Source organism: Sparus aurata, chromosome 3 (genome assembly GCF_900880675.1).
Source record: "Sparus aurata chromosome 3, fSpaAur1.1, whole genome shotgun sequence".
NCBI classification, from domain to species: domain Eukaryota; kingdom Metazoa; phylum Chordata; class Actinopteri; order Spariformes; family Sparidae; genus Sparus; species Sparus aurata.
This window is the reverse complement of record NC_044189.1, coordinates 25,502,150-25,574,238: the sequence shown is the minus strand read 5'-3', so window position 1 is coordinate 25,574,238 and position 72,089 is coordinate 25,502,150. Positions and strand designations below refer to the sequence as shown.

The following is a 72,089-nucleotide window of genomic DNA, read 5'->3' as shown; positions in this document are numbered from 1 at the left end:
TACTGGTGGTGATTATGTAATTATGTAATTTAGAGTGAAAAACATAACTTAGTCACTTTCCAGGATGTTTGATGGGTTAGTATCTCAACCACAACAAATTATAACATCAACCATATGATTATAAACAGTCAGCTGGACACCGGGAAACACCTTGAAAAAAAGGACACATACATCATCATCATGATGTGTACCGTCACGCCTCTTTAGGATCCGCGGTGTCAGCTTTCTGTGTGAATTACACACTGGTTCGTCTTCATGCCGGAGCTGCTTGGCTCTGTGTGAACAAACAACGGCGGAGAATTGGCAAACCGGCGCCGCGGCGATAATGCGGTGACTCTTTGTGAAAAGGGCTAGGAGCTCTTTCAGGATATCTGTTGATAACGGTTGTAGAGTGAACCATTGTTACTGTGTGTCTTTGTGTTTCGGCTGCTTTCTAGGGTTCCTGCAGCTCTTTGAAATATTCGCAAGTTTGTGAAATTGGGGGAAAGATGAATGATAAATGAAGAGCTTTAAATGACTCATGGTTATTTATGTCTGTAAATGCACGAGGGTCATGTCAGAGATACCATGATTATAAAAGAAGACATACAGTAGCAATTCTTTGTTTTGCTATATGTGTTATTTTTCTATATGTATGTCTAACTGCTTCACTTGCCATCAATAAGGTTTTACTTTACTTTACTTTACTTTACTTTAATGACATGTGCTTGTAATGGTTCTAAATTGTCTGTCACCTTTAGAGTTTGCTGACATAGTAGTGTGAATGACCCCTGAGCCGAAGGTCGCACGCTTCATTTCACCACCTGATAGTGCATGAAAATAAGAGATCAAGCTCTGTTCTCATTACCAATGAGACGAAGACGTTGGTTTTACATAATTGCGTCAGGATTTCCTAAACCAATGACAGACACAAAATATGGGTCACGTCTGAGAAAAACAGCAGATGTTTCTGGATGGATCGTCTTTAGCTGAGATATTTGTTTGCTGTTAAAGCACCTTCAGAACACCTGACCCACAGTGACATACAGTTTAAAGGAATTAAAACACTTGCTGTGATGCGGTTGCATTTGTCAGAGAGGATCATGACTTTACTAATGTAACATTGCACTGCAAACACGACAGTGGTGGAATGTATAGCTTAGTGTATTTACTCAAGTGTACTTGAAAAAAATCAACTCAAGAAATAGTATAACAAAATAAATAAATACCTAGGTAAAAAACACATACTTTCATACGGTTCCTATCCAGTGAAAAACATGTTTCTCCACATTAAAGGATTTTTTAATGTTTCTGTAAACTGAAGAACTAAAATTCTCCAGCTCCTAAAGCTTGATAAAGTGGAGCGACGCTACAAACGTATGCAATCCTATGATGTATTTCTGTCGATGAAGCTACCAAAGAATATATCAAGAACTTAAAATACCTGCAACCAAAAAGGTGTACAGCAGTAAAATGCAACACACACATCATGAATACAGCAGTAATATTTATCCCAAAAAATTATGTTTAATAGTGAAAAACTGACAGAATGAGATAAATTTGTATTGTTACATTCTATTACTTAAATACACCTTTGAATGAGGAGCTTTTACTTATCATTTTTATATTATAGTACCGCCACGTGTGCTGCTTCACTAATATCGATGATCATAATGAAGATTTCTACCAAACATCAGTGTTACTTCTGATTGTAATAAACCAGTATCGGCCTGATTCCTGATTTGTTGAGTGAAGTTTGCTGCTTTAGAACACTGATGTTATTTTCAGAGTTTGACAGAAGTAGCGTATTTTGGCTGATAAAACAATATCATTATTTTTAACTCAAAAATAAAGTCGGGCTCTACTCTTTCATAGCATAGCTGCTCTACAGCGTATTGCCGGTTCATGTCTTTCATTTTGGTTGTAATGTTTTTTATGGGGAGACAGGAGGTGTATACATATGTTTTTCATGCAGGTCAATTTAGGGATTTTCATGGTGATATCTATTAGTTAAATTGTCAAATTTTGAACCTAAAATCTCCACCCTCTCTCCTAAAAACAATAGCGGAAATCTTTATTTGTATGTTTTTTTTTCTAATTTACGGAGTGATAGAAAGAGATTTTTGTTAAAACTTTGTATATGTCAACAAAATTTAACTTGGACCAGGCTTTGACCCATGTTTCAATTCCAGTTCTGTGCCTAATGCCTGATTTGCATAATTAAACATTACATTTCTGACAACTTGTAACACAAAAGTACCAGGTACTTCACCTTAACGTAAGTAATCAACTGGGGAAGTTTCATAGTGAGTGGTTACATTTTTTACCCAATTCACCTGCAGTTCATCCCCTTAATGACCGAATTAAAAGGTCACACCCTCAATTTCACCATCTTGATTCGTATGTTTCCACATCCTGTTTTCTGGAGTCAGAAGCAAATGAATGACATTGAGTTTGCCTAATGACTTTGGAGAGGGAGGGAAGAAACCGATAAAAGTAAGTGTATAGATTCAAAATGTTTGAGAGACGTCAGAACAAACCACGGAACAAGACCTGGAGCTTTCCACAAAGGTAGGCCTCTCTGATCTCTGCCTCAGAACTGAAAGAGTTTGTTTCCTACTTCTAAAACAAGAATTATCCTATCACATGTATGAAAAATGTAGAAGATGTAAATGTAGAAGTAAAGATCGATGACAGAGAATTACATTTTTTACGACCCTCAAGCTATCATACTGAGATTCAAAACAAATCTTTGCTCAACACTATTCCAATGGACGTATTTAATGATCCAATCAGTGAAATTCTTATAATTTTTTATATGCATAAAATATGATATATATATCATATTATTATTATTATGTTATGCATATTTCTATTTCTAGGATGAAGAAGACACTACTGTTGGTGCTCACGCTCTCAGGTCAGAGACATGTTTGTTGAAAACATCACCTTAAACTGCTGAATCACATTATCTTTGACTTTCTCCATAGGAAGGGATCATTACATGCATTAACAGTACTTGTGTTTGTTGCAGGGTTGTCGTATTGCATTAGAATACATGAGTGAAAACCTTTTTTTTTTCCTTCAGGGCTGTCTGCTCTGTCTCCAAACATCGTCAGAGAGTACCACTATGTACAGATGTCAAAGACCTGGGCCGAAGCTCAGAGCTACTGCAGAGAGATGTTCGCTGATCTTGCCACTGTAGAAAATGAGGAAGAAAGCAACAGGCTGATGAGTATATTGCAGGGAAGTAGCACTAGTGCGTGGATTGGGCTTCGCGATGACCTGACCAGATGGAAGTGGTCAATGGGAAACGCAGATTTCCACACTGGTAGAGATTTCAACAACTGGGGATCAGGACAGCCTAACAATAACGACTCAAAGCAGAACTGCACTGCAATTAACAAATATGGGACGTGGTATGACCAGGGATGTTCGAATCCATTTTCTGCAGTCTGCTATGACGGTGAGAAGAATTCTTGGATTACTTCTGAATGTCTTTCTTAGAATTTCAACATGAGGATAGAAAATATTCTGCAGGCGCAGTCAGGCAGTGTCTGATATTCACTCACATGGTAAAATGACCAACAACCACAATGAAAAGAGGCATCACATGATGCCAAAACATTTAACAATGTAGAAATTAAAATGAAATATTTTTTACTATTTTTTTTTAAATTCTATAACACAGTATGATGCAGTCATATCAGTAGGTACAATTAGGCAGGTTGTTTATGAAAATAAAAATATAATTGATGTTAAAATAAAACCAGTTGCCAAGCTATTACAATACCTTGTGTTGATGCAAGAAGAAAAGTCAGGTATTTACCGGAGTCAGTGGGATTTATCATGTACAAAATGTCACAATGACCATGATTCTAAACTTTTGAAATGTAAAAAATGAGGTTCTCTTTAGATTGATTTGGAGTGAATAATCTAGGCTACGCAAAGTGTAGTTTTGTTTAGAATTGTCTGTCCAGGCTGCGTTACCTATGGCTGCACTAAAAGGAGTAGAAGGAGAGGCTTTAGAACATAAAAGCTTCTCTGCTTTGTTTTCTCTCATGCCACTCCTTTTCTCTGTGTCTACCAACAGCAAACAATGAAAACCTGCAAGTGATGCCTTTATTATAATTGTCATTCTAGGTCAAACTGCCAACCACAGCCCACCCATTTCCCTTTTTTCCCTTTCTGTTCACTCTCAGAACAAGGTCCTTCCAGCTTCATTGCAGTGGCCTCTATGATGACTTGGCACCAGGCTCAGAGTCACTGTAGGTCCAAGTATACAGACCTTGCCACTGTGAGGACCAAGTCTGAGAATGATCAAGTCAACAACATGCTGTCGACAACACACTGGCTAGGTCTTCACAGAGAGAGGTGGGCTTACTGGTCAGACAACAGTCCCACCAGCTTCACTAACTGGAACACCGGCCAGCCTGACAAAAGTGGGGCACCATGTGCCATCGTGGACACGACCACAGGGAAGTGGTTGGATACTGACTGTGAGGAAAGCCACTTTTTTATCTGTCAAAGTCCAATTCTGCACAAGACCATGTTCAAATTGAAGTTTGAGTCTGACGCTGACCTGAATGATCCTGCGATCCAGCAGCAGATTTTGAAGCAGGTACTGGAAGTTTACTTTTATACTGAGTTACGTAATGAGTTCTGGTAATACGTTTGAAAAGTGTTGTTAGGCTGTTAAGTTCCCCAGAGAGCCTTACGTCCCCCCTCCCCCACAGTGGATGATCTTGTCATGAATGGGGCTTTTTCTTATATGACATAACCCCTCAGAATCACATAGGAAGCTAGTGATGTTCTCCTTGTAACTCCTAGTAACATTTGCAGCATCCATTGCAGCAAGTAAACATGTTTGAAATAGAAAAAGCTCCCAGACCATGTCTCTGCTGTTTTTGAATTGATTTAAAATTTTTACAAAAGAAAACAAGCGCACAGGTACCCATGTGTCAATGGTTGGTCGTGATCAAAGTTTTTTTTCCTACTCTGTCTCTCAATCTCTCTCTCTGAAGCTGCATGCTAGACTTGAAAAACATGGATTACCAGACATGAAACTGCGCTGGATTGAGACAGAAGGGCAAACTTTTCACAGGGAACAAAAGGGCAAGGAAGAGGAAGGTATTCCACTTTGCCTCCTATATTCTCTTTCTTAAAGGAGAGCTTTGGTCGATTTTAACATGGAGCTTTATCGCTCAAGTGACCCTTGACTCGCCAGTACCGAAAACGCAAACACTTTTGGTCCACCTCTTACAGAGCTCCTTGAACGGAGAGTTAGCATTGAACGCTAACAGCATGGGGTCAGAACTTTACACTGTGTTTTAAGCGTCTTAACATGCTCCAAGTCTCACCCCAAAAGTTATGCAACATCAGCAGACACCTTACAACACAGCACTGTAGCGTTTATGACTCACAATGAATAAAAAAGTGGTTAAACAGTGTGTTTGTGCAAGCAGCCACATACGGTTTGTTCATCCCTGTCGTCCGGCAGACCAAACTAGTGCTCAAGTGTTCAAGGAGCCCTGTAAGACGTGGACCAAAAGTGTTCACGTTTTCGGTACTGGCAAGACAAGGGTCGCTTGAGTGATAAAGCTCCATGGTTGAAATCGACCGAAGTTCTCCTTTAATGCAATCTAGCCCAGAACATTGAAAACATTCTAAGATCTGTCCAGGTAGTAAACAGCCCGTTAACTTTCCTTAGCTTAGAAACAGCGAGCATGTACCTGGTTAATTAAACAAGCAAGATATGACGTGTTAATTACTGAGCTTGAGGTGCTTCGAGGACAATTCTGTAACCATTGGACTTAGCCAGGCTAGCTGTTTCCAGCGTTTGTGTTAAGCTAAGCTAACTGTCAGCTGGCTGTAGCTGTATATTTCCCAGACACATAAGAGTGGTATCGATATTTTTATCCAGCTCTCAATTAAAACTAGTGTCCCCAAACTTCTCTGTTAAACCACACGACATCCAATTTCTGCTTTTTTTTTTTTTTAGGGTCGAGTGGCTGAGTGGTGATTCAGCAGAGGACATCATGTTTTTTTCACACATTAACACTCAGTAAAGAAAGAAGCTACTACTTTAAGACGCGTAATGCTTCAATTCTATTTTAAGTTTGAGTTTGGATACATATTGTCTGTGCCTTCACTGCTAATAAAAGGCTTTTGGTTATGTGTTTGACACAGCTACAGTTTCTATTGCTTAAAATGTTGAATTGTATGTTTTCAGATTTCAAAAATTCAAACACAGATGTGTGTTTGGGACTTTCATTCAGTGAAAATTGTAGTGAGGTTTGAGATCAGTTTAAGAAATATTAATATGTTTTTGTTAATTACATATTTTAATGACCAATAAGTGTAGCTGAGTTCAGTGAAATTTCAAACCCTTCAGAGATGCTTGATGTTAAGCAGTCGTTTTCTGGCTTTGTGATCCTGTTAATGATCAGCGTCACAGTTAATAGTCAGTTGTGATTCTTAACAATTAATTTCTTACAATGTTATTTATGTTTTATTTTTACTAAAGGCCTATGTTTTGCTTGTGTGTGGTACTTTATTAAATATGGAACATCAAACCTATTTGTTGTGTTTGCTTGATAAATACCTGGAAAATGGACTTGACTTTTATATACAGCTGCCACATTCACCCATTCAGCATGGCAACAATAAACATGTAACATATATGGACCATTCACCGAGTGGCTGCTTCAACACTAAGCTTCCACTGTTGTCAGTTAAATTGGCCACTCAAGGCATGACAGCAGTGCACAAGTGCCACATATGTGTAATGGAAATCCACTCTACATGAGTGAAAATATGTGTATTTCTTTTACATACACTTTTTACGTTATTATACAGAAATGTGTCATAAAGTCTCAGTTTAAATATATATTTATATGTATATATATATATATATATGTATATATATATATATATATATATATATATAGTTCGAGAATGCTAGTTCACATGCTGGACATTGCCGAGGTGCCCTTGAGCAAGGCACCGACCCCTAACACTGCTCGTTGGGCGCCCTAGCATGTGTGGAAGCCCCTTCACTCATCTCCTCTATACATTGCAGGTGTGTGTTTGTGTGTGTGTGAGTGTGCGTGCGCCTGTGTGTGTAATGTGAGTGGAAAAAAAAATTTCCCTTGCGGGATTATAATAGTATAAGAAAATATATATATATATATTCAAAGATAATTTAAAGATAATAATTTAAAGATTTAAAGATAATAATAAAACATTTAATCTTACTGCCAGAGCCCCTCACAGCCTCTTTACTCTTAGTCCCTTTTTGTTTGCTTCACTTGTTCCTTCTTCAATTTATCCTTTTTTTTCTCTCCCTCTGTTTAAGTCTGATTTACCATTTTTCTTTCCTCTCTCCTGTCATGTTTCCCTTCTTCCCAGCTATTTTGCATTTTCAACATGGTAAAAATGGGGGTCAGTGTTCACCAAAGCACTAAACTATGCTCTTAACCTCTAAGATCAATCGTTGTCATGAAAAATAGTCTGTGTTTTCACTTCAGAGATATAATTTGCAAGGTAATGTTGTAGATGTAGATGGTGCATCTAGGAGGGACGTCCAGCATCATGAAGTCTTTCAGGATATCAACTGTTGTTGAGTGAAGCATTGTTACTGTGTCTCTTTGTGTTTTGGCATTTTTTTTTGTTATACTAATGTATATGTAAGGGATAATGCCCGACGAGGTGTCCATAAACAGGAGTTAAAGGACGACGCGGAGGCCTTTAACTCCTGTTTATGGACACCTCGAAGGGCATTATCCCGCTTATACCATGGTCACTTGCCAAAGAAAAGAAATTCGGCTTGTGTGTTACAGTTGCCACCCTATGGTGTTCAGAGGATAAGACACTGAAGGACTGAAGGACTGCACTCAGTGCTGGAAATAAAATATTCAGATTTCATACGCCAGCTAGCGCATTGATTTACAGCGGTGAACAGTCAATTTGACTGGAACTACTTAGTAGGTGTCCATATACCAGGGGTTAACGGACACCTGCAGCCAATCAGAATCGAGTATTACCCCAGACCATGGTATAAATGTTATTTTTCTATATGTGTAATTGTCCTGCTGGATATGAATACAGTTTTACCTCATTTATCTATTTACTTTAATGACAGAGTGCTTGGAATGGTTCTAAACTATCTGTCACCTTGAGTTTGCTGACGGAGTAGTGTGAATGACCCCTGAGCGGAAGGTTGCACGCTTCATTTCACCACCTGATAGTGCATGGAAATTAGAGTTCAAGTCCTGTTCTCATTATCAATGAGATGAAGAAGGTGGGTTTACATGATTACTTTAGGATTTCCTAAACCACTAATGGAAACCAAATATGGCTCCCAGTCTAAGAAAAAAAAAGGCGCAAGTCGAGTTGAATCGGATCCTTTTTTGTGACGATGTTTGTTTTGTGTAAATGCCACTACAAATGCTTGACCCACACTGATCATACTGTACAGCATTAAAATTAGTTGCTTTGACTAATTAACATCCGTCTGAAAAGAACACAACTTTATTCATGTAACATTACACTGCAAATACAACAGAGTTGGATCGTAGCTAAGTGCATTTACCCATGTTAATGTCTAAGATCTAATTTGACTCAAAGCTTTGGTTACAAGTTACATTCAGATGGCAATATTCCATACAATTTCTTCATATTTAGTGATTTTGATGTTTCCCATAAAATTGTCCTACCTCTTAAGCTAAATAAACTATTAATGAACTCCCAACACCGTACCTGGATTAGCTTTCACACTGAAAACACTGCTAATTTTCTTGAAAAGTTGACCGTTTACTTGTACATGGTTCTCACAAGACAGCATAGCTACAAACATAAGATGATCTTATAGAAAATGATGCATTGCTGTAGATTAAATAACCCAACAGCATTTACTAGCACAAGCTAATAAAATCATAAGGCTACATACTTTTATTACTAGTAGTCTATTTTTAAGGTCCCTTATTTACTCAAGTATTCCAATACTATGCTACTTCACACTTTGAGGTGTAGTGTCATGTGTTTGAAACCAGGAGTGCACCGATGACGCATGCAGATGCTCATTTCGAAGGTTTTGTAGCCATTATATGGTCTTAATTTCACATATATCAATCAACTATAACTGGTTGCACAATCAAATGGTAGACTGACTTTATAGAAAGACATTTTACATGGCTGGCTAAGCATGCAATACCGTGGAACATCGTTTGGTGCACTCCAGCAGCACTATATATTGTTACACTTGTACTTTAATACCTTTCAGAGATTCTTCCGGGTTTTTCTTTTGCAATTATCTAATTGTGATAGCAGATAACAAATAATTTGATCAGTTTATAGACTCTGATGCAGTGTTTTAGATCGACATATTTACTTAGGATACTTGAGGTAAGTTTTTGCTCTTTATAGTTGTGTATTTTTACTTGAATACAGTTTTGACTGCAGGGCATTTACTTGTACATTTTATATAGTGGTTTTGTTTTCATGGCTATAAAACATTTGGATACTGATGAGAATTTGTGCCAAACATCGAAAATGATCAAATAGCTCTGCAATTAACTGGATTTGGGAATCTGTCTGTCTGCCTCTAGACCAGTGCATGCTGGGATAGACTCCAGCCTTCTATAGACCTGAACAGGATATGTTGGACAGATGCACATTTTCCAGTCACTTATAACAAGCTTATTTCATATGGACTAACTAGTCTGTAAACTAATGCAGGTTGCTTTCACGTCTTGGGTTGCAATGTTTTTAACGATCGACTTAAAGGTCACACTCACGCTCAATTTCCCCATCTTCATTTGTATATTGCTACATCCTGAGCACAAAAATGAAAATGGCTTTGCGTAATTACCCAAGAGAGGGAGGGCAGAAATGGAATAAAAGTAAGCATATACTTACTAAAGCCTTGAGAGAAGTTGGAACAAATCACGGAAACAAAAGCTGGACCTCTCTGTAAAAGGTAGGGTTCACTGACTTCTGCCTCAGACCTAAATAGTTTGATAAGTCTCCCAGACTATGTATAAAACAAGAATTAGACATTTTATTTGTATGAAAAATGTGTCAAATTTAATGCTGAAGTAAAGTTGGGTGTCATAAAATAACATTTAAGTGATGATGCTGAGTTCCAAAACTTTTCCCCAGATTGGCTGAACACTAATCCAATTTAAAGATATCCTGTCCTTGATATTCTTCTCCTACTGGTCCTGCAAAATACAAGTGTTTCTTTTTGCATGTTTAGTTCTGCATCTTTCTATTTCCAGGATGAAGAGGACACTCCTGTTTGTACTCACTCTCTCAGGTCAGAGACATGTTTGTGTGTTAACATTGTGTGTAAGAGTGTGAGGTTGACACACATAAGTACAGATGGCTGATGCACCATATGATGAAATCCAAAGCAAATGCATGGTGTTAGTTTGTTACTGTGTTAAATTATGTTTTTTTTCCCATCAGGGCTGTCAGCTCTGTCTGTGAACATCATCAGAGAGTACCACTTTGTACACATATTAAAGACCTAGGCTGAAGCTCAGCATTACTGCAGAGAGATGTTCACCGACCTTGCAACTGTAGAAAATCATGAAGAATACACCAGGCTGAGTGCGTTGCAGGGCGGTAGAAAGAATGCATGGATTGGGCTTTATGATGACCTGACCAGATGGACGTGGTCGCTGGGAGATGAAGACTTCAGCAACAATACAGATTTCAGCAACTGGCATGTAGGTGAGCCTGTCACGAAGGACTACAAGCAATACAAGAGGAGCTGTACTGTTATGGATCCAAATGGGCTCTGGCATTCCTCTTTATGCATAAGACTACGTCCTGTAGTCTGCTTTTATGGTAAGAAGAATTTGAATTACAGTTAGTTCTCAACTGCTTCAATAGAATTTACACAGAAAGAAACAAATATTTTTCAGGTGTTGTCAGACATCCCAGGAAAAAAGTTAAGGCATTACATTTACATTTATCAGAATCAGAATCAGAAACATACATTCTTTAATTGTACTCGATGGGAAATTGCTTGCATTGCAGCTGCTCCCATTCAAAGTGCCAGAGTATGCAGAAAAAAAACTCTACATATTGGCAAGAACAACCAAAAACAGATCAAAAATACAAGAAATGTAAATTCTACTAGAATGTTATTAATCATGTAAACAGTGTACAAGTAGGAGGACATATTTGTTTTAAGAAGCTAATCAGTTTCAACCTCGTGAGATCTCCGCCAGGGTAGTAATGGTCAAATATTTATTGAAATATTTCGATTTAACGCCCATTCATCAATAGGTAAAATTAGGTGGTTGTTTTTAACAATAAAAGGTTAAAAATCTATTTTAATTTCACATCTTAAAGAGTAACACCACAAATTTCACACACAAAAAAGTAGTAAGAAGCTTTTTGTGGCTCCATAAGAAGCTGCATGTAATCTGATAAATTGCCTCGAGTGATGTCACTCTGTGGCTAAATTGCATTGCGGGTAAGGTAGGCAAGGAAATCATAATGTGTGAAATAGAATTTTTTGTTTTATTAGTTATTTGTTTTTAAACTGTCCGTAATCAATAATCCACTGAATAGTTGTTGAGCTGTTTCAGTATAGATCAACATGGCCCCCTTAGTGCAATGCCACTAACAACAGATGTCACAGTAACAATCTGTCACTAACAGCTGGACATATTTAGCCTGTCATATGTGCGTATTTAATGTCAGTACTTTAGCTATTGACTGTATTGAAGATGCACCTTGAATTGCCTTAGTAACCCTTATCAGTCTAATGTCAGTCCACATCTCGACCCATTTTCCTTATTTTCTTGCCTTTCAGAGCGAGGTCCCTCTAGGTACATACTGGTGAATACTAAAATGACTTGGCACAAGGCTAGGACATACTGTCAGTCCAGTTACACAGACCTTGTTAGCGTGAGGAACATGTCTGAGAATGACCACATCTCCTCACTGCTTTCAATAAAAAGCTGGATCGGTCCCAAAAGAAACAACTGGGGTCACTGGTCTGACCAGAGCCTCACAGCCTTCACCAAGTGGAACACTGGCCAGCCTGACATCATAGGAAAACCTGTGGGATACTGTGCTGTGGTCAACACCACCACAGGAACGTGGTGGGATGTTGACTGTAAGGAAAAGCACTATTTTATCTGTCAAAAGGTTCTACTTCAGCACAAAATGACCTACAAATTAAAATTCCAGTCCGAGGCCGACCTGAATGATCCCGCAGTCCAGCAGCAGATTTTAGAGCAGGTAATGTACATTTCCGTACAGTATATAACAAGATATGTGATGAGCTCTGGTAAAGAGTTAAACCTGCATTCTTTCTAATGGCCACCAGGGGGGCAACGTCACTGGCTTCAAAAAGAAGAAAGATTGTATGTAAGCTTATGAGGAACTGACCCTTATTCTCAATAAAAAATAAATTAATAAAAAATTGGCCAGCAGAAATCGGCACCAATTGGACAACATATACGGTCACACTGACACATCTGTGACTGGTCAACATTGGCTGATAATATGAGCAAACACATATATATCAGTTTGTCAAAGGCCTAGAGCCAAACCCGAGGCTTCAAACGAACCAATGGGTGACTTGGGTTTGCACTTGGCCTGGATGCAGCTGTCTATTCCTTACAAGTTTTCTGTTTTGTTTCTAGTTTTGGAAAGGTTTTTTTTTTTTTTTTTAAATACACCAGTGTCTATGCTGTTTTTTTTTAAATACATTTAAAACTGGAGGGAAGTCTCATGTTTAATGCTGGTGATATTCACATTTCTTTTAAATATATTTGTCTCTCTGCAGCTGCATGCTAAACTGGAAAAACATGGATTACCAGACCATAAACTGCGCTGGATTGAGACAGACGGACAAGCCTTTCACAAGGCACAACAGAGCAAGAAAGAGGAAGGTATTATTTTTTTGCCTTTTTCCTAAATAAGACAGATATGTTTGTATTGGTTCATTACACAGGGTCACACCTATTCACCTTCTCGCTGAGAGTTAGATGAGAACACTGATAACACTCAAATTTGCTCAGTTACTACAAACAGCGGGTGAGCTTAGTTTAGCACAAAGACTGGAAACAAGGGGAAACAGCTGGCATATGCCTGGTTAGTTCAACACACAAGAAAAGAGATAAGATATGTTGCTAGTTGGAACATTAAACCACATATGACCTCTATTTTCTGCTGTTTTAGGGTGCTGGGTCTAACCGCTCATTCTGCTGAGGACATCATGGTCGTCTTACAGATTGCCGATCTTCAATACAAAAAACAAGCTGCTACTGTCACACACGGCTTCAATTCTATTTTATATTTGTATGATTATATTCTATTTTATATATAAGCTTCGCCACACCACCACTGGTAATAAATGGCTATTGTGTCTTCATATGTTTGGTTACATACTGTGTAACTAGTTTTTTTTTTATTATTATAAATTCTTAAAAAAATACATTTTAAAGGATCTTTTTGCATGTCTGCAACATGGGCGTCAGAGCCATTATACTAGGCTGGAACATCCAACCTACTATTACTATTAGTTTCTTCACCCACACTTTTGCCACGTGTCTGTATGTTCACTCGCCTTCATATTGGCAATATTTCCTAATTAATTAAACTTCATACCACATTTCACATTAATTAGTCATTGATGCCCGAATGCCAGGCAGATTAGTTAGGGCTGGTCACCACAAAAAGCCGTGAGCACAGTACATGAGGTTGGATGAGGGAAAACATGACAGGAAGATGGCAAACATGACAGGAAGATCATAAACATGACAGGAAAGAGGAAAGTAAGACAGCACATGATACTAAAAGGGAGAGAAAGAAAGGGATCAAATGAAGAGGTAAAGAAGAAAAAAGTATGACTTATAGGAGGCAGAGGGGAGCTTTAGTTGTAAGCTTTTACTTTCTATTATATGCAGTGCAACCGTTACGTTAGCTGATACAACTGGGTACCTGATAATTGTTTCACAATATGAAATGTTTTCATTAAAACACCAAGCCCCTTAAGTCATAGTTGGTGTGTAACTGTGTCACATTAATTTAGATATTTATCTTTATTTTTTCTTCTCTATTTAAAATTATTTAGATATTTCATCTATGTCCTGGATTTTAAGTTATTTGCTGTTTGAAATGTTAGCAATTATATTTCAGGCAAAAAAAAAAAAGTCTGGTCTGTGCCACAAAGCTATTATGAATTAGTCATCAAATAACAATGTGTATAATATGCTTTTTAGTATCTTCAAATATGTTTCTGTAAGTAAAGAACCCATAATTTGTCTCAGGCTAGTTTATCCAGATAAAAGCATCACGTGTTAAAAGGATCCAAACCGCAGGAAACCTCTACTACAACCCACATTTCCATAAGAGACGTAGTTGTCTACACTGTAAAAGATTTTATAGCGGAGGAACCCTACCGTTCCTGCTACCGTTTTCTGCTTGTGACTTCAGAATGTGTGGCAAGGTTTGAAATGAGTTTGGAAAATAAACATGTGATTCAGAGTAAAGAAGTTCTGACAACCTGTTTCACCGAAGGCCTGTTTCTTGTGTGTGGTACTTCATTAAATATGGAACATTAAGAAAGACTTTGAAAATACACACACACACACACACACACACACACACACTGGGGGAAGAGAGACAGAAAAGTGATTGAAATTGTGCCTTTTATTAACTTCACCTTGTAGACGAGAAAGTGAAGTTCCAGTGTGTTTCAACATAAACAAGATAGCAGGTAGTACAACCTGTGCTGTTTTTATGATGACCTTGACTGAAAAGTGCAGTATGTGTTCTCATGCTTTGTCTTCTGTCTGCTGTTAACAAGCTGTGATGCCGGTGGGGGGGCATGGTGTGTCGCCACAGAAAACACACTGTAAAAAAACATCAAGGTTTAATTTAGTGTCTTGTTAGGATCAACATTCGAGGAAAAACTGAACCTGGTTCAACCTCTGTCACAATGCAATGCTACATCATCCAACAAGGGTAAATAAACCTGGAAGGTTGCCTATGTTTACACTGTGATCGATGAGATGGATGTTTTGGCAACCCACTCAACAAAGTCCCACCAAACTTTTTTGGTCCCAAAACCCAATCCCCATCCTTTAACGGACAAGGTCTGATCTGGTACTTTTAGTTGGTTAAATATGTATCAGACACATTGAAATAACAGGTGTTGCCTTCTAAGTTTGACCCACCTAAATTTTTACAGACTGATAAAGGGCATGGTTCATCGATCTGAAACTGACATGACACAATCAGGTAGTGAGAAGACGTATCACTCTGTTGGAGTTGTCGATTGCAGAAACACTCATGGAGGCTGTACTGGTCAAGAGTGATGCACCTTCACCTTCTCCCTCATAAGTAGAGACACCTCCAGGGTGGACACAAATCCAACTCACAGAATTAACGTTTACTTTTAACAGTTTTAAATCAATTCAATTGGCTTTATTGGCATGAGGTAACACTGTACATATTGCCATAATCCTTATTAATACTATCTCCAGCTGGTGAAGTTTGTCATTTTAACCAATGAAATCAACCATCGGCGCTGCTTAACCCTTACCCTAAAATCAGAAGGTTCTAGCTGAAGGTTTTTGTACACTGACCTTTGTAAAGAAAGACATGAAAAACAGTTGTGTGACCATCTATAGTAAATCCAACACTAAAGAACAGAGTCAGATTGTAATGGCCTTTATTTAGCTGAGACTTTATTCAAATACTCCTCCATAGGCCCTTATACATAACCACTTGGGACATTTCTATTCTCCGCTCATTGGTCTCTTATTCATATCTCTTATGTCACAAAAATGTAGCCTCTTACATTTTTTTTCAGTGCCAAGTAAGGCCAAATCCAGAAACAGCCTGAGTGAAAAAAATGCAGAGGGCTTTTGGCAAAAGGGTTCAGGATCGTCTGCCAAAAAAGTTCAACCTAACTAGACTTTGCTGTAAAATTATCCAATATCCTCCGGCAAGGCAGTGTGCTGGCTAATCAAATATTGGCGCACATTCCTGGAGGAAAAATTATGTAAATATGAGTTGTTATTTGATTTAAATATTTTCTATTTTTATGGGGGTTTTTTCTACCAAGCACTGCGTGAAAAATGGCAACCTTCTCATTAATTTCTATGAGACCATCTGCACCTCAGCTTTGGGAACAGAGAGCTTAACTTGGCTAAACAAAATGGACCATCATTTGACTGGCTGTTGACACAGCTCCAGGGTTGGAGAAAATCCACTCCCAGACTATTACAGTTTTTCTCAATTGTTTACACACAAAAACTGGTACTTGAGACACAATGACCACAACATGTAACTCATGCACCAACCCCCTGAACCAATTCTGCTAAACTAGAAGCACAATTCCTGCTTTACACTCAAATTGCAGTTCTAAAACACACTTTTTTCAAAACACTACACACAATTCTCTGCATTTGGCACAATTTTCATGAAGAAAATCTCTTGCTTTCACAAAGAACACTCTGTCATTCATGTCAATTCTAAAGTGAATTGCCCTACTATGCACACTGACTCATCAAATGGGCAAACACCTAGACACCCTACACAACACACTCATTCCACCAGAGCAGCTCAGGTATGTTGTCATTTGGGACAACGTAAGTTTCCACTGGGCTGCTCTGGTTCGTAACTGGTTCACTGCCCAACCACACTTTATCTCCCTCCATATTCTCCATTCCTCAATCCTATTGAGAATTTTTTGTAAAGTGTATGACCGAAATCCACAAATCCACAAATGTGTATACCCCTTCTCCAAGCTATGGAAGATGCATGTGGATATATAGCAGTTAGTGCTTTTCATGGCTGGATTCACCATGCTAGGTGATGTTTCTCTTGCTGCTTGGCCAGGGAAAACATTGCTTGTGATGTGGATGAGGTGCTGTGGCCAGACCGAAACAGAGGAGATCATGCTGCACAGTTTTTTATTTTTTTATTTTATTTTTTACTGTAACTGTGTACAGTAAATTCTTCTGTTGTTTTGTAGGTAACCTTATATTGTTGTATATGCACTTTGTGTTGGTTGAGATATACACTGTGTACATTGTTTTTGTGGGAAAAATAAAATATATCTGTTACCGTGTATTTGTGTGTTCTGAGTATAAAAACAATATTCTCAAATATTTTACATCACACTTATGTATGTACTGACTGTAGTAAGTGTAACTGAACAAAAAAGGCCTAAGTCATTATGATGAATGAAGAAGAAGTGTTTTCCATTCATCATAGTGTTTTACACTGAGCTCATCAGTGTTCAACTTGTTCTTATAAATGTCTATTAATTTGATGGTTTGTGTGTGTCATTTGAAAACAAAATACCATTTTGAGAAGAAATAACATTGTTTTGAATGTAAAGTTTAATTTTGCAGGAGAATTGAGGGGTTTTGCCCATTGTGTGTGTGATTTTTGATTTGTGTGTAGAGTTCTGAGAGCATGAGGCATACTTTCAGAAAATGTGTGTAAACAATCGAGAAAAACTGTAAAGGAGACATATTATGCTCATTATCAGGTTCATAATTTTATTTCAGGATACTACTTTAATAGGTTTACATGCTTTAATGTTCACAACATATCAGTTTACTCATACTGTCCAGTGCTGCAGCTCTGTATTCCCCCTGTATTCGACATAAACAATCTGTTTTAGCTCCTGTGTCTTTAAGGCCCCCCTCCTACTGACTACCCAGTCTGCTCTGATTTGTCAGCTCACACATGGCTGAAACCAGTGCTGCTAACAACAACGGAGCAGCTGTTCTAAATCACTTCTTATGTGCCAAACTAGCCACCAGGCATAATTTATGCAAATGAGTGACATAGCGGCGTAGTGTGATGTCACAAAGTCACAGAATTAAAGTTGGGACTATTGACGAGGCGTATCCGGAGCAGGGTGTTCTGTGGGAGAGAGGAGGGTCCCTAGGTGTTAAGATCTTTTACAAGCACAAGAACATAAGTCAAACAGAGATGGAACACAAACAATGAAAGAGCATAATTAGGTCTTAAAAATCGTTGTTTTGGCATCTGATAAGCTTTTGAACTTATAATCAAACCTGCATCCTACGATCGTATTTCATTGTTTTATCAGCAAACAACATCACAGAGTCATCCTTTCTTCCTGCAGTGATGTTTTTGATCTGAGTGAAGTAGTAGTCACTCTAAGATAAAACTAAAATGACCACACTTAAAATCTGGAATCACCTGATAAATATGTGGGACTACTTTACTTTTAGATACTAACTAACACCTACAGCAACTGGTTTAAAGTTGCCAGATGTGAATGTTTTGCAGTACAGAGTGTCTGATCAGGCCTATAAATGAATGTCCTCGCTGACATTGTAGAGAGTTTTCTGCCAGCACAACAACTCCTGCTGTTCGTAATTAGTGGAGGCCTCCTGAAACGAGAGGGGTTGCATGCGGGCACTTGTGAGAGATTACCTGACAATCAAACAGTGTGAGCTACTGTGACGTGTCTCCCACTGGGCTCTCTGTGCGTCAAGTAGCTCTTATGTATCTAAGTTGGTGCCAGCCCACTTCTTCTGCTCTGTTAAACAAACAAACTTAAAATGTGTCGCTAAACGTGCGTGAGAATCTGTTCATACATTGCGTTATTGTGTGGTTAATGAGGTGACTGAAGAATCTGTCCGCTGCCATTTTGGAAAACCGAAACGCGAACAAGATCCCCCGAGCTCCTCCTCCGCCCTTCCTCGGCGCCCCAGGAAGCCAAAAAACACCCACCACTTCTGGATTATATGTCACCAGTCTCCATGGTGACCCCAGAGCCATCTGGAGCACAATGTGAGGCATCGCACCAGCACACAGACAGACACACTTGCATGCTGAAACATATGCACACACAACAATAGTCTCTTTGTGTCAAAATTGGATTTCCTTCTAATTATCATTTCATGTGTTAACTCTGGCAAAACTCTTGGGGGACAGGCTCCGGCTTATGTTTCTCATTATCAGCACTGTCTCCAAGTGTGTGTGTGTGTGTGCGTGTGTTTGTGTAGTTTATTATAATTTGGACAACCGCATGTGATTGCATAGCTGCAATACACAATGGAAGTCGCTCACGCAGCTTTCATCTCCACCTGCTGCCGCACCCCCAGGCCCCGACACATACGCACAGGCAGACTAACGGGGAGAAATAAAAGGGTAGCAGTGTGATCGTAATTCAACCGTGCTATCAGCCGGTGCGAGACCATCTCTGGCAACACCCTAAATGAGTTCTCGTGTCCCCCGCGGAAAGATGGAGCACCGCTGATAAAGCAGAGCCGCGGGCCGAAGCCTCTCTGGTTTACACTGCTACTAAATCACAGTTTGTCTCCCGCACTCCTGTCGGCTATACGTTCAATGGGAGGATGAACTGAAAAACAGAGAAGGCAATAATATGGGTGAAGCGTGTGTGTGTGTGTGTGTGTGTGTGTGTGTGTGTGTGTGTGTGTGGCTATGTAGGTGATTGGTGAGGTCCACAAAATGACCTAAACTGGAAACAAAGAGAAAGAAACAACAAAGTTCAAGAGTTTATGTGTTTGTGTGTGTGTGTGTGCACCCATGTGTAACTGGGATATTTCATAAGAAGTGAGGACATTTAGTTCGATACCCGCAGCATTTCAAAAATGTACATATCATCGTACATACACAACTGTGAGGGTAAGTATCTGATAGCTGCTAGCAGGCTAGCTGCACCGAGTACCAGCTAGTGTTTTTGTTTACAACACATAACTAACTTGTGATCAATACAAATGTTTTCATATTGAACTCTTACATATTGCATATTGATCTGTCCCCGCTTCCACATATTTACTAGCTTTGGGAGAGTGATTTGAAGCAGAGTAAAACATCAAAGGTGAACAGTAATGACTTGATGGTGATGGTGGCCAAACAATTCCCACAGTATGCAGTCTTACTTGCCTGAGACCAGCAGACTGTTCCTGATGTCTTCCCTCTGTCTAACATTTTGAAATTAGGTAAAAATATAATATTCTGAGCTATGTGTTTGGATTAATGTGCTGAATATTATGCCATATGGCTTTCTCTTGTATTTCAGTAGTACCTTTCACAGACTGCAGCTTAATTGAAGGAGCAAATTAAACAATGAGTAAGAAAAACTTCACCCAGTGGGGACCAGCTAGGTAAACTTACCTTTCTAACCTGCTTACTCCAATATTAGTCACTATTTTCAAGTCACCATTCACTAAACTTTAACCTGGCTGAGCCCCCAGGAGTGTCAGGAACACTGGGCTCATAACGTAGCTCGTAACTCATAGCAGGCAACATAATACATAATGCAAGCAAAAACCCAGGTGGGACAAGCAAGGTATAGTAAACATGTTTTACTGTAATTTACCTTTGCTAATCCCCACGAACATCAAGAATGCTGGGTTATTTGGCTGATAAGCTGTCTTATTTTATTCATTCGTTAGCATCATTATACACTTAAGCTGTGAGGTTTCTCTTTTTTCGTCAGCGACCTGTAGCACAATGCCCTGACGACTACCTCTCCTGATTCCTGATCTTTCATGGAAACTGACAGAAGCAGATCAATATGTAATATGTAATAGTTCAATTTGAAAACATTTGTATTGATAACAAGTAAGTTATGTGTTGTAAACAAAAACACTAGCTGGTACTCGGTGCAGCTAGCCTGCTAGCAGCTATCAGATACTTACCCTCGTAGTTGTGAATGTACGATGATGTGTGTGTGTGTGTGTGTGTGTGTGTGTGTGTGCGTGCACCCATGTGTAACTGGGATAATTCATAAGAAGTGAGGACATTTAGTTTGATACCCGCAGCATTTCAAAGGGCTTTCTTAGAATTAAAGGTGAAATATGTAAGTATGTGTTCAAAACAAACAGGGAGCAGCATGCCACCAGACAAACCACTAACTGCTGCTCACTGGGGCTGCTGTTAGCTAGATAGCTCAGTAAGCAGTGCAGCTACAGGGCTAACTTCAGCCATCATAACGTCAAAAGTGTTATTCCTTCATATTCTGTTGATAAGAAATGTTCAAATGTTTTCAGTTAGAATTCTTACATAATTGACCTCAAAGATGTGGTTTTAGGGTTAAAAGTTGACACCATTCTAGCCATTTTTAGCTAATTGTTTTGGTTTTTGGGCCTGCTCACATCAACATGGTATCCAGCCACAGCAGGAAGCTTTTTCCGTCAAATGAAAAAAAGAAAAACTCTAAAAAACCCAGTCCACACATTCTGCCCAGCACTTAACAGCAGATGGACAACATTCACAACTAGTGAATGAAGAAGGTTGATGTTTGAGAGTAGAACTCACGCCTGGTCACTGGAGATCATCGTTTTGAATCCTGACTTTTTTTTAAGGCAGTGTGAGGCAAATTCTACATTTCCAACATTCAAACTGCATTTTAAAAAGGAAATGCATTTTCTAGTTATATATACTGGTCTACAGGGCAGCATCATTTAATTTTCTTTCTAAAAGTTATCGCCATTGCAATGAAGACGACGTAGCAGGACCTGGATTTATAGACAGTGTAATAAAGTGACTGTACATATACTATACGAGCGATTTTATTTATATAGCCCAAAATCACAAATCATAATGCCTCAGTGGGCATTACAAGCTGCACAGAGTACGACTCCCTTTGTTCTTTTCTCAACTTGTGTAAGGTAAAACCCAAATAACAGGGAAAAAAGTTTATGCAGGTCCTTTTGAGGACAAGACCTGGATTTTTTACAGGGTCAGTGATTTACTTTTAAGGTTAAGGGTTGTTTTCTGGTTAAGGTTGTGTGTGTGTTTCCTCACTGTAGCAATGATTGTGCGATTGATTAAGCCCTCTCTTCATTACTGTTCCTCGAAGCTGAGTGTTTTTTACGAGTGTTTTCAAAGCAGAAATAAAACCCTAGTGTTATTTCCAAAACGAGACTACTCTCATAAAGCCTTATTGTGGAGGGTAAGGTTCCCTATTTAACTTGGTTTACACCATAGCGCTGTGCTCTTTTCATGAGCTGTAGCTGCTGAAACAACTGATCTGTTCTCTCCCTCTCCCAATAAGCAATTCAATAGAAGGCCTTTAATGGGACCAGTAATGGATTCCAGTTGACACCAGCTCAATCACCATTAGATATAAAGCTGCTCTCCAGCCCCCTCTCTCTGTTTCACTGGTGTGCCATAATGTATGTTTAATGACAGAGTTTAATTGTCATTCACACTCGCTATTGTCATTTTCAGTCATTACTGTTGAGGCCAATTATGACTTTAATTGAATATTGGCTCGGCACACATGCTCATTAGTGAGTTCAGTTAATAAGGTGCAAATCGGAAAGTAACTTTGCCAAAAGTCAGTTGGCAGCCATTAGCATCAGCTAGAGAAATAGCAGGAATACTGGGCTGCCAAATCACGTCTGCTCTAGTGTGGCTGAATGCAACCCTCACAAGGAACCAGTGATGATGACGAACTAAAGAGAGCAGATATAGGAGAGTATATGCCTTTATTAGGGGATTGATTACCACTTGGTAACATCCAAACTTGTGTTTTGACATATTAAGGGCAATCAAAGTGGTGTAAGTCTGTATTATTAGCGACACAAAAAGAAGGAATCACTCGCCACCTGTCAAATGAACTACTGAGTTCATTTTCTAAAAAGGAAAATGAACACTGATTAGGCCTTTTAAACCATCTTTGTCTTTGTCACATATGCACAAAGAGAGGATTCAGCTCTCATCTGCGCAGAGTCATTCCTGTAAAACACATTCAGGTACTGCTGGGTTCATTACCAACCACTAGCTGCACTGCAATTAAGCCTCATTTCGCCGCATTTCACACAATCATATCTGACGAGGGCTTTTTTTTTTTCTGGAGCCGTCACTCCGCTCAGCCTCGCCACTTCAAAAGCTCCTCTGTCATCATTTGAGGAAAGTCACCCGTGAACTCCTTTTGATGGAGCGTGCATGGCGTGCAATCTGCCTCAGTGTCACCTTTCACTCGCTGGCTGTTCAACGAAGAAAAGACCACCTGACTCATGAGAGCGGAGGAATTTCCAAGAGGAATGCTTGTTAATTTATGTTTTTTGACTCTCCAACAATGCTGGTAGATGAACGAGCAGTGCAGTCCTGACTCGAGCAGGTGGGAGGAGAGACATGGGTTACAGACCAAACACTCTGTAACAGTGATTATGGTTGGAATACAGAGTACAGCATTTTAACAACTATTTGAATTAAACTAGCACCAACAGCAGCTTTAAGTAGGATGTTGATATACTTCAAACTTCTACTTCTAGCTTTAGTTGCACATTTCTTTTAAGACTGAGCTTTTACATAAAATGTATGATAAGGATCGAAGATAAAACACATCATTAAAAATTAAACAAGTGGTTCCAAAACTTTCTGGCTTGTGATCCTTGTACAAAAAAAGCATTGCCTTGGGGCATTTAACATGGCTTCATTTGAAACAGACCATTTTTGCTTCCTTCAGTGTTTTATGTAGGTTCTTCTGTGTGTAAAAGGTCCTGAAAGTTAAAAAGGAAAGTTAAAAGTTTGAACCAGCAGAAGCTCCTCTGTCCTTACAAAAACCCTGCTCCTGAAGTGCCTGAAACGCCTCGTCACCTTTGATTATGTGATTTTGTGACATCACGCTACATCGTGGTGTCACACATTTGAATCATTTATGCCTAGCAGCTACTTTGAAACATAATTATTAATTTAGCACAGCTGCTCTGTTGTTTTTAGCGGTGCTGGGTCAGGCATGTGTCAGCTGACCAATCAGAGCAGACTGGGTTTTCAGGAGGAGGGGCCTTAAAGGGACAGGAGCTAAAACAGAGCATTTCAGACCGAGGGGGAGCATAGGGCTGCAGCACTGGACTGTAGAAGAAAACCGATGTGGTTTTTATGCATTGAAGCATTTAAACCTACCCTGGTAGCATTCCAAAATAATATTATGAACCTCAAAATGAGCATAAATAAATAATAAATAATAATGACTTAAATAACACTTTGAGCTCTAAAGGGTCACATTATCGATTTCATCAAGATAAGAAAAGAAGAAACACAGATTTATTTTGTGTTACAGAACTTTACTATTATTATTATTATCATTATCATTATCATTATCATTATCATTATTATTATTGTAACATCATTTTCATCTCACAGCCTCACATATTAAATCCCAGACTGGTGGAATCAACTACTGTACTGACTGTATGGAAAGTATGGAAAAGCAGCTTGACCCACAGCAGCAGTAAAATACTTCTTGATGCAAAACTAATAACAACATCATCTCAGATATAACAATATATCAGTCACAGGGGCCATTGTTTTCTTCAGGAGGTCTCTTTAAGTACATTGAGTTGATGATAATGATGCATGTTTACTTATGTAGGATTTTAAGAGAAAGGACTTCAAAATCAGTACTTTTAGATTGTTGCATCGGTACTTTTATCCAGATCATGAGTTGCTCTTGCACCAGTGAATCAGGATGCATAGCGTCTAGTTGACAGATGTGCCTTATGTTCCACTGTGGAACATCTAAATATGATAAATCACTTTACACCATTTTGGATGTTATTTCACATCCATCAGGACAAGAGAAAAACAACCCTCCTGCTCCACCACTGGCAGGGGAATCAATGCTCTACCTAACCTTGCCCCCTGCTGGCTAAAATATTAAACTACACTCACTTGATTAAAGAAAACAAAAAGTGCTTCTATTCCTTCTCCTGAAACACTAAGATACTGCTTCCGAGAGACCTCAGGGAGAGTGTAGAGATATGCAGAGGAAGAGAATATAGGAGAAGACATGTGCATGTATGCGTGAATGTGTCTGGTGGCTTGTCAGGTGATTTGTGACAGCGCACACACGAAAGTCCTCCCACCGCGCACAAAGCCATTGTTGTGAATAAGTAATAGCTTCAGCTGGAGTCCCAGAGCTGGTACCTTTCTGATGCCTTGCTGCCAAATATAGAGACATTGTGCACAGGAGCAGAAAGAAAGCGGATTATTACATAACCGCTGACCTTTACCTCTGGACATCCTCCATCGATGTACAGTACGTGCAGCACAGTGTGAACTGAGGTTACACTTGTTTTGATCTTTCATTAAAAATCAGACTTGGTCGTGCCGGTTTGGCTTTGCTGCCGCGGTGGTGGGGGGTGGATGTGCCTCCAGGTGGCTTTCAGACTGGGCATCAATGCATTTACTCACTCTGACTCTCCTACTCGTGGTCAGGCACGTGCCCTCTTCTCTTTGTCCTCCCCTCTCATCAATGACAGTCACACACGGACTCCACTCTTTCCACTGTTAGGTGTCTTTCATCTCTTAGGCACCAACATGCCAATGTTTAGGCCACACACAGTATCAGAAACCATTTATTTCCCAAAGACTTACCATCTTAAACAAGTTCTGACGGCAAAAAATAAAAAAGATAAAACTGCTGAAACATGTCAGCCGGCTCTAATATGATGGATTTAATTGTATTCAAAATGGTGGACACAACACTGACAGCGACATACACTTTCATGCACCCAAGGGGAACGGGGAAATTCATTTGTTACAACAGCAAGATCACAACAAGTACAGGTAGAAGAACAAGACAAATATGCACAAAGTTGAAAAGAAAATAAATAGAAAAAACGAGATATTTACAAAAAACTAACAAGTGAGTAGAAAGTGAGTGTTCAGGTGGAGCACAGTGGGTGTCGGAGTCTGCCGCTGACAGAGCTGCTCGAGGCTTCCACAGTCGGGTGCAGGGAGTGAGAGCTGCTGTCCACGATTGACGTCAGCTCGGCTATCATCCTCCTCTCACCCACCACCTCCATGGAGTCCAGGGGTCGGCCCAGGACAGAGCTGAGCCTCCTAAACAGTTTGTTCTGTCTTTTCCTGTCCCTGTCTGTGCTGCTACCTCCCGAGCAGACCACTGCATAAAGGAGCGCTGATCCCACCACAGTATCATAAAATTTTCCAAGTTATGTCAAGGACCTCAGTCTCCTCAGCAGATGAGGCTTTGGCCGTTCTTGTACAGGGAATCTGTGTTGTCAATCCAGTCCAGACCAGTCCAACACCCTGTTATTTGTATTTTGCCACCATCTCTATGTCCAAACCCTGGATGTTCACTGGAATTTCTGGACATTTTTTCAACCAAGGATCCTGAATATCAGAGCTTGGATCCGAACATGTCGGTATTTAGGAGTTGATTTTGTTCACGTCACACAGGACACGAACAAAATTGTCCCGGCTGACATGACAGGGCGGTCGGCTGCCAGGTACCCCTGGGCCACCGTTGATCGCCTTGTGTTCCTCTACCTGACTGAGCAAAGCGCACTCACCTGATTCAACACAGTCGAGTTGGTAATTTGGCTCCATTTCGTCTGTTTTTCATCCTTTTGTTTCCTATGAGCAAAGAACCTCACGCTGACAGCGCTAGCGCAAAACCAAGCCAAGCAAAACATCCAGTGCCAAATGCAACTTGTCATCAGACTTCTTCTCAATTTGCATTCTGAGCAGAACAAGACGATGTAAACAGACGCACTGGCCCGTGGGTTTACTTTGCCTTGCTGCAGTGCTCGTTTCCATGTATACAAACTAACTGAATAGTGATTTCCTTCCATGCCGACGCAGGATAAAAAATGCATGTCGGTGGTCAGCTGGCCAGTACATACGGAGCGTTCAATTGCATCTTTTCCCAGTGAGAAGAGGCAGCATAAAGCTTTCTATCAGCGTTGTTTTTCGAAAATTGACTTTTGTGAGTTTTATCAGTAATTGCTGAGTTACTGGCAATAATACACCACCCCTGCAGGTATAATGGTAATGGTTTGTACTCTTGAGCAGGAAAAAAATCATACTAACTGCACCTTAATATGATATAGAAGACTCGCACATCAATTCTCTTTTCCCACTGGCTGCACCGTTATTGCAATGCTAATGACGGAAACGCTCAGTGAGCAGCAGGATCATTAAAGTGTGCGTCTAGAAGGAGGAACTCGGAGAGGAGTCTTGGTGAAGATGATGATGACGATGATGGTGTCGGGATGTTTCCTTGATATGAAGGCTCCAAAACAAAACAACAAAATGAAGGCAATGCGAGGTATTTGCTCTGCTCAGTCCAGCAAGGATGGTAAATGTGTCCTCAGTCCCCCCTAATGAGAGCACACTGGCATTAATGTTACAGCCTGGAGCCAATAGAGAGAGAGAGAGAGAGAGAGAGAGTGTGTGTGTGTGTGTGCTTGTGTGTGTGTGTGTGTGTGTGTGTGTGTGCTTGTGTGTGTGTGTGTTTGTTTCTTGGGGGGAAATCAGCGGCGTCTTATAGATTGGAAAACCAGCCTGTGTGGTGAACATAATAAAAGCATTTTTTCCCTAAAAATGCCGCGCATTGTCGGCCGGTGCCGGTGCCCAAGTCTTGAGAGAGAAAGGTAGAGAGACAAAGTGATAGAGAAAGAGAGAGCGAGAGAGAGAGAGAGAGTCGGGGCTGTGGCAGAATCTCATTCATCAAAAACTCAGAGATCAATCTAGAAAATTTGTTTAGAACACTGACAAAAACCGAACAGAAACGGCCACGACAGATGCTGGATTCATGTGACAGAGATGGTCACAGGCACACACACACACACATGCACGCACACACACACAAATAAACACACACACACACACACACACACACACACACACACACACACACACAGGGTCTGATTCTGAAGCGTGCTGTCAGCATCAGTACCGCAGTTATTCATCAAAGCCTCTCCTCCCTTTCGTCTCTCCTCTCATCTCCTCTGTTCCTCACCATCTCTTCAGCCCAGCCTCACACTCTTCATACATGACCATGCCCGATGAACAGAAAATATGTTATGCCCACATTCCAGTTGTTTTTTAGCTAAATTCAATGAGATTAGAGTAGATTCACAACTGACAGTGACAGAGCGTTCGCTGAGCCCCAACACCGCTGGTTGCTGTTGTTATCCTGGTCAAGATTTTTGTTTAACACAGCACATGAGTAGTGTACAGCAGTTACAGATTTATGATTGAGACTCTGTAATTTTTGGAAAAACAATACAGATTGTGTCAGGATGCTAACATTTTAGTCTTAGACTTATTATTTTCAGTCTTTTCTGTTATTTTCATTTTTTAGTCGCAGTTTAGTTAGATTAAGGCACCGAAACTACTTGTTTAGGATCAGGAATTGGATTGGTCAGGGTTAAAATAAGTCATTCTTGACTTTTATTTCGATAGCGGACACAAACAGCAGCTTTTATTGGCTTCTCCCCTTTTAATAGGCTATATTTACCCTTGCTAGCACATGCAGTCATTCGCTATTCCATCTGCTAATCCAGGGTTAACTACCACAAAACAGGTCCTTGATTCAAGACAGAGGGAGACAAAAGCCAGCTTACGCTACCATCAATTTTGTGTCACCTGTTACTGTTACCCGAGGCTTTTGACAGCTATAGCTAGCTGGCTAGCTAATTAAGCTAACCTTAGCTTCATGAGTTGGCTGAAAAAACTGTCTCAGTCTGTATTTTCTAAGAATGATTTCAGCTTTTTAAAAGGAGAGGTCGTAAAAGAAGATGTACTTGACTGTTACAAACATGATATTTCTCTAAAGACAGATGATAATACTGTCGGTCAGTTTCCTTATTGAAAAGAAATGGAAGACAGCAATGTAGGCCTATTTCAGTAGCTAGCCTAGCCCTGGTGCTATCATACGGAAAACATTACAAGAAAAAATAAGACTTTGAGGACTAACTAACAAGTGGCAAATTGACCTCAGCCAAAAAGGTTTGTCTGGAGTTCCTGGAGTCTAAATTTCTCCAAATCCAATAGCAGGGAACAGAGCCGGTTACATTATCCCAGCTCCCACACAGGGATGAAACACTACAGACTGAATGTTCTGGTCGTGAAGTGGGATTTTTGTTTTTATGCAACATGTTATCCAACTGAATTATGCAGTATAAAGCTCCCCCGGCTTAGGTTGTTACTGAAGTTACTGATCTGGTAAACTGGGCATGCCAATGTTTTGTCAGATTAGATAATCTCATTCTAAATATATTCCTTCCATTTTTGCTCTTGTAGTTTTTTTGGAAAAAGGTAAAAATAAAACAACTATCAACTCTTGATATACGGTCTTACTTGAGCCCCTTGCACGCTGCGTCAAGTTGGGGGGAAATCCAAACCTTGACAGGCCCGCTGAGCCTAGTCAGATTTATATAAAGGCTTTAGGAGGACTAAAGGAGTAGGGAAATGAGTGTAACAGTGTTTGATATAGAGGGATTCCAGCACCAGGGGTCCCTCAAGGGCTTCCCCGACAAAATAAGAAAGTTTAATTTCACAATAATTTAATCCATGGGAGTATGTCCCATTAGCACGTGGATCAGGAGGGATCATTTCATAATAGAATTCACCACCATCACCATTATCTCCTCTCATACATAGCAAACAGTTTAACAATTTAATCTCAAATGATCATCCGTAACAATATGATGCTGGGGGTTGAGGGACTAATGTGATCAAATGAGTCCATTGGGGCTAATCTGAGCAACATATCCCATTCTACCTGAAATAAAGAGGCAGTAATGGCTTCATCTGACAATGTGTGGGGGTGAAAGTGACTTTTACTCAGCTATGCATGGACGCACGTGCACACACTGTCACACTCACGCCTGAATTGAAATGTCACTGCACCTACAGCCAGCAGCATCTCCTTCCTCTTAGGTAACAGAGGGGTTTGCACTCTCAGCACTGGGCACCTGTACATGTCCTTGTAGGAAGAGAGACACAGGGGGATGCTAAGAAAAGACGCTGACGTCAGATCAGTGGCCCTTTACCTCCCCCCCCCTCTCTCTCTCCTGCACAAATACACTCTTTCTATATCTCTCTCCCCATCTTTCCTCTCCTTCTGCCCCTCCTTGTGAGGACAGTCCCTCTACCTGATGCCAAAGCTACAGTCGGGACCACTTAAGGAAATAAGCTGCTGCCATCTTTACGCTGCTCTATGCTGCCACCATCACACACTGCAACCTGACCGGGGACACTGGTGCACAACAGCTCTCTGAGAAAAAAAAACACCTTTTTATTTATTTTTTATTTATATATTAAACTATCATGTGATCAGTTAGGTAAGTGTTAGAAAGACAGCCTGTAGTAGCTCTCAAGATGGTTGGTAAAACTTTACCTAAAATAGTTCCTAAGATATCAGTTCCATTCCGTTCCGTTTTCTTCCGCTTTTTCCGTGAGGGTTGCGGGGATGTTTTATCCCCCTTTTTAAGGGGGGGTTACTGTTGTTGGTGGCTGTAGTTCAGTGGGTAGAGCTGGGGGACTAGTGGTTGGAAGGTTGTTGGTTCAAATCCCAGCTCCCCTGGGGTGGCACTGAGCAACATGTTGAAGTATCCTTGAAAGGAGTTTATTCCATTATTACGGAAGGGGAAATTCTGATATCGACATATTAGCTGATATACACACATTTTATGTCATCCAACAAATCAAAAACTAAACTTAATCTCTGCTAGGTCAATGACGGCTGATAATATTGGCAAATTGATTTAGCTGTTGGATACTACTGGATATTTTCCAGGAGACCCTTGAGACATCTTCAGCCATGTTTGTGGCAAACAAAGCAGGTATTTTAAGCCAAACATGATGTTGTGCTAACCCATGCAATGTGGGTTGTATGCCTTATTCTAACCAGATATTAAAAAAAGTTTTCACATCATGAAATTGAAAATTTAAGAAAGGTAAAGGTGAGACTTAAGAAATGTGAGATTAACATTAATTACTGTTAAGATTTTTTTTTCCTCTTCTGTTGCCTGCACTGTCTTGCTAAGATGAGAGTGTTTTGCAACGTGCCTCACCTGCAGCAATGCCCAGTGGACATATGAGAAAGGTGAACCACTTAAGTCCCATGAGATTGGCCTTAAAATTAAATTGCACGTCCAAGGACGAATGGGACAGATATTCATAAATGAGAAGCGATCTGATGTTGTCAGCAGCTCTTTGCTGGAGCTTTCTGTTTTTTTTTTTTTAAGGATGAAAGCATGCATGGGCGTGTGCACGTGTGTGTGAGTGTGTGAGTATATGTGACATTGCGGTGGTGTCACTATGCCGAGTTGAGCGGGTTCAGTTTGGCATCAGGGGGACTTTGGTAAGGTAATGGGCTGAAACTCCTTTTATTATCTCTAAATCACACTCTTGACATTTTTCTTTCACTTTTCCTCTTCCAGCATCACTCCCTCTGCTGGAATTTGAATTCTCTGTGGAGAGCTGAGGGTCCTGTCCTTCTTTATCCTTCTGTCTGCCTCAACTTGTCTATTATTCAGATTTTTTCTTCCGTGCAATTTTATACTGTAATTTCTCAACTCAATTCAACCGTGAAACTCCTTCATCTTCATATGCATGACTCAACCATAAATATTCCTACGCTCAACACACACTCGCACAAACATACAGTGTAATTAAACTGTTCCAGGGGCAGTCTGGGGGGTTAGCCGAGAGAGGGGAAGAAGAAAAAGTGAGCGATAACGCCACTTCAAAGCTGCTGCAGACTCGCTCATTCGCCCGCAGCTTCAGATGGATTAAGGCCACTTCAGGCCTGTTTGTACCCCATCAGACCCCCTTCAGTTCCCACACAGAGAGCTCTTTAGGGCCAAATGTTTCCCAAGACACTCCAAACTCTCAGCACCAGATGGAAAACAACCCATCAAGCAGAGTAAGTGGTCATCACAAATTCACACTGGGTAATGAGAGTTCATTATAATTAGCAATATTAAAGTAATGTCATACATTTAATAATCCAATTTGAGGTTTATGTGTCAAATCTCTGTATTCAATCTGCTCAAGTCAGCTTAGTTGATCTCAACCACATCCTGCATGGCTTTTTCAGGAAGCAAACGAACCAGCAGGACCATTCCTCAAATTAATTGTTGTTACTTTGACAGCACTGTTGAAAATCCAACACAGGGTTAGGGTTACATCTGGTATATCTCAGTGTATGGAGTCTGGAGTCAGCCTTTTTTATCTATCCAAGTTGTTCCTTTGCTTATACAAGACACTGGTGTATGGTGGTTAGTTTTAAGTCTTTTTTTCAGTTGCGTTTATGCCCAACTATAACAGTCAATAGCAAAAAAATGTTTTTTTTTAAGTGAAAAGCATTTATTGAAATGTCAACAGTGAGTGGCTGATAGCCTTAACTGAAAGGGATGGTGCAAGCCAAATTCAAAGATATGTAATTTTCCTTTTTTACCTGTCATGCTTTTTATCCAGATTTTTTTGGTGTGAGTTGCTGCATTTTGGAGATTTCAACTGTGGCAATGTCTGCCTTCTCTGGAAGAAGATGGAGCTAGACTTGGGGTGCCAAAAACATAGATTTGAAGAGCTGAACAATGTGATCCACACAACTCGTTGTGAGCAGCGACAATGTTAGCTAGCTTAGTTAGCGAGCCTCTAGTTCATGAGTAGATACACACTTCCTTCTACGTGGTGATACGGACAGAATATAATTACAACATGGCTGATATCTCCAAAAAAATGTAGAAGGATAATTAGCACTACAGGTAAGTGACTGATTTGGGGGGAACTTTCCAATTAAAGATGTCCAGTCAATTGCATAGTATGCGTAAAATGTAAGCTCCATTGTAGGTTAAAGCCAGTTGGGTTTGTTTGGTTTTTTTTTGCCAATATGACTACCAGATATAAAAAACAGAAAACTAAAAGCACATAGGGAAACATCACCAGCCCCATACAGCTACACTTAAATTAAAACTTTAATACATACAATTTCAGTTCAAAATAAAACCGTATGATGTTGTAATGATATAAACAATAATGCATAATGACACAAACTGTGTCAGGCAGTCTCTGGTCCTTTTGTGGCTTTAGATTGAAGATATCATGCCTGCTGCATTGTTAGCTCCGACAAAGAGTTTATGTTTTCCCCAATGTCTATTTGTTTGTTTGTCACCAGGATTACACAAAAACTACTGTATGAATTGCCACGAAACTTGGATGATGGAAGGATACATACAGAATAGACCCAACTTATTTTCAGTGAAGTGAGCTTAATTTGATCCTAGATCTGATCTTACATTATGGTTAAGCAGTTATGGGTGGTTTACATTTGAGGGTGATACAGGGCCGTTGAGTTTGATATTGGATTAGGCGAAGGCAAAGGTATTTGTATTGATCTTTTACAGCTGGTATAAAATAAGGATAATAACTACAAATAGTTCTCCATGCTAACAGACCTACAAGGACATTAAATTATTAATTAATTGTTCGTTTAGGTTCTTTAAAGCTCACTACTGAAGAGCCACCACCAGCCACATTACAGGAGTAATATATTCTTTTGTGAATGGAGCGAGTTTGTGTAGAGGTCAAAAAACAATCATCCTCACCTCTTCTTTATACGGTGTTCCTTTCATTCCCTAACACCCACATCAAATCTGCATACACTTCTTATCATTGCACCAAATACATTAACCTCTACAGGAAGTTCCCCAAAACATATAAATCTCTCGCCATCGCGGCCCACGGAAATAACCGACAATAGGTGAAAAGGCAAAGTCGTTTTTGCGAGCTTGAAGTGCCGAAACTAGAGGTCATGTGAGGAGAGTTGACTCTTCCCAATCTGAGTTGAGTGATAAAACTGTCAGTGGCGGAGCGGAGAGATATGACTGTTGTCGTCTGAAATTGGTCTCATAACCTTCAGCTGAAGATGGTGAAGAGCGAAGCGGAGGAGAGGGAGAGAGTAGCACCTCTGCCTCCGCTCATTGAAATGAAGGAGACATTAACAGGCTTCTGTTGGGAATGTTAATTGCGTATCGATCTGTGTAATCCGTGGGCCACTCTTGTTCCCCCTGGTTCCCCTATATGTGTGGGCAACAGACATCATTGCTCACACTACAGGAGAAACAGTTGGCTCTATGTTATCCGAAATGAGGTGCACATGTACTTTAGGACCTTCATTTCTCTTTATTGACTGGACGTGGTGCCTTTATCTCCTTTTAATGCACCATGTAGGAGCCACATTTCCCTATTTGAATTAGCCATAAACCACCTGCTTCATTTTATTAACCATATGGGACCCATAGGTATTCTCCTCCAAGGATGACCTTTGTTTTATACTCAGGGCTGACTTCCTGTTTATACTTGGCACAGCCTTGTTTTTCTTTATAGAGCACATATTTCATGTTTTATGGAACAGATACAGGACCACTGACACACGCATACTACATCAGGAGTCCTGTTTCCAGGTTATAGGAACTTTGACCATGTTTTGATTGAATATGCTGGTCAAAGCCAGTGAGATTGTATGAAAATGATTAAACATGTGGGTTTCATTGTGTTGTAGGGCTTTCCTCTGCTGCTAAGCCAACCTTCTGCTTGGAAAATAAAAACACCAAATGCTCGTTCTTGTAGCTTTACTAAACAACAATGGTAAGAGGTAGGCGGGAAAATAATGGTTCTCATGTAAAATTGGCAATAGTCGGCGATTCATTGTCTTTAAATCAACTAATCGACTAACTTTGCTGTCGTGGTGGCCATAACAAACACACGGTTGACATTATGGGAAGTCTGATGTTTTGTTGACCCCTCATCATCACGATTACTTGTTGTCCGCATGTTTTATACAAAGCTTTTCACATGCTTTTTGGCCTTTCATACACACGTAAACAGCGTTTTAAGTCACTGAAAATTGACCTTGTGGAAAAACTCCAACCAGGGTGAAGATATTCAGAATCTCCGTTGACGACGTTTACGCCTGGACGGACGGATACACAGATTTTTGGAAACGATGAGGCAGACACGCGTTCATCAGTGTTGGTGGCATCACTGGCAAATGTGAACTCGGAGTATGTGTTATGATGTCGGAGTATTTGAGTTTGTATGTAGACAGAATGGACATTATATTGATTGCATTAAGAAAGAAACAAACGGACATTGATAATACACAGAGAGAGGGACGAACATCCTATTAATGCTTTGCTTTCTGTGAGCGGAAGTCAACCTGCCCTGCCTCATTCAGTGTATTTTGTGTGTTGTAAGGACGGGGATTATCTACGAAACGCTCATCTGTACTGGGATCGTTTTCGATTCAAAACCCTGTTTCCAGAAATACCTGCTTACGCGTGGTCTAGGTCTCAGACTTTAAAAAAGCTGCAGGGCTAGAGAAGACATCATTCCGCTGTTTTAACTGGCTGAGTGGTACTCTTGATGACCTTAATGACATAACTATCGCAGGGAATCTGAGGAGAGTTTCAAAAAAGGTTGATACCAAAACTAACCCCTCTCGCTCTGCACGAAGACACGCAGGACTTAAAGTGTCCCTTGTCAGTTCATGGATTTCTGCTCAAACGCCCAAAATATACATCATAAATGAATTAACCGACAGTCAGCCAGGGCTTACATAACCCAGACAAATCTGGAGCGCCAACCGATCATTTGTGTCATTATCAATAGCCTGGGCCGACTGTTTATTCATTTATGTTGGCGTTTTTTTTGGGTAGGTCTACTGAGAGATGCCCAAGATGACAAATGCAAATTGTTTGACTAGTGGACCAGAACCCAGAGACGTTCACTCCACTGTTGTGTAAAACAGAGGACGGCTGCAAATCCTCATATTTGAAGAGGCTGGAGGCAGAGATACATGATTAATCAATTATCAATCAACTCGCCAAGGAATGCTGCAAGTGTGTGTGTGTGTGTGTGTGTGTGAGAGAGAGAGAGAGAGAGCGTGAGAGTGAGAGAGCGAGAGAGAGAGAGAGAGAGAGGGAGAGAGAGTCATTAGCTGTGTCTGCACGTCGCACTCTGCAGCACTCTGCACGCCTCTCACGCTCCGCTCACCTCTCGCCGTAGTAAAGCCCCTCCACGCCGCCTCTCGTCACCAGTCTGCCGGACTCGAGTCGGCCGGTGGTCCGGGGAGCCGTCGAGGGAACACGATATCGACCACCACCACCCCTCCCCTCCTACTCTTCACCCTTCCTCCTCCTCCTCTGGCTGTTGTTGCGCTTCTGCTGCAGCGACCAAGTTCAGGTGAGCCTCGTCCCCCGGCACAACAAGTCCCCTCCTCCCTCCCTCCCTCCCGCCCGGCCGCCCTCCGGTACCGACCGGGATGCTGGCTCCAGCCCGGTAAACGGGATGTTCTAGATGGGCCGCGCAGGATGTGAAGCCTCGCCAGAAGAAGCAGGAGGATGGCTAAACCAGGCTTGTCTGCGGCGGCGGTGCTGCCGCTCCTGCTGGGCTTCCTGTCGGTGTCCTCCGTTCGTGCCGGTGAGTTTCACCACAGGTTGACGGGCGATCAGCACCGGAAAACAGGCGAAGGGGGGGTGGAGGTGATGTAGCGTACCGGCCGATCAGACAACAGACACGCTGGATGCTGGATGCTGGATCTGTGTTGTTTGTTGGATCAGAGCTGTCTAATGTTGATGCATGTAGTTGAGTGTAGTGCAGCACCTGGCATGACACATCGTTACGGATGCATCAGCCAGGTGGAGGCAGTAAAGCTTTGTAATGGCAAACATGGCTGACACAAGTTACTGTCACACCGTGTCAGCACTCTGGCAGATGTGGTGCTTTATGAAGACAAGTTCTCCCCTGTACGACTGGAGAATATTTTTAGACAGGAGTGTTATTTTAAAGCGACGTTATGTAACTTTTTCACCTTAAAAATAACACCTTCAGAATCATGTTGATGGTACACAGGCTGCGCGGTGTCTCTGTCTCAGCCACTCTGTCCCCCATCACTTGTTTCTGCACGATGTGTCCTCAGCCAGAGGGTCGGATCGATGCGTTACACACATGTTTACTTCAACATGCACGTGACATTGTTGTGTCTACATATGCCTACATTACATCTGGCAGATTGTGACAGACCTGGGATCTGTATTAAGGCAAGCTGAGACTGGGGGGGGGGGCAAATGGCATGAGCAGATTTCTACATAATGTTGCTTTAACCAGAAAAGATCATCTGTGTAGGCTGCTTTAATTCTAACAAGGAAATGCACCATAAAAATGTGCTTAATTCAGGAGAACAAGATTTACAACTCCATCAAAAACCAAGTAGGTTTAGTAGATTAATGAGTTAAATGTTAGAAAATGTATCAGCAATGATTTTAATGATATGTGCCAATTACATTTTCCACCTGCCGCGATACCTGAACTCCGTGCATCGGCAGCTACGCCGATAGAGTGCCGAGTTTCACCTCATACTATGTGTCCGAGTCTTTGACGTCCATTTTGGGCTGTTCTCTCTGAGTGCCTTTGTGGCCCTTATTATAAATCAAGCTTCTTTCAGTAAAATAAGCTTTTTCAAGCAAGTTTCCTACCAAGGAATCTGTAAAGTAGGAACAAATCTGATGGCTAAGAGGGTTTCAGATGAGCTTGTCATATTTCGTGTCCCAAGTTTCGGACATTCATTTCATTTTGGGCTAACCTCTCTGTAATGAACTGCAACAAGCTACCCAACTTGTGTGGATTTTATGATATTGATATGCTTCAAGTGGCTTGTGTCGTAAAAAAAATCAGATAAGTTGCATTCAGGTGTACGGGGCGCTGCTGGGATATAGCAGGGCTGCATTTCAAATAAATGGAATACGCGATATTGGATTGTTGCACAGCATTCTAGGTTTCGGAGGCAATTTCAATGAAGGTATCAGTATCACAGCAACCCTATACTTTGATGTATTAATCTTTTGAGTGATATTTCAAGAAAAAACAAGGCTTATCATTTGCTGGTTTTTCAGAGGTGAGAAGATTTGCTGCATTTCTTTGTCTGACGTGACAGTAAACCAAATATCTTTGGCTTTTTTTCGACTGCAGTTGCAAAAAAAAAACCCATCTAAAAGCCGTGATCCTGGCCTCGGCGGGAATTTGCGGGAAAACTTTCAGCTCCCACATCCATCACTGTCCTGAAAGGATGTAAAACCGTATTAGATTATTATTAAGGATAAGATATTTCTCCTCCAAGCCCAACATGCAGCATGGATCTAATCATCATATTTTATGCATGTTGGATATAGTACCTCATCTATCTTTCATGATATTGCATATTTTTAACCCGCAGCATCTCACGGTGATATTCAAGGAGAAAATAATCTGGAGCGTAAGATCTCGGTTACATTGCGTCCCGATGATAAGCTGAAAGACGACAGGCAGTCCTTTGAAAAAAAGCCCAAATCTTGGCGATAAGATCATGTGGGATTTATCTCCGCCTGCATGGATTTGATATTTGGGCTTCCTGAGGCTGGAGATGAATGTAGTTTTAAGAGGGGAGTTTTGTGATTCTGCAGCCAGCTTTTTGGCTTTTTGGCAGCAAACGGCAAAAGGATGGATGTGAATCCCTCTCTGCTATTGTGTTGTTTCCGTGTGAGTGCTGGAAGATAAACCGTGGGGAAAACAGCTAGGCAAACAGGGACTCATAGCAATGTATCACTAACACACACACACACACACACACACACACACACACACGGACGTAAACACACACCATCTACTCTGCATCAGCAAACACACAAAGAGCCTCTGGGAGCCACGGAGAGAGTTTGGCCCCCACCTATAAAAACAACACACCAGCACTGTGTAGCACTCCAGTTTTGTCTGCTGTGTGGTGGTGATTGTGTTAGCATTGATGGACGGAGGCAGACGGAGAAACGCAGAGTCCATTCTTTTTCCTGTAATGCCATTATTTGAGTGCTTGAGCAAGTCCGAGCCCGGGGGTTCAGTCGTTGCGGTGGTGTGAGAGAATGTGACAGTCTTATTAGGAAAAAGTGACAAAATGCAGCTGCTGCACGTAATCTGGTGCGTTAACGGGGAGAAAGGAACAGGAGCGTTGTATGATCGGATCACACACACGCACTTTTAAATGCAGTGTAGAAGGCAGCACCTGGACACCAGAGCATAGAAGTATTAGCAAGAATGTTACTGGTGAATTACACAACAGAGCATGTCCTTTTACCAAAACAGGTAGAACTGTTAAGCAATGAAATGCATCCTTTCTCAACTCAACACACTCAGGCATTTTGCCTCTACAGCCCTTCTCGATCTAGTCTGAGCAGTTGTCTTTGGTGGCTAATGTTAGCAAACATTAGCAAACTTCAGATATACATTTCTGTGTGTGTCATGTCCATTTTGATTTGAAATTTGAACTAACATATATCAGAATAAACAATGTATAGTATAAGTAATGTACAACAGCAGGTAGTTGTTATCTTTGTCAGGAGAAAATGGAGAATACTAGTTAGCTGTGCTAAATGGGTGTTAGCTCAACTAACAAGCTGGCAACAGTAAACACGTAACGTAAGCAGACCATAGACAGGAGTGGCTGCTGCAACCCTACGCTTCCACTGTAAGCTCATTCAATGAAGCTAGCATGTATTTTTTACTCAAGGTATGAGTGGGCGCTTTACACAGATATTGGTTATTAGATGTGCATATTTTGTCGATTTAACTTTCGGCATATAGGACATGAGTCCAGCTGCTGTGTTTTAGCAGTTAGAAAACAGTTTGGTTTTGAAAGTTTCTATCACTTGCGCCCTTTTATAAAAGCTGACTATAGAAACTGAAGAAGCAGGCTGAATGGCAGGGAAATGATTTTGAAGGTACATTTAAAAAAAAAAAAAAAAGGTAAGTGATTATAAGTGAGATTGCTGACAAAGGTTTGTGCTTTTAAGAAACAGAACTGTCTTTCAGTAACATTACCACAAACACAAATTTAAAGCCTATGAAGTTGTCACTCACATGAAGCAGTCGAGGCACCACATTGTAGTCAAGTAGCCACGTGGGTTGGATGAGGTGTAGTCAGACGTAGAACCTTACATTACGAATTAAGTTTACTGACTTCATAACTCTGATCTACTACTTTGAGTTCCTTTTACCATACAGTTTAGCGTTTACCACAATATGCTAGCCACTTGTGTCCCAACTGGCTGCTGGTATGATACAGACATTTTTAAACCTGCATAAAATGATTTTTAGCCACTTTTAGGAAACAGAAACAAGCACCACAACACTAAAATCTTATATAACCTTATAAATATGAGTTTCCTGCTTACACATCCAGCAAATACTGAACAGATGAGAATTTATTGGAGCTGCCTTTCTAGGTAGTATTCACTCTACTTCTACCTCTGTTTTGGTCTCCTCCGACTGCTGGAAAATATCACCCACAAGCTGATAAAGTTCACTAGTTAGTTACCTACTATGTCTGTCTTCTGTTCAAATCCAGGTGGTATAGCATGCAGCAAGCTTGTTTTGCTGAAAACAGCTGAAAATGATACTGATGAGAGCGGTGAGAGTGAACCAGAGGAGTTAAGTGTAAGGCCAGAAAACCAAAACAATGTGCTGAAGGAGGCTAAAACTCTCCATAGAGCTGAAGACAACACAGAGTTGGTGATCATTGTCTCTGGGTTTGTCACTGTGAGTGACCACTTTCACATACACGTAGTCATGTAAAGATATTGATAAGAGCTTATTTAAGACACAATACACAGCTTGAAGTGAAGTAAACTGGAAGTGTGTGGTCTACATGATGTTGTTGAAGCAAATTATGCATTTAATTTCCCAGAATGCCCCTGGCAGAATAGGAGCTGATTTAGAGGAATTTTATATATTTTTTTTTTCAATGACCTAGAATTGTTTTATGTGCTCTTTCATTGGGAGTACTTATTGACCAGAATAGAATAAATGCACATTTCAATGCGAATCGTGTGTGTGTGTGTGTGTGTGTGTGCACGCGCATGTTAGCAAGCATGTGTGTGTGTTCTAGCACAATGTCAAGGTCCAAATCTAACGTTGCTTTTACCAGTGAAATATAACCCAGACTCTGATCATAGAAGACCTTGACTTGGATCTGAGCATGCACACACACACACACACACACCCCTTACCCATGTGTTTTTTTCCTACTCTGTGCTCCCTATACAGTTAAGGTGGGAAGAAAGTAGAGCGAAACTGTAAATTAATCCGTCATAGCTAATCCCCTGATCAACAAACATTGCAATGATGTGATTTTTTTTTTTTTAGCCCAAAGACTTAAATCAATGAGCAAGTAAGACAGAGGATATACATACATCCTCCTGAGTCACACTTTAATGAGATATGCGTGGGAGAAAGATGAGAAAGAAGATGGTAAAGATGGGAAAATGCGTCTAAGTGTGTGTGTGTGTGTGTGTGTGTGAGAAAGAGAGAGAGAGAAAGTGAAATGCCAAGACGAAGACAGATGAGAAAGAGAGCCTTTTCAAGGGAAACACCCAGAGATCCATGTGTGGTTAATTAGGCCTGGTATTAATGAAAGCAGGGAGATCAATTTGTAGGAGAGGAGAAGGAGGTTTCAGGGTAGGTGGGGGCAAGAGAAGAAAGAGAAACATGAATTTAAAGAGGAAGAAAGCGATGTGTGTTCAGGTCTACATTGCAGCATCTATTGTATGTATCACAAGGTGTCATGTCAGAATATTCATGACCTGCCACTTCTAATCTGTTTCCCGTGACCATGCTGAAATTGTGTGTGTGTGTGTGTGTCAGACACCCTGCTGTCAGCTCCGCTCAATGTGACCATCAGAGAGATTGAGGTCAACTCCGCCGTGGTCACGTGGGAAATCTCAGAGGGGGATCCCGTCATTGGATTCGCCATCACCCAACAGGTACCTCCATGTGTGTGTTGAGAAAGTGAGAAACTTTGGAATGAAGTTCAGAGCCGAGGCTTTCAGACTGTGATGAGTGAGGTCAAACGGACAAGGGCATGCGTGTGATCTAAAAGCAGCGAGAAGTCGGTTATTGTTTTTGGCAGGCTGACTTGGCCTTCTCACCGAGCCAGAATTGATTTTGGGTTACTACTCCAACAGGTTTACATGCTTTAATGCTCAAACAACACATCAGTTTTGTTTTTCTTTGCATACTGTCCATTACTGCAGCACTATGTTCCCCATGTTTTAAGTCCTGTCTCTTTAAGGCCCCCCCCCCCCCAAATACCCAGTCTGCTTTAATTGGTCAGCTCACACAAGCCTGAGTCAGCACAGCTAGGAAGAACAGTGCAGCTGTGCAGAATATTCCTCACGTGCCAAAGTAGCTGCTAGGCATAAATTATGAAAGTATGCAATATTGTGATGTCATAAAGTCACAGAAATAAAGGGGGGGCTATGGACAAGGGGCTAGGGAGCACTGTCTTCTGTTGGTACAGACATTGGGATTATTTAACTTTAGAACATATATCACATATGAAACACTGCAGGACAGGAACAAAATGAAAAAAAGGACGTGTCTCCTTAGAGCTTAAAAAATACCACTCCTTCTCTGAGTCATAATTGACTTAAATTTGATCACACGTACATGATGCATATACACGCATGTAAACTCTTAGTTACAGTGCGACTTGCACTTTCTGAAAATATCTTTCGTTATTTTATTCACAGTGAATGGATGACCGTAAATTAACTTAGAAATCAGAGAAATAAGATGGTACAGAACTTGCCTTAAAAATATCGCATTTTTAAGTTTTCTTCTGTATCAAAGTGATTCAGTTATAGTTGTCCATACAGCAATATATTTATTGAAAACAGGAACTTTTAATAGATCATTCGGCATACTTTTAAAGCAACAAAATGTAACTTGCTGGAAAGACCAGTTGATTGTCTCATCCCCAGGTTGTCAGATATTGACACTTTGGGTTAGGCAGCTTGGGCATGGACACCAACCATGCCAATGTGCATGCCGACAGTTGTCAAGGCTTTCAATATCTCTGATTCTGATAAAAATGGACAAAGGCCCATGCAAGTTTTGATGAGTCAAATTGTTTTAGCCAAATAGTGTTTGTCAGCAGATGTACATTTAGTCTGTGTGCTGTTTAAATAGTTAGGATTGAAGTTAGTTAGGATAATAGGATTGAATAGAAATTCCCTTCTTTAATTGCTGGAAAAATAAAAAAGCCCCGAAGGAGGCTGACGCTTGATCTAGCAGGAACCAATTGACCTGAGCAAGCAGTCCTCGCTGGATAATAATGTACATTCTAAGCAGAGGGTACATGGCCAGAGAAGCACTCTGTTTCTTTAAGCTTAATTACACTGCAGGAAACCCCCCCGAGGCTTTATTTCAGCTTTTCCCCAACTGTTAACCAAGAGAGACGTGTATGCATTTTGTACCATATCAGCCCCGACCAGAGGGCAATTTGTTGTATTTTCACAAGGGGGGTCGTCAGCAGTAAAATCTGACTTTGCCGGCAGAAGTCTGCATTTGATAAAGCATTCATCCAAAGAAGTTTTGCTAACAAGAAGAAAACTCTTACATTGCCTGCAGGGAACATTGTGAAGCTGAACCTGTGACTTCAGTTAAAGTGATACAGGCTTTTTGATTGCAGATACCGTGCGCTAACATTATCTTGAAACGTACACAATTTTTTTATGTCACAGAAATTACAAATTGTGGATTTCTCAGAAGTTTGTTCTTGACTTGTTGGAAGACGCTACAGGAACATTTAATATCAACACCCGCAACAGTCTGCAGTCAGAAAATAACAGACGGTGGCTTGGTGCATCACTTTAACCCTGACTTGTGACTTCTCGACTGAGGTGCTGCCAAAGAAAAGAGTATTTCCCCCGCAGGGATCGATGAAGTTTCATATTACAGCGGGCCTCCTGGCCTCTGCTCTTCTCTTCCCTGCTTGTCTGCAGAAGAAGGATGTGCGAATGCTGAGGTTCATCCAGGAAGTGAACACCACCACGCGCTCCTGTGCATTGTGGGATCTGGATGAGGACACGGAGTACATCGTTCACGTGCAGAGCATCAGCATGGGAGGCAGCAGCCCCCCCAGTGAGCCGGTCCTCTTCAGGACGCCCAAAGAGTCGGAGAAGTTGGCGTCCAAGAGCCCAGGTAAGGGACGATAACACGTTATTTAACTTTTTTAGGGGGGTTATTAAGGAACTCATTTTTGTTTTTGAGTATCTATCACTTGCTGATACAGGAAGTCCAGGATCAGTGCCCTCTTTGTTCCAAGGGGATGTAAATCTGTGCAAAAACCCTGAAAGTTATGTATTCCTTTGCAAAACATAATCCATTATATAAGAGGACTGGTAAAAAAGTCCGACACAAACATGCTACAAACACAAACACAGGTGGGAAATTCATGCACAAGCTTCTCTGTTATTCCCTCGCTGACACACACAACATCTGCATTCAAAGACTATATAGCTAAAAGCCGCTATTTAACCAGAGGCAGCAGCACAGCAGAGTACTAATGTTCTGTTTGTGCATCCAGGCCTCATCACGACAAAGAAAAAGCTAGTTATTTGACAATTTAATGTAAATAAAGTGCAGAATCTGCTGCCTTTGTGAGAACCCCTCCACACCTCCCATACAATTGCATTGTTCTAATTCTCTGATGCAGAGGCTGCTGTTATCTGGAGCAGCTTGCAGTACTTCCAATTTTATCATGTCCGACCCAGTTACAGTGCCGAAAGCAGCTGCTTCAGAGGGGACGCGGCAAATGCTAAACGCTCATCAGCAGCAAGGCAGCAAGACGATAAAGAGGAAACAGGGGACATTAGGAAGCAGTCTATTCCCTAGAAACAGTCCTGTGTGGGAGCTCGTCGAGGTCCCTGTGAGGGCAAAAAGTATTCAAGAGTGATATACGCTGTAAGACTGTGAAGACTAACAGTACATTTAGTCTCTACTGGAGCATTAAAGCAACATTACTGGCAAACTTTCTTTCGGTAAACGGCCATTTTTCCTCCAACTGGCCATCTGTCCGTTCCCACACTTGGCAAGCCTTCCTGTGGTGTCCGCGTCTCCCAGTTTGTCTGGGTCCCAAGATGGGTTTTGTGAGTCCCAACAAATAGCTGTAAAACACGAAATAGCCCTGATTTTCAATATTCACCCTCCTGTTTCACCATAATAAGATACTAATAATATTTTACTTGAGTCATAGGCCATGATGCTTGCTGCTCTCTGATAAAACCTGTCCAATACAGAAGATCAAGTCCTGAGCTCCAAAATGCTCCATGAGGCTGAGGCTACTCCAATGCTTATGGTACTCGTTTAGCTGCATGAGTGCATACATAAACATTTGGTAAACTAAGGGCCCGTGTCCCTGTGGCGTTTATCTTGTTATTTTCTTGTGAAAGCGCTGGCGGTGCACTGGGGAGCACTGGGATGGGATCCATTGACATCTGCTAACGCTACGGTAACAGAGGGCCGGCCACACAGCTAATAACAAGCTTTCAGTGCGTAGAGTGATGATAGCACAACACTCACCAGCAACATTCAGGGTGCAGACAATCTGCTTCCACAAATGCACTTTTCTGCCTCTGTTATTAGAGTTGCCATCTGATAAAGCTCGGGGTAGACAGACACAGCCGCAACGAGCCGTTATCACAGCCATCAATTTATGGCTGTGGTAACTGATGAGATGCAAAACAGTTGTATCTTCCCAGTGTAAACATCGTCAGTAATGAAGGTACAGTACAGGACAAACTGTTTTTGGAGACACTCTCACTTTCACTATTCATAAGAATTTTTAAAACAACACCAGCAATAGCTGTTTTTTTTTGCAGTGTGAGGTCATGTGACGCAGGCGTTTAACAGGACAGTTTGTCTTGATGTTGAGGGGCCGACTCGTTTTGTTTCCCAGACTTTGATGGAAGTTCCCCGTGTGAGTGGATAGATGTGTGTGTGTGTGTGTGTGTGTGTGTGTGTGTGTGTGTGTGTTTATGGGAGCATTCATTAGCTGGCCTGATTAAATCTCCCAGCCATTACTGCTCTCCTCCCCTTCTAAGCAGGTATTAATCAGCCTGACACCATTCAGTGTCTGCAGGCGCAATGCAACACACCACACAGCCTCTCTGTGTTCCCTCTGTTTGTTTGTCTCTTATCGTTCTTTACATCTGCCTCTGTCTGTTGCTCATATTCAATAACAGCAAAATAGTGCAAAAAAACCCCTGAATGTGCTGAAGTTTTTATAATGCAGTGAAATCTTTGTTGAGGTGTAATGATTTAGTGTTGGTTATTACTTTATACAAGGTGCAAAATCTGCAGTTTTGTATATCAATCTTTTACAGCAGTAAAACATTACAGGGCCTCCTTTCTGTCGGAATTGTTTTCACTTTTCATTTATCTCAGACAGTGCTGCAGCAGCAGCAGCCTGCTTCACATTTACATAGTCGCACTCATTTTCCCAGTACAACCACAGTACTCTGCTCTGCCCAGTAGAGCTGCATTAGTCTTTGTCTTCTAAACAAAAGCCTTAAAGGAGCCATGTGTAAGATATGGCCAGAATCTCTAAAACATGGACAAAAAGTACCCACATAATCAACAAAGTGCAAAGAAACAACTGTCGACATCATGTCAAAGTTGTCTATGCTTTGTTTAATGAAGTTAGCATGCTAACCAGCTAGCCTCGGCATGCCTCATGAAATACAACGGTACACCATCAATGGATTTTCTCTCATAACTCACTTCAGTAAAGCTCGACACGAACAAAATAAAACACACCAAAACAGTCTCCGTTTGTCTTTCCACAATCAGCTCTGTTTTGGTCAAATTAAATCCTTAACTTATTGAGTAAAATGTCAAAGTATTTTGGCGGTTAGTCCGCTGCTGATGCTCCTCTGCAACCTCCTCTGAGGTTGTTGTGTAGGCAGCTAATTGGGCCACTTGGCTCTAACATCTCCCCCAAAAATCAAGCATTGGTCCGGCTCTAGACATCACAGCATGGCTAGTAATTAAGGGAAAACAAAACTTGTTTGTCGAGGCAGCAGCAAAACAATTTTCAGTTACAGTTAACTTGAGTTTTCTTGTTCTGGATATTCAGAGACTTTTAGAGAGATGTAAACATCATTTCCAGCTCTATGTCCTACCTGACACAGGCTGTCCATCAGAGGTCTGCCCTTGCAACAGAAACATATAATCTGCTATTACCAACTTTACAAGAGCATCCCTCCCCCCTGCCAAGCCTGAGGCCTCAACTTCAGCTCAGAGGGAGCATCACCATGGCAACAAGAGACCTGAGAGCGAGCCGGACCATCATCCTCGACTCATCAGGACACTGAAGCAGGATGGTGACCACACTCCAGGAGGACTCAACCTATAATGAGCCGAAGCCATGCGTCTGTTCAGCTAGCCTCTGTTCAATCTCTGCAATTCAGCAGTTCTTTTCCATTCATGTCTCATCGCCTCTAAATGTAATTACCAAATTAAATGAGATACCATCTCACATTTTGAGAGAAATACTACATCAATTAATATATTATTGCATGGAGATTTTATTGCTGCTGCCAGGCCATAAACTGCAGCATTACACTAAAGTAATGCTGCATGTACGCTATAATAACTTCAAAGCCAGCGTGCTTCAGTTAGTGGGTTCTGGAGATTTCCTGCAGGAAGACCACTAAGTGACAGTGATGTCTTGATGCCATCCAGGCAACCACTTTGATATAATATCCTGCTGTGCCAGGGAAATCACCCCCTGGCTGAAGGAGGGAGCCAGTGTGTCCAGGGGAATTGTGGGTAGCACGAGGCCTGCTGTTGGCAACAGAGCGAGAGGTTGTAGTCCAGACTGTGTTCAAACCTCTAACCCTGTGATTGGTGTTATGCTGCGGCTGCCAGAGTCCCGTCAGCAAGAGAAACACTGTGAGTGATTGGGTTGGGATCCAGCTCTCTCTGTCTCTGCAGACCTCTGCTCTCACTTAGCTTTAATTACAGTGACCAGAGAGGAGGATTTACACCAGGCGGCCTCTCTGCTCTCCTGTCGCCCTCTTTTATTCTTTTATCTTTCCCTGCAGACGCTCGGAGTGGCTGCAATTTCACATCTTCTCTCTGGGACAATGAATCGCAGTGGCACTTTGTTGACTCTGTGTGTGTCTGTGTGTGTGTGTGTGTGTGTGTGTGTGTGTGTGTGTGTGTGTGTGTGTGTGTGTGTGTGTGTGTGTGTGTGTGTGTTCTCTCCCTCCAGACGAGGTGACGATGGAGGAGGTTGGTCAGGCTGCCCAGCTCAGGGCTGGAGAACTCATCATCATTGTAGTGGTGCTCATCATGTGGGCAGGTAATATTTCTCTTCAGCGATGCACATTTATCACTGCAGACCATATAGGAGTCCGCTGTCTGTGGGGCAAATAAGCTCTCTGACTGAGGTCAGAAGACACACACACACACACACACACACACACACACACACACACACACACTGGTGGTGTTATCATCTCTCTGTGATGACTGTGTGCTTACAGGATGATGTGATGCTGGTTAAAGGACATTTTTGGTGATCAGGACAAATCCAATACGGGTTTAAACTTTGTTCATCCATCCAGATTCTTTCAAAAATAAATGTGTTTTAAGTGAAAGAGCAAATAATCTTAGTTACAGTTTAAGATCCCATTAAGGATTTGTTCTGTGATCAAGAAGGAATTTTAATTGTCTGTGGTTAAACCCATTCCATAATAATTATGTTCAACTTAAGATACAACAATTGGTCAGATACGTCAAACATTCCTTATCCGAATGGAGGGTCTAAGGATGGAGGGTGTTTTATCTTGTACAGATCTTAAAGGTAAATCTGTAATTGGTGATTATGTTAATTTAGCTGTAACTGTCAAACCATGTGTTTTTTAACACACATTTGGCAGACAGGTACGTAGGTATGAAAACATTGCTTTTTCCCTAAACCTAACCAGACAATAAGCTTATCGTTGCCACAAGATAAAATAGGAGATTGAACCTAAAGAAAGCTGTGGTTTGTTGGAACGAACACCGCCAACATTAATTCTGCCGACTCGGTTGAAGAGTCTGCAGACATGGTAGCAGCTCTCTGTGGCTGTACTTTGTGCTTTGACCCAAGTCTTACTTACTCTTAATGAAAATATTGTGTAGACATTTACCCCAAAATCTCAAGGTCAGCTTCATGGTTGCACTAAAATGAAAAATATTTCACCAAAGTCAGTAAGATACATTGTCTTGAAACCGTGAATCCATCGAGTAGATGTTGAATTATTTCACCGGGCAGGTGAAGACTTTTTTGGGAAATTGTTATGTGCATTTCATGAATATCCTCACCAAACTTCATGGCTTTCTGGCCATAATTTCATAAGATATTTCACCAAATAGTCTGGAGATCACCAAAGTCATTGGCCTCATCCTGTTCAGTCAACGTGGGCTTTAAACTCAGAATCTGACTTTGTTCGCTTATACTTTTGAACAACTCTGACTCACATATTATAATTAGAACATATTGATATCAACAACAAAAAAACAGCCACCTTAATCTCAGTATGTGGATAATTTAGCCAGAAGCTGCTGCTCAGTCAGAGAGACAGAACTCTGATCAAACTTAGATTCACTTAGAAGTTCCCTCTTTTTATTTTTTGGCAATGGACTAAAAACCTCTCTTCATCATCACAACAGCAACAGTAAACTGTTACTCCTGTCATATCTGTACAAGCTACAGACTACAGCTGCTTCTTATTCAAGCCTCCCAGTCATTATCTCTGTGTTGCAGTGATCATTTTGTGCATCTCAGCACTGTTTTACATTGAAGCAAGTAGCTATAAATACTCCCTCCTAACCCACTTCACCAAGTGTAACGAGATACAAATATGGGCCCATACACTGTATGGAGCATACTGTAAAAGCCAGAACTCCCTCGCCAATTACCCGTAAGAGGACGAGAGTTCGAGAGGGAGATTTGAAGGGAGCTGGAGAGGGAGAAGTGGGGGGGAAAAGAGTGAAAAACTGAGTCTTGAGAAGAGGAAAAAAGGAGGGCAGGATGGCGAAAAAAAAAAAATAAAGTGAAGGAGGTGAATTGTGTTTTTCTGCTTTTAATTGGACCCGTGGGGCATGCTGGGGGATATCACAGTGAGATATCCCATCTTACCCTTTGGTATTGCAGTTATCAGATGAGCAGCGGCTGACATAAGCAGAACAAGCAAGACTGAAGCCCGTTCCGTTCAGGCCAGATTCCTCCTGCCATAACCCTGCACGCGCCTCTCCACCGCCATGAATTATTCCCTTTCTTCTATTTGGTGCCTGCTCTGTTTCTCTCTCCTAACATCCATCTCTCGTCTGCCAGGTTTTTAATCTTTCTGACTGAAGCTGCCTCCTCGCGGCTATCTCATCATCAAATCATATCTCCGTCTGCATGTTTCACTGTATTTGTATCTCTGTTTCTCTCGCTTCGTTTTGGTCGGCTTTATTGACGTGTAAAAAGGCAGCTGGATGAATAGAGATATGTAGCTCGCACATCGCTTCTACCGTCTGTAACTGAAAGAAAATGTGTTGCTTGTTTTCAGTATTTCAAGGTTTGGGACTGGAACCCAAATTCATAAGAACTCAAAAAAGGTGAAATAAATCAGTATCACAGGGGGTTAATGCGGTAGTAGCTTTAAAGGTGCAATATGTAAGAATTTTCGTTTAAAACGTTACTGAAGTTAGCATGCTAACCACCTAGCCCCGGCCCATCCATTCTCGTAATACCAATCTAAGCTCCCCTAGCTGCGCAGCTGACTGAGCTAGCTAGCTAATGGCAGATACAGTTAGCAGCAGTTAGCTGTTACTCTAGTAATATGCTATCCCCGTATTTGTTTGGGGTATGAAATTTGGGAGGTGGTCGGTTCTTTATTTATTGCTGCTTTTTGGCTCAAGTTGGGTTCAATTCATGCAATTTCAGAATCCCATTTAAGCTTTACAGCAAATTGAAGTGTTTCCGATGCAAAAACCCTGTTAAGAATGGTAAAACAATTTCCAGCCAGTGACCACGTACTCGCTTCTTCTCAAATGAAGTTTGCTCAGTCATCGCGGAACTGGAGACGTTCAAACTTGCCATCATCCTCAGCACCCTCAGGATTTCTTAAAAGATAAATGTTGTGATTGAATTTGATAAGTTGTGATTAATTTAATGCCGGCAGGGTAGGGCTCAAAAGCTTCTGTGCGGCCCTCTCACATCAGTAAAATCCCTGAAGGAATAGTTTGACATTTTAGGAAATAAGGTTATTTGCTTTTGTTCCAAGAGATAAATGAGAAGACCAATAGCACTCTCATATCTGTCCAATAAATATGCAGCTGCAGAGAGGTTAAGCTTAGCTTAGCACAAAATCAACGAACAGTGAGACATGTCTAAGGTAAGATAACTGCCTGCTGGCTCCGGTTGCATATCCTAAACTAACCCGGATATGACAAAAAAAAATGTATCCTGGTTTAACCATCAAGAAAAACCCTGAAAGTCTAACCTGTTCCAGGGTTTCTGCTCTTGTAGCTGATCTTGACCTTTGACCTCACTGTGGAAGAGATCAAAAATTTTAAAAAAGGAGTTTAACAGCCATTATCATGTCCATTTGTCTCCCAGGGGTGATCGCTCTGTTTTGTCGTCAGTATGACATCATCAAAGACAACGAGCCCAACAACAACAAGGACAAAGCCAAGAACTCCTCAGAGTGCAGTACTCCGGAGCACCCACAGGGGGGGCTACTGCGCAGCAACGTCTGAGACCAGCCCTGCATAGCCTTGTGCAATAACCAACTCCTTGAACCTCAGGACAGGTGAGGAGCACGAAATCTTTACTGTACCCTATGTAGTGCCTCATACAAACGCTTATACATAATTGTTTTCCATTGCTCCATTTTGTATATATGCTCCTGCATACGGCGGTCCAGGATATCATTTTTCGAAAGCTTCCATGGCAGGAAGGGGAACACACTGGTCTTTACTTTGCTCTTAGTGTGATTAATGCAAACCAAGGACCAAGCAGGGGAGACATCAGCCACTGTTCCATCCCCACCTCCAAAGACTCAAAAGTCAGCTTGTGAAGTGTTTTCAAGGGTGGTTTTCCCAGTTTTGAGACTAATTAAATGGCACACAGCAGCTCAGTTTCTCACGTTATCAGTCTTTTGGCCCTTGTTCAATGTAGCCGAAGCAACGTCTACTTCCTCTTCGGGGATCAAAAGAAAAAAAGATGAAGGGCTGTGTCTGAAATCACTCACAACCCACTATATTGTGGACTATAAAAAGCATTTGCCATTTTGTAGTGCTGTCCGCATGTATAGTGAGATTTATTGTAACCTTTGCAAAATGACTCAAGCACTTGACCCATGAGCTCCCTGTGTGTGTGCAGTGAACTGTCCTCATAAGTATTTGAGTTTCATCTTATCCTGAAATGACCATCTCCTCTGTCTTCTCACCGACTTCCATATATTCTATGATACGATCTACAATTATAAACCAACCATAGCTTACACCATAACTGGGCATGGCAGGCGTGTCGCGCTTTGGATTTTAATACAAATCTAAACTAAAGCAGGAGAGCAAAAGTCGACGCAACGGCTCTTACGGCGCGTCCCTGTCACGTAAACTGCAAATGTTCCTTTTAACACCGAGGAGCACAATATTACTGATTAATTATGTTTACATTTTTGAGGATAAAGGCTATAAAAAGGCCTCATACACAACTAGCACATTCGCCGTGGAAGTTTATGTGTAGAAGCTGTTCCGTAAACACTGCAAAGACGTATATATTTGAAAAGTATGTTTGTCTAACTTCTAGTTAAAATATGTTCATTTAAGACCCAATCACTTAGAAAAGTAGAACTGTAGTGAGGTGTGGGGACTTTTCACCAGTGCAGTAATATCAATTCCAATGCAAAGTAGCATATGTTATTTCGTAGGGTCACATACTATGCTAGAAAAAGCCCTTTCAGGACCGATGCATCCAATGTAGAGGAGCCAAGATGTTACTATATCAGAGTATAGGTTTACTCTTCCATGTCTTCTCCATGTCAGTGACGTGCTTTAGCCATATATCAAATATGTACACGCATATGTCACATATGTAAAACCCTTTTATATTATTTCCAGTTCTTACAATATCTGCACTGCTGCTGTCCTTTGTGTCTCACCAAGCACAGTTAATGTCTTTCTTCCAGACCCTGAGACCAACAGAAAGCCATTCTCAGACACCATAGTACTGAGGAACTGATAAACCATTACAGCAACTCTTCTCTACACAACGAGGAACTCTTTAACAATGTCACACAAAGTGGACACAAAGCTGAACTTGCAGAGAGGCTGCGAACGGTCAAACCGGAGTCAGAAGAGGACTAAACTGCATTCACTTCTGTCGTGACCAACACCGGACGCAGCCAAAAAAGACACAAGACATACAATGGCTGTCAGTCCAGGAAATGGAGGGGACGTCTCTTCTTCTCGACAAGAACTGCTTGATTCATACGTTCTGGTTACTCTTCATCGGTGGCATCCAATCCAAGGAGCGGATCATCAAACACGAATGTCTCAGTGGATTTTTCGTTTTTATTCCTTTCCACTTCAGGTTTGTATCACTGGTCAGAGACGGCAGACGAAAATGTAGGTTGCCCTCGCGAGAGCGGCTTGAAAAGCTTCAAGTCCAGGTAACAGTCAGCACACAACTCAACAAACCAATCTCCGTCTGACACCGAGGACTCTCTCTGTTTTCTATCCCTCCATCCACAGTCACTTCTTTTCTGTCTTTACTAAAGCCCTTTGTGTAGCAGCTCATCCCTCTCTCTGTCTGTGTCGTGTCTCCCTGCGTTTGGTGCTCGTCCTGTTGTGATCGTCTGAGCCCTCACAGTCCCAATTTTGAGTATGAGATCGTTTTGTTATCGGGTCAGAAATAATAGCACACCGAGTCTCGACTCCTGTCTTTTTCTCTCTCTCCCTGTGTGTCATCAGCCAAACGATGCAAATGTTCCTCTCTCGCCTCTCTGAACTGAACATTAACGACCCTGTCAGTTCAGGGACACCGTTTTTACAGCGCTCCATATTTTTTCTTTGAGTTGGATGATGGCGTCTGAAGTACCGCCGCGTGTCTCATCACTCCAAATCAAACTTGTACAAAAATCCAGAAGTGAACTTCCACCGTCAAACTTAAAAAAAAATGGCTGTAAAATGACTGATTTGGGTTTAGATTGAGGTTTATTGTTCATCACTGCATATTCAGCACCATATGCCGCCTGTGGTCTGCAACAGGATGTGCGGGGAATGAGGATGGAGATACGCAGGGCATTACTCCTAATGAAATGTATACACCGGGCAGAGTTTGGCCGGGCTTCCTGTCTGGGTTGGCTGCAGACCAGCAGCAACAGCAGGCTGTGGAAGGGAACACAGATGAACCTCTCAGCTGTGTGGCTGAACCCGGGTTTGAAATGCAAACCGCTTTCCCTCGGAACCATCATTAGCGTGCAGCGTGAGTGGTCTTAGAGTGTGATGGGAGTGAGAGAGAGATGTATAAAGAGCCAGGTGTAAATTCTCAAGAAGCTCAGCAGATTTGATCGCCTCGACTGCCAGCACTGTAGAGCCATCGCTGACTGGCAGTATGATTAAAACTTACATTAACTTACTTTTTTATAATCATCACGGTCATTTAAAGCCATCATACTGAACCACGTCGTACCATGAACATGAGGTGTTTCCTGCAGAGGTTGCTGGTAAAACGATTATGGGTGATACTGCTCGGTGGACCCAGCGTGAGTAATTCAATAACAACTGATGCTTTGGCAGCACTTCCAGGGCTTAAGAAGCGTGAGCTTCGTGTGCTAAGCAATAATAAAAGTGTTAATAGAATTTAATCTACAGAGTGGCTAACCTTGATATTTTTAAATGAATGATACGCCGTTCCAATCGCTCTAAAAAGGAGGATCAGCTTCCTTTTCCCATTAAGTGACAGGATGCAGTAGAAGTTGCACCCTCAATTCACGCAAGGTATCACGAAGGTACCAGGAATGAGGTGGATAAAAGGATATCTGCAGGTGTGAATGCAGAATGTGTCAGCAAGGGACAGTGTTGGCATCTGAAACATGCTGTTTTACGCGCAAAAGAGACACCGGCAGAAATATAATCTAGTGAACTATCTGCCATCGTCTGACAACATTTCACTTTTTCTTTTTCTTAAAATGTGTCTGCGGATATCTGTTCTAAGAGGGTAACTAATTTGTTGTCATGATGATTTACAAGCTTGCTAATTGGACTGTAGACACACCGCTGCACTGTGGGAGGAAGTCTTCAGATATTCACTGGTTAAACCAGAAGCCCCGACACATTAGCAGTTGCCTGTAGAGCAAGGATGCTCAAACTTTTATCCTTTGGAGGACCGAAACATACACATACACATACACATACACATACATGTAAAAGCAATCGCCTAATATAATGTATTGTTATAACGCAAAAATGGCACCAGGACTAAAGTTCCCTTAATTGACCGACTTCCTGCAAGTGTCACTCTGCCACTCGGCAGATTATTGAAAATGTACTTATTATTTTACTTATTTTTCACTGGAAACATGTGGTGGACCAAACCAAACCCCCCAGCAGGCCCGCGGGCTCCTCCTCGTGCAGCCCTGCTGTCGAGGGTCAAATATTATCAGCCGATAGCCGATGGGTACCGAAATTGCCGTCTGGTCAGACGTGGCATACTTATTTGACATTTTCTAGAGGAAGTCACAAAGTGTTGAGACACCTGGTAATTGTTGACAAAAGGAAAAATATAGAATAACAGCAGCCTAAACCTTAAATACAAAAACAAACGGATAGATTAATCAGTGAGGAATGTCTTTATCATTCGCAGCCCTAATTCACCAGCACGCTCGGACATCGTCTCATCCTCGTATGTAGTTACCACTTCATCAAGGGCTTTATGTGAAGGAGGAAAGGACTTTTATCAGAATTATGCAGCGAAAGATAAAGCTTCATTATCGCGAGTGGGGCTTCCTGTTCAATTATGATGCGCTTTCCATATAATTGCAAATACACTGGACCCCAGCCCCCGGAGCACCGGCGCTCACCAGTCGAGTTCACTGGGAAAGTCAGACAGAGAACCGCTGCGAAGCTGAACTCGGCAGAGTTGCAGCCGTGTTAGAGATAATGAGTGCGTGTGTGAATGCCTGGCTGGTTGAGATGACTGCTAATCAGCGGCACGTACATACACACCGGATTTAAACACTGTGCGGAGAGAGACGGCCATTATTTTCTCGTCTCACTCATCAGTTCTGCCAGCATGCCAAGCCCTCACCCTGCCATCCATTTTTCACCCTCTGCCTCCTTTATCCGCCTCCCTCTCTCCCGCACCACCTCCAGGAACCCTCATCCGCCTTCACTCTCCCATTTACGACTTTCCTCTTTCCATCCCTTTGTCGCAGTGCTCTCTTTCCCATATATCACTCCACTCTTCCTCGTTTCTCCCCTTCACCAGTCTTGTCCTCACTTCTCCCCCCCACCCCCCTCAGCTTCCCTCTCCCCTGTTTCTCATTATATCCACTCTCAGACTCCCGTTAGCCGCCTTCTCCCTCTCCGCATCAGCTCTTCTCTCTCTCTCATTCGGCCCCGGCTCACTGCCTATCCCTCGCTCCTCTGCTCATTTATCACTTTTTCGTCTCAGACCGGCCTGGACGGACACTCTACCTGGTAAACAAAGTAAGGCAAAATGGACCAAAGGGAGGAGGAGAGTGAAAGAATTGATGAAAGCCGGAGAAGTGGCAAAGGAAATGTAGAGATAAGATGGGGGAGGATAAGTAAGCACCTTTTTACACATGCGCTTTGAAAAACTTGTAAAATTTTTATTTTAGAAGTACTTATATTCAACCATTCATATGGTTTGTATGGATTTATCTTCATATTTAATCGTTGTGTGTAAGGGCTGTAGTCAGAGTGATACTCTGCATTTAAAGAGTTTGGCGGTTGATGTATTTTATAGTAGCATTTCCTAAACCAAAGACACAAGAGGAAAAAGTTCAAATAACTGATTAAACAGCCCAACGTAAGCTGCAAACATTAGCATGGCCGGCTAACTAGAGTACTACGGCAGTAACCAAGAGTGACATTTCCGAGGCCAAGAAATGGATCACTGACTAACCAGGATGTATTATTTTTTGTGGTAACCGATTACGTGAAAATAGATTTTCAAAAATCCACATTTACCACAAACACATCCACTACGTAGTATTTCCTCACTGTGTGGAGTTTAATTCAGAGTTTAAGCTAACTTTCGGAGCTCTGTTATGTTTATTTCTGGAGTTGTGGAAGTTTACCAGAGATACCAGAGATACAGCGGCGTTACATTTGCCCCCAAAATTTCTAATAATACATTTTTCCTTCTTGTAATGCTAACACAAAAAACAATATTTGAAAGTACGGACAAGAAGGCCTACGTAAGAAAAGCAGCAAAGCAGTGTTATGTTTAAGAAATAACCGTGTCAGCTTACATATTTCCTCATTTATAGTCTGAGCGCTGCACTGAAATACAAGAAAAACTGCTGTATGTGAATTTTATTCCTATTTTACCCGAGATATGTAGCATTAGCCTGAGCCAGTTAGCATGATGTCATATATGTCATGCGCATATTCACGACAGTTTTACTACCTTCTTAAAACGAGCCAGCATTCGAGAGTGATCCGGAATCTGTGTTTTCAACCAACATGGGTCTTGGTTAGCTTAATCAGCTAGCTAGCCACGGCTGATGTAATTTGCCAGTGGTTGGTGTCATTTTAATCGACAGTCACTCATTTTCTTAATCTCAAAACATTTGAAAGTGGAAGATAATGAAAGACAAAAAAAAACCCTCCTGAACATAGGTACATGGAAAAAAAAATGGTCAGAGAGTAATATAACACCTCGTGAAAATCGTGTCTTTGTTGACCCCCTGTGATTTAACTCCTCACCTTGTTGCAGGTGTGCTCCAGGACACCATCTGGTCAGAGGTGATCAGGCTTGAAACCTTCGACCACAGAGGGCTGATGCACACTGCTTTTCAGCCTGGTGTTAAGTGACTCTCACATGTAGGACAAATGTGAAAATAATCAACAGATTCATGCACAAATCCCTCAAACTAATAATGAGTGTAAGACAAATGCATCTAGAGAGAAATGAGCTTAAAAGGATAAATGACTGCTTGGAGTCGATAAGTGACTCAGGTTTGCGGTCTATTAAATCAAGCTGATTGTAGAGAGAAACCACCTGACGTTGAGAAAGAAATGATCCGCACAGAAGCAAAGGCAAAGAGCCTGAACGAGCCGACTTGGGATTCTTGAAGCATACAATACTTGAAGCGCTGACAGAAGTGGGGCATCACGGCTGGCCTGTAGCACACAGTAGAATTAAAGAACAAGCGTCTCGACAAAGTAGACGCTGGGGATCTGAATGTCAAGCTTTTTCCGAGGGGGGCGTAGCTGGTAGCGTCTGAGGGAGCCCGGTAGAAGCTGGAGTCAGAGTGGCAGTCGTTGCTCCATACGCGCAGATGGACCAAGTGGAGGGAGACTCAGCAAACATGGTATTTTTAAACTGTACCCCTCTTCCTGCATACTAGGACAGGGACATGGTTCTGCTTGTGCAGATGTTTGCATGAAAACTCTATTTATTAGAGTAACTTGCTACTGTTTCTGTGAGGGGTCAGTATCAATAGATACAGAAACCCAAGTCTAGCCCTGTGAATGTCTTCCAGAAGACCCTGACCCTGAAAACACCCGCCTTAATCCTCATATTTAAACAACCTCACATCATCCTCCCCCCCCCCCCCCCCCCTTCTCTTTTCACTCCATCTCCGAAGTTCAGAAACACTTTCCGACATCTTAAGACACCCACACTGCTGCTGATCAAGCGTGCCACTGTCCTTCCTCCAACGTTTGCTCTTTAAAAGAGTCCACAAATGTATGTTATGTGCTTGTTTGCCATCAGATCCCTCAGTCTAAGCTAAGCTAGGCTAACCTGGTTCCAGACTTCTGGCTAAGTGGCTAATATCCGGTTTAGCCCTCTGCTAACTTTAATGGCAACTAAGCAAATGAATGGTGTTGCTTTTTCGAGACTTTTTGAATGTTATGGGACCAAATGGCTCAAGTTCTCATAGCGACACCAGTCACTTTGTGGGGGTCGTGACGCTCAAAGCAGCAGTTTACAGCTGCCACTTTAACAATGTCGGCTACTGGGAGTATTTTTAGGCCGGTGTGCATTATGTAGCGTTGTGATTATAACGTTTGGCCACATGTCAAATTGGTTTCAATGCCTGTTGCTGTTCCTGGGGGGCTTGGTTAGAATCACAGATGTATATATTAACTAGATACCAGATGCGAAGATGTAGCCAGTTCAAACCAATGAGAAGTGCTTGCCCAGAGCATACGCCAAAAAAGCTTTCTGGCCACTGCATTTACTTCCTGGTTATGCAACCCACTGGATATGCACAGTAGAGTTGGTTACCGCCTTGCTCATAAACTTAACATTGCGATGAAGTCACAGATTTTTAAATCGCTTTTCTTAGCTTATTGGAAGTGTTACAAATATCAAACCTCCATGGATCCATAACTGCCCTTGTTGGGGTCCCATCAACAGTTTTACAGAAGTCTCTGTGATACTGGCGCCACAGTCAATTTTATTTTTGCTGCAGTACCGCAAGTGGCCACCGGGACCGAATGAAAGCAAGGGTGAGCGGCAACCTCCCAGTCAGAATATGCCCCCGGGGCAACGCTACTTCGTCATAGTGACTCACTCTCGCTTCTTGAGGTAGAAAGTGGTATAACATAAAAGACGCTTACTGGTTAGCATGCTTACTGCAGTAGATGTCTCTTCAACACAATGCATATGTTTCTTGAAATGACGTTATGTTTAGATAATTCATACATAAAGTAACTAACTGACTAATGACAGATGTGTGGTCAGGATTAAAACTGGGGATGTCACCGTGTAACACAGATGGAAAGCCACTTAGCTACGTCCATGAATGGCATCCGACATGTATGAGTATGATGCAGCTGTACAAGTTGTTGTAGGTCCATTCAAATAACTGTGGTCTCTCTGAACAAAGGAAAGAAACACTGTTGATGTTGTCCTTGCATCAAAATGACAAACTGAACTTTTCTGAATTTCTCTCTAAGCTGGGTCCTTTGGGTTTAACATTATCTGGATCAGTGAACATTAATCTGATAAAGTGGGTGATAAAAGCCTGAATGTGCTTACTAGCCGTAATACTATGGAACCTGAAGTGGTAATTTTCCTGTAGTGGTCTAATCCAAGCACACATACACACACACTTAAACACTCGCTCATGCACCAAGCCCATTCTCCGGCTGGCTGCGGTCCAAACTGACACATTGGAGGGGGGGGGGGGGGGGAGGAAACAGCAGAAGGCAAGTCTGGCCCAGACAGCTCTGTCTCTGTCTATCTGATGCTGCAGGAGGCGACTCAACAGCTGCTCAAGGTGAACATCCAATGAGGCATGTGTGAAAATGGAGCCCGAGACCAGCAGTGAGACGTAAAGACAGACAGAAAGAACGAGAGAGAGAGAGAGACGGGAAGAGAGAAAGGGGTGATGAGTCAGAGAATCAGAGGGTATGAAATTGGGAGTGACAGACACAGGGGGAGAGAGAGGATCATGACACCCAGTGGGGTTTGCAGTGTCGAAGCTCAAGGTTCAGTCCGGTGTGATCAGATGTTTGAATGTTTACAGGTGTGTTAGTGGGTTGCGGGAAAATGTGGGCCAAATTGGACCTTTCGCTCTCGCCACTGAAGGAAAAATGAAAATAATGTTGACAGAATTTTATTTGGAAACCATAAAACCAAACCATTAATGCATACATCATGACGGCCAGATATTATCTGATCTATGATTGCACCACTTTGTTCCCGTGCAGGTCCTGGAGGCAAATTGTATTTGCTGCAGGCAACTTTTACCATCATGTAGAGGTTTAAGTGATAAGCATCCCTGGGGTTTTATTTCAAACGAGTGCTCGTTTGCCTTTGCAATCTCTCCAAAGTAAGACTATTTCATTTGTCTGGATGTTTTTAGGCCCTCAGTACTTAAATGAAAAATAAAACTATAAGACGAGATATGTTAACATAATAAGTAATCCCGTAGTGCAATTTGTCCCCCTGCAACGCCGTGAGCTTCTCAATAACCCCGGCCTTCAACCAAATTCGTGCTTATCTAGTCATCACGTGCCAGCGGAGGCCTGCAGAGTGGTTAAAGTCATCCCATCCACACTGGTTTGCCTGTGCTGTAGATGACTGGCTGAGTGACTATTGAGAATGTTCACCCTAAGGTCCTGCACATAGTAAAGAATAGGGCCGTTTACTTATGGCATATATTTGTACTTTGTGTCGAAGCAAATAACCAAGAAGCATGGATTTACAGCCGAATAATGGAGTCAGTGTTTTATGTACAATCATGACGTCTGTGTTTGAGCCATTTTGATGTTCATGGGATAAAACCTGTTCATGAGGGCTAGCATGACTCTGCTATCGTTCACAACCATGGTATATATATATATATACTATTTCTATGGAAATATAAATGTCTAATTATGTATTAACACAGGAAAGAAATAAAATATTTTCAATGCACCATTCATGTGTTTGGGTGTTTACTGTCGAAGAAATGATGTCAATGGAAAATGTACGGAGAAAAATGATAGAAGAAAACATCAACGATGAGAGGATTTATAGTTCAGCTAATTGACAATCATTTCAATATTTCTTTTTGTTTTTACATTTATGTAAATGTCATCTTGTTTTGAAAATATAAGCGTGCTAAAAAGGCCAATTTATTAGCTGTTCTGGAGCTTTCAGTCACAGTCCAGGATCCTCTTATATACGTTAGCTTAAAAGATAAAGTTAAAAGATCACATTCATTCTTCTGAGTAAATAATCTCACCGCAAAGTCCATTCATGAGCTGTTCAGGAACATTTAAACACGTCCCACGCCGATCCGGCATTATTTCTTGGCCCCTGGGAAAACTGTGATGGGGACTTTTGGGACATTAAAAGACAGTTTCACCCAACATATCTTTATCCTGTCACCCACATGCAGATACAAAGTCAGGTATTGTTTCCCCATCCCACAAAATGTTTGTGGAGCACAACAGCAGAATAGCGTTCTCTCTGAACTACATGGGGACTTGTTTTAAAATGTAGAATAAAAATAAATGAAAAAAGAAAACCAAAAAGTCTCTTCAGTCGGGGCGTTTTTTTGGTTGAGCAGCTATTGGCAGAGTGAATAACATTCCGTATCAGTTTGGGGCCTCAGGGCTGCTGGTGACTTGAACTACACTGGACATTTTATGTGAATTTTGATTTCTCGGTTGCTTTTTCGTTTTACATTTTAAAACAAGTCTCCAGCTACTTGAGGAGATATGTTCAGGAGGATGCCGCCGCACTGTTTCACTGTGAATGCAATGATAAATGAAAAAAAAACATGGAACTTTTGTCCAGATCTATCCTTTCCCATCACACTGGTCGAAGGCGTGTGAGAATAGAATAGCTCGTTAGTAACCTTTACAATGATTAATAATAAGAAATAATAATTAGGCAACATGCATGATGATGGAAATGAAGGACTACTTTTGGCCCGATAGATCACTTGAGAGTTCGTTAATGTTTTCTCTTTGAATGCTAATGAAGGGCGTGGGTGGCCTGAAGTGGCCCCCGGCATATGGAGTGAGACGGGGTTAGATTACAATGGATGTGGCCCGGGTCTTCGAACCCAAGGCTGGTTTATGAGGCTGGATCGGCAGCCGTTGTGCATCAACATAACAACCCATAACACACACCGCCCGTCCTGGGCATACTGTGGAACAGGAAACATAAATTAGACCGCGGCTCCAGAGAGTATTCAACCGCAGGTGTTCGCACACGCACGAGCTAATGGCGCCGTGTCAAATAAAACGGTGATATTTGCTTTCTAACGAATGGGGTAAACAGTGGTGACAGATGATGACTCAGTAGATTGTCAGAGGAGGCTGATGGAGCCTAATGATGCAGATGCTTCTGTTCCTGGTTCTAGCCTTGGATGGCAGTGAGAGCTGAAGTCTGTCTGATGCGACGTGGACGTCAAAACGAGGACAGGGACATACACACACACACACACACACACACACACACACACAGTACACACAAGTAAACTCAGCTCTTGTCCCTGTTCCAGTCTTTGTAGCCCCCCCCCTCTTGATCTCTCTCCCTCTGCACTCGCTGCTCTTAATCGCCAAATCTAGATGGAGGAGCGATGCAAAATTAATGTCACCATTTCTCCATCCAACCGCTCCGATACATTACGGCTGGCGGGTCACATTATGCATGAAATTTACGAGACACATGAATTAGGAATGGCATCGATCGCAGCCGCCGCAGATGAATGTTCTTCGAGGCCATACCTATGGATTAGTTAGCGTAAATGTTCATTCGATGCCGAGCCGGTTTTACTGCGGTGCTCGTCTCAGCTAAACGACACCGAGCACATGCCAGCCAAGTTGTTTGTGTGCATGACATAAGCACTGTATACCCTCTCTGACCGCTGCAGAGTCTGTTTACCCATGAGATCTGGCTGTTGTGTGAAAGACAGGAACTTCCAGGCACATATCTGTCAGCCTGCACACGTGTACGTTAACAGGGTTTATGTATGTACGCCTGTGTGTGTGTGTGTGTGTGTGTGTGTTGTCGGTTTTGACAACAGATTTGCCCTCTGTGCGTTTGCCTTAATGCATGTCAGCTCCAGGAAAAGAGCAAGGGTGAGAAATAGTTTGGCATCTCGGATCAGAAGGACGGCATCACTCATGTTTGTACGATAGAGCTGGAGCGAGGTCACAGTTAGCATAGCTTAGCATAGACTTATATTTGCTAGCACAAATTAAACAAATAACACTTTGTGAGCTTAGAGATACGATCCTAAACAACAACGTACCTGTCCTCACACTCAAGGTCAGGATGAAATTTTGCCTAGCTTAGCATCAAGACTAGAAACAGGGGAAAACAGCTAGCGCGGCTCCGTCCAAAGGTAACAAATACACCTGCCGACACCTCTAAACTGACTGTAACACACCAGGGTCGGCAAGTTGGGGTTTTAAGGGGAGATGCTTGACTGTTTCTTGACCACGAGCAGAGACTTGCCGGAGTCGGTGGTACACTGAGAAGCAACCTGCAGACAGTGGGAAGCCCCTGAGTTATGCAAGCAGCTAGCTAGTTTACTGCTACTTGTGCACATATAATTTTGATCGCTATTTACTGATTTACTGATGTTCTTTCCTTTGAGCGGAGCCAGGCTAGACATTCCCCTCTGTTTCCAGTCTTTGTGCGAAGCTAAGTTGATGTTGGCTTAAGCTACATATTTAATCAGTTGCTGTAAAAACAGTGGACAGTGCCACCATAACATCATCTGTAGGTTTCTGAAGAGCTTCAGTAAGGGTTAGAGTAGGCGGTGCCGGCCGAAGCCATCTTTGCAGTGCCGGATTATGCCTAGCTCCTGATGAATCAGAAATGGGCAAAGAAGTGAGGCGTGGGTCAAATCAAGTCAAGTCAAATATATTATCCCACGGGGGGAAAGTTAAGTTGCAGCCAGGTAACGCAAACACCTGCTGCGGGTCGCCACATGAGCAGCGCTGCTGCAGCTGTTGCAAGCAGAATGAGGCCTGTTTAAACGCAAAGCTACCACGTAGCTCCAGGCTATCAAGCTAGCCAAAGCTAACTAGTTGTGTTCATACGTAAAGAAAAATTGCTTTCTGTTACGCGCGTGAGTTTCACCGGATCATTAGCCTCCTTTCGACCTGCTCGTGTAAGTTCGACTGTGGCATATTCAGTCAGAATGCGATACTGTACAGTAGCCCGAAGCACCCTATGCACCGAGGATGTGTGTTTGTGTTGGTGTTCAGTTTAACGATGGTTCTGACAAAAGTCAGCACTCACCAGGGACTCCCTCCATCTCCTCTCTGTACGCTCCTGAAGAAGTACATTCGTCCCTACGTTCTACAGCAAAACAAAGAATATGGTACATTACGTTACATTTCGGCACCCCTGCTGCTCATTGTTGCAGACAGGTTGAGAGGGGAGAGTTAAGAAAAATTCACTTTTTATATCGTAAAGTTTAAAACAAACTTTGTGCAATCCTTCACTCTGGGGGATTGTTCCTCCAGAAGCTCCAGGCTCTGCCCACGGCAGCTGTCTGCCACGGTTACACCAACGGGTCGCTCATTAATCCAAAACACTGGCGCCTGTCCCTCTGCTCTGTTCTGTTGGTAGTGCTGTCAGTCTGTCTCTATAATCCCATTTGAATTCCATTCCTTATTACCTTTAATTATTTGGAATGTATTCATGTTTTGTCATGCTCAAATTTAGGCAATCATGGGTATTTATTATGTACCTCAACACTGAATACACAGACCTGTACAGTGCCAGTGCAACTATCAGACTCTGTCCACTAGAGGGCATTCACGCATTAGCAGTACAACTAATATTAAGTGATAGCTTTCTTGCTAAGTAATAATTGAGTTAAAGACACTGAGGAGGGAGGCAAAAAACCCCACACATTTGTTGAACATTTAAGTTGGAAAATCTAACGTGGGCTCTTTCGGAGTTTGCCTCAAGTGGCCATTCGAGGAAGTGCAGTTGTTGGTGCTTCTGCTTGCGTTTAATGGACAGACATGAGAGATTCTCAACTAACTCTCGTGAGAAACTAAATATTTCCACAATTGTCAAACTTCGCCTTTTAACCATTCACAGTTTTCAGATTCCAGAGTCCACATCCACACCTTGTTTTTCTGTCTCAGCAAGATGAGGAAGAATACAGGTGGGATGTTTCCTGCTGGTTATTTGACTTCTGTATATCTCTCTTTATACATAGCAAGACAGTTTTTACTCACTTGTAATGTTTTTTTTGAACAGGCCAGATGAATAAATGTGCAGAAAAAGCCTGAATAATTGCCACCATCAGAAATTGAATACACCTTGTCTGACAGTAGAAATAGACCAACACAAAAAAGGCAAACCATACTAAATTTACCTTAAATATTGCTGCTTTCAAAGCCCCTCAGTCACTTGACCTTGATGCAAAAAATGCACTTAGAGTCTTTATCCCTTACTGCCATTTCAGTGTGTGCGTGTGCCTACAGTATCTGTTCCCCTTTCTGACAGAGAGGAGACTTTTGGCTTGGCTGTATCTCGCTGTGCACGCTTTCATCAGACTTACAAAGAGAGAGACAGAGAGTTGGAGCTCCCTTTGAGGGAAAGACTGTTAAATAATGCAGATGGTTAAGTAAGCTTGTCGGGACGAATTGTAAAAACGCGCCTGCTTCACTGAGCCGGAGCCTGTTAGAGAGGGAAGGGAAGGGAGGCGGGGGAGGCTGCGTGACTTTCAGCCCTCCAGAATCCTGTTCACGCACACGGGTCGAATACAGAACGTGGACAGCTGTGGTGAGGGAGCCAGTCGGCCTGAAGTCCCCGTGTGACTGCTCCCCTGCCATCGTGCTCCCTGCTGGTGGTTTATAGATCAGTCTGACAGAGCCGGCGCTGGTTTTTTACTCCTTAATGACGACCTGTCTCTCTGAGATAGTAAAGTTGTGTTTATTGACCTTTTCTATCACTTTGAATTTAGGACGGAGCAGGAAGAGGACTGGACAGAATTAGACATCTTATAACTTCATTGTCTGACAAAAGAGGGTACAAAATGACTGTCTAGAGTCCAGAGCTGAAGATGTGACCAGCATCAGATGCTGATACTGACTCAGATGGCACTCGTCTCAAATGTACTGTGCTGGCTCCACTCGGTTGGATGGTACGGCGCTGCCCCCTGCTGCTGGGAAACACGAACCGCACCCTCATCTCCTCAAAACTACATCGGTATGTCATTCCATACCCAGGGGCAGGGGAAGAAGGACTCAGAGCATTCAGATAAGTTAAAATACTGATGCAACAGATACAAGTAAATATGCCTTATATATATTTATATACCGATTTGCATTCTACTGGAGCTGGTTTGCTAACCACGCCAGATCTCTAGAGATCCCCAACCTAGGCCCTCCAAAGGGTCACATGAGAACACTAAGGGGTCGTGAGATGATGATATGTCGTAGAAAAATAAAAACAAAGACAAACTGCTAGACAAATTCACATTCACTTTGGGGATTTTATGTTTTAATTGTTAATCATTTAACCCCTTTATGCCTCCAACAGCTATTTAAATGAAACTATGCGAGTAGGTTCGAGGTGAAATTTCCCTTTGGTGCCACATTTAACAGCTTACACACTTCTGAAACGTGACAAAGAGCCCCGAGCCACGTGTTACACGTCAGAAAGGTCGTCTATCGATTAGTTGGATCTTTAACGATGTGTAAGCTTATATATGTTTTTTTTTTTATGCAAAATCTTAATCTGAAACGTTGTTATTAGTAAACGCAGGAGTTGAAAGTTTAGTATTACCCCGTGAAATGCACTGGGGTAAAAATAGAAAGTAGAAAACAATGGGAATACTCAAGTAAAGCACTAGTCAACAAATGTACTTTGATGAATGGACTTAGTTACTGTCCACTGCTGCACAGGTCCATCTGTGGGTGAGGACTCGTACAAAAAGGACAGATTAATGAAAACAAAAATTGGGGCAGAAGTTGACACAAACCCATTCAGACTTTAGGAACTCAGACATTGGGGGAAACGAGAGTGAAAGTGAGAATATCCACAGTCACCTTAAAGCTGTCGTGTTGCGACTGAAGGGTGGAGACGATGGAGACACTGACGGAGAAAACACACACATCGATCCAAACACGTGCATCAAACAGCAGGTGGGTTGTAAAGATCCTGCCTGTGTGTGAAGATGCTGCCTGTGTAAATTCCTTCACAAAACATCTGCAGACTTGTCTGAACCTTGCTTTTGAGGTTTTCCACAGGTATTTGACATCATTTAAAGTTTGTGAAGAGACGTATACGGACACGTGCCATCGAAATTGCTTGAGTTCATATATTTTGTGCAAGAATAGAACGTGAAGTTCTTTTGATATTTTTGTGTAAATAGGTTACATTCTGCTGTCTGCATGCGTCTCCTGGAGTTTTCTCTCTCTTGCTGTCTGAGCTCCTAAGCATCCTGCTAGCTCTCATGATAATTCTCAGTGTTGTATCAATTAACCTTGATTCGTGTTTCAAACTGCTGTGCTGCATCACTGGGCTTGTTAAGTTCTTGAAAGGGCATTGAGTGTGTGTTTAATGTTTTCTTGCTAATATTCTGGTTCTACTATTTTATTGTTTGAGACCTTGTAACCCATTTTACACTTCTGAATGCAAACTAAGGTATGAAAGGCACTATACCAATAATTAACTATCAGATTAATTTGCAGATTTTCTCATGGAATTGAAAATGTTGAAATTTACAAGTTCAAAGAAAGTTCAAAGTTACCTTTTTTACTTTAAGGCTACAAAAACAGCTACTTAATTGTCCCTGTGGTGAAACTGTCAAGAAGGGAGTTTGAACCTGAACTCCAACAACACATTCTCTGTTATACTAACACCCAGTATGTGAATGTAGTCATTGTATTGTTAATACATTTCATCAACATACCAAAAGAGTCTATATTTTTAATCATGAATATATTTAATTCTGTATAATGCTGGTGGATTACAGTGTACATGAAATGGCCATAAAAGGCATCTGATGACCTTGAACACATCACAGCTGATAAAGAGCTCATATAAATACAACACTAGTTGATTTTTTTAGACATAAAACAATTTTCTGTTGTTGTCCAGCGTGGTGGAGGGACAAAATCTCACACCCACTGAAACTTTATTAAACTTTAAGTGTGTCTGATTGTCCTGCTGTTATTAAGGCCTGTTGAGACAGTCTGTACATCGCTCTGAATTAAACCCTTCTCTTGCATTCATACATAAAAACATAATTATACAACTATAAATTATAACTAAGCACATATACAAAACACTGATTATGGAGTCAAAACAACAGAAACTGAAAAACAGAAGCAAGAACAACCAAAACCGATATAAGATGACCTGGTGAACAGTTTATACTGACGTCTGCAGTGTAATAAAAGGATATTATTGCTTTGGTGTGTTTCCACAAAGGAGGGAAGATCTGTCCGTGTGAAGAGTGCAACAACAAGGTGAAGAGAGGCCAAACGTCATTTCACAGTCATACAGCTGTTCCCTTATGGACTTACTGTCGCCTTGTCTTAAATACACAGTGATGCCTTGTTAGTTCACAGGAAGACATAAAGACAGCCGTACTCCCCTCCGTTGTTGTTGTTGTTGTTGTCGTCTCTCTCTGCTGTGTTTGTTTTGAGGTTGTCAGAAGCCGAAGATGTCGTCCCCGAACGGGCTGAGACCACTGGGCGTGTTTCCATTGGTGCTGTCCCAGTCGGGTTCGGTGAGCCAGTCCTGGGGCGTCACCCCAATGTCCAGGACCTGGGGGTTAGTACGCGACACTGCCAGGCTGAGGAGACAGAGGAGAAAAGATTAATGGATGAACAGAGAAGAGACTCAGAATGAGCTCCAGTCCACAGTAAAAAATGTTAAACCTTATGAGGAATGGGCTGGTTTTATTCAATTATCTTTTCCTATTTGTCGCCAAATCCCTCTGATAGACCAAAACCATCAGGGGTTAGTCCATCTCTCAATACTTTGACAAAGAAACTCTGTCTGTGGCATCCAAATTGATGTCTGTTGGCTCCAGCTGAAGATGCACTGGCTCACAAATAAACTGCTCAGTAGTCTTTAGTTCAGCCCCACTCAATTATTGGGGCTGTTTTCCACTGTCGATACACACACATTTATTGCAATTATACCTAAAATGTGGTTTTCAAATACTTAATTTTCATCACTGATAAACGTAAGTGAGGCCGAATATTTAACACTAAATTAACAATAAGCCCTACTATCTAATATGACACTGATCAGACAACTGACATATTCGTCAGGCACCAGCTTTTTACAAATGTTACTCAGACATAAGTCAATTGTTTAATTGACTATCTTAAACCTCAGACTGACTTTTGTTGCACAAGCGAGTATTTAGAATGCAAAGGTTGGATGTCGCATGTAGTAGAAAGGAATGAGGTCTGCTTCTATAAGTAGTGCTAAAAGGACTAGTATGAAAAATAATGATTACAAAAAAGAAACAAAATTCTAGATAAAAAGAATTGTCATTCTTTTTGTCACTTGAGTACATTTGCAATGTGCAGGATGGTAGAAAGGACACAATAGACCTGACAGATATAAGATAAGCAAAAGGTCACAGTTCATGTTCCTGATGGCCTGAGGAAAAAAGCCTCTTCTGTTGGCGGTTTTCATTATGCAAATGTATTCTTCCTCATGTCCTCTCTCCCCCCCTGACCCCAGAAATCATCCCTCCTCCACCATCATGGAGGATCTTCCAATCCCTTTAAATGCACCTTGACAGGATGAGAATCAAGCAGGCTTCCTGTAGGTGTATCTTCAATGGGAGGAGCTAAGACACAAGGAGGTAACATTAGCATAATGAAAAGCACCCAGAGTCTCTCTGTGTTGGCTTTGTGGCTACAGAGGCGTTGAGCAGAGCACAAAGGCTGGACGAGTTCATCACTCAGTAATACTGGGGCCAACTGAGGGGTCTGGACAACAATGAAGCTCACAGAGAAATAAGACATGACAGGCTTTATACACAGACAATATATGTTTGTGGGATCAATTCATGGAGGATTAAGTCTTTTTCTTGAGGTTGTTGACAATTAGGGAAACACAGAACATCACCAGCCTTTCCCTTTCACACAGCAAGAATGACAGTTATGACACAATCTAGCCTAGCCAAAATGATGTAAGATGAAGATGTGTTTTCTTGCAAAGGAGATCAAAAAACCTCTAGAAAAGGTGATTAAAATGTTCTGCAGGGAAACCAAAGACTGAGACTCATTAAGACAAAGTATTAGACACACGGTGGCTCACATGAGCAGGCCTGGGAGGCGGCAATTATCTTCTTGGGTGAGCAGAGGTGCTGTCACACAAACTAATCATTAAATACATAGAAATGAAAGAATATCTAAAGTCAACAAAGGTGGTTAACTAGCTTTGTAGATAACAGAAAAGGCCAGAATGACTGTCTCTTCTGGTTTCTAAATCTTCTCTGCCCCTCTTCATCTTCCCTGGACCTCGGGCGTGATATCACTGAAGCAGAGTAGATGTTGCTCCGGAGCTCATCCCTTTAAAGTCGGGGTCAGACAGTGATTTTAATGCAGCAGCTCAGCCTCCCAGACGTGTTAGTATAACTAACGCCTCAGTCTCCTCTAATTACGCTCCCTCAGTTTGGCTGTGAACTGCCTTTTGTCTCTGGGATAGTAATGTATACAAAGATCCAGCCAGATGTCACAAGGATTGCTCCAAGATGTTCACTTCCCTTGAGCTTGATCTGCGGCTCAAGTGACCCACTGCTCCACTTTCAAATCAGCAACCACAAACTGAATAAGTGCACGGCGGGTGTGTAGTGGGCTCACATCCTCTCATTCAGTCCATTCAACGGAAAACAAACACAGACCATATAAGGCGGGAAAAAAGGGAGCAATTTTTGGTGATGCTGGGATGGGTGGGGACGACGACATTTTTCACTCTGACTGAAACTCAATACTTTGAATCAGCTCCCTCCACTGAACCCAGTCGACATTTTTTTTTTTCAATCTGGGAGGAAATGAAGGAAACAGGAAGCTACTCCACACTACACACACATTACTGACCTGTGAACAGAGCTATTAGGTTTGGCGGTGATTGTATGGAATGGATTAAGGTTAGGTTAGTAATGAGGACTACTACACTAAAGTAACAGTGGTACTCAACTTTACCTGGATATGAACCATAGCTATCCAGAGCACAGCTGGAGACACAAACACACAATAGATAGAAGACAGTTTAAAGTGTAGTGATCAAATTATCTCACAGTGATTGTATAATTTCCCCTCCTACACTCACTTTCGATACAATCAGAGTGGAGGATTTGCATTCTGCAGTACATTGAAATCATCACTAAGTGGCGCTGGAGAGCCAAGCAGTATGAGAAGTACAGCAAACGGAGGGATTTAACAAGGCAGAGTTTGCTTCAAACAAGCAGCAGAGAGAATCAGCTGGCATTCATTTCAGTTCATAGTAAAACAACAAGACCAACTCTCACCTGGAGAAGGCTTCATCCAAACCGTCTTCGATTTCCTAGAAGAAGAAAAATTCACTCAGTGTTTATTATATAAAACACATTATGTCGCAAGTGTTTTAGAACTATTCGAAAACCCAATCTAAGAAATCGCATGTTACTTCAGGATGTCTACAGGTGTCAGACACTTCAGTTTAATGGTTTTTCAGACCTCCCAAGTAAGTAATAAATATGTGGACCCTCGCAGATGTAGGTTTACATAGGAATACGGTGAGTGAGTCAGAGTGA

The 72,089-nt window shown here is 41.7% G+C and overlaps 2 protein-coding genes and 1 long non-coding RNA gene across 6 annotated transcripts in view; 2 read left to right on the top strand and 1 right to left on the bottom strand.

Annotated features, from left to right (window-relative positions):
- The first annotated feature begins 4,414 nt into the window (after nucleotides 1-4,414).
- On the top strand, nucleotides 4,415-6,107 carry LOC115578810 (uncharacterized). Its single transcript, XR_003983539.1, has 3 exons — nucleotides 4,415-4,600; nucleotides 5,004-5,109; nucleotides 5,981-6,107. It is a non-coding gene; the product is annotated as an uncharacterized LOC115578810 (long non-coding RNA).
- A 29,745-nt stretch (nucleotides 6,108-35,852) lies between these two features.
- On the top strand, nucleotides 35,853-61,271 carry fndc5b (fibronectin type III domain containing 5b). 2 transcript variants are annotated; one of them, XM_030411992.1, is made up of 6 exons: nucleotides 35,853-36,219; nucleotides 41,467-41,585; nucleotides 43,608-43,806; nucleotides 47,882-47,971; nucleotides 51,263-51,455; nucleotides 52,836-61,271. In XM_030411992.1, the coding sequence occupies exons 1-5, from the start codon at nucleotides 36,141-36,143 to the stop codon at nucleotides 51,400-51,402; spliced, it is 627 nt and encodes a 208-aa protein (XP_030267852.1). In that variant the 5' UTR covers nucleotides 35,853-36,140; the 3' UTR covers nucleotides 51,403-51,455; nucleotides 52,836-61,271. The 2 variants fall into 2 exon arrangements, with proteins under 2 accessions (XP_030267852.1, XP_030267854.1); XM_030411994.1 differs by lacking the exon at nucleotides 41,467-41,585.
- Nucleotides 61,272-68,249: 6,978 nt separating this feature from the next.
- Nucleotides 68,250-72,089, bottom strand: part of ldlrap1a (low density lipoprotein receptor adaptor protein 1a) — a 15,452-nt gene continuing 11,612 nt past the window's right edge. For 2 of the 3 annotated variants that reach the window (XM_030413017.1, XM_030413020.1), the window contains 2 exons: nucleotides 71,826-71,860; nucleotides 68,250-69,125 (listed from right to left, as the gene is read on the bottom strand). In XM_030413017.1, coding sequence (XP_030268877.1) covers nucleotides 68,981-69,125; nucleotides 71,826-71,860 — 180 coding nt within the window. In that variant the 3' untranslated portion in view covers nucleotides 68,250-68,980. Of the gene's footprint in view, nucleotides 69,126-71,499; nucleotides 71,532-71,825; nucleotides 71,861-72,089 lie in introns of all 3 variants that reach the window. The other variant, XM_030413018.1, reaches the window with a different exon arrangement.

Excerpts from the sequence above, each read along its gene's own strand:
- fndc5b (XM_030411992.1), top strand. The coding sequence starts at position 36,141 with ATGGCTAAACCAGGCTTGTCTGCGGCGGCGGTGCTGCCGCTCCTGCTG. Across the intron at positions 36,220-41,466 it reads GGTGTCCTCCGTTCGTGCCG|ACACCCTGCTGTCAGCTCCG; the intron begins GTGAGTTTCACC and ends TGTGTGTGTCAG. Across the intron at positions 47,972-51,262 it reads GGTGCTCATCATGTGGGCAG|GGGTGATCGCTCTGTTTTGT; the intron begins GTAATATTTCTC and ends TTTGTCTCCCAG.